This window comes from Indicator indicator, chromosome 3, assembly GCF_027791375.1.
Source record: "Indicator indicator isolate 239-I01 chromosome 3, UM_Iind_1.1, whole genome shotgun sequence".
NCBI classification, from domain to species: Eukaryota; Metazoa; Chordata; class Aves; order Piciformes; family Indicatoridae; genus Indicator; species Indicator indicator.
In genome coordinates this window covers 6,188,994-6,261,082 of record NC_072012.1, presented here as the reverse complement: position 1 = coordinate 6,261,082, position 72,089 = coordinate 6,188,994, and the positions used below count along the sequence as shown (strand labels likewise).

The 72,089-nt window shown below is 41.2% G+C and overlaps 1 protein-coding gene across 1 annotated transcript; it reads left to right on the top strand.

The window, feature by feature from the left end:
• The first annotated feature begins 41,590 nt into the window (after positions 1 to 41,590).
• On the top strand, positions 41,591 to 71,663 carry CDHR3 (cadherin related family member 3). Its single transcript, XM_054399728.1, is given in 19 exon segments — positions 41,591 to 41,654; positions 45,819 to 46,021; positions 47,106 to 47,274; positions 50,982 to 51,067; positions 51,556 to 51,650; positions 51,737 to 51,841; positions 54,279 to 54,427; positions 55,474 to 55,663; positions 55,824 to 55,992; positions 57,026 to 57,125; positions 57,258 to 57,356; positions 57,773 to 57,999; positions 59,541 to 59,712; positions 61,173 to 61,417; positions 64,751 to 64,946; positions 67,309 to 67,340; positions 68,131 to 68,179; positions 69,595 to 69,865; positions 71,486 to 71,663. Coding segments are annotated over 19 exon segments (2,799 nt in total).
• Positions 71,664 to 72,089: the final 426 nt, after the last annotated feature.

Below are 72,089 nucleotides of genomic sequence, written 5' to 3'. Positions count from 1 at the left end.
TAGCAGTCTGCCAAGTGCTTTAAACAAGTGTGTTACTAAAGCATTAAAACTGTGTTCATTGGTTCTGAAAGGGCAAACCATTAGTCAAATCAAAATCAACAATATCTTTAAGAAAAGGCCACACTTTTTAAATGTGGAAGTATCATGTTGACCTTATTTGACTTCACATAAAATAAATACTCTAGACTTCAGGTATTTTATCACAGTAAAACATCAGAGATCTGACTTTCCCCTGAATCTCCTTTCCCTTCATTTACTGTTACACTTCTGAAGAAGGTGATAAACAGAGAGAAACAAACCAGGAACATCAAATTTAAGGGACACATGCCCAGCCAGACTCACTGTCCCAGGCCACAGGGGAAGACATTTATGCAATAGGGTCCATCAGCAATCTCTAATTGACAGCAGATGTCAACTACAGGGAACTACAGACCTCTCAAGTCTGACCTCGATGCTGCGGAAGGTCATGGAGCAGATCATCTTGAGTGCCATTACAGAGCATGTGCAGGGCAACTGGGTGATCAGGCTCTGTCAGCACTTGTTCATGAAGGGCAGGTCAAACCTTGACAAACTTCTTCTCCTTCTAAGACAAGCATAGTATCTTAATGGAGAAGGGAAAGACTGTGGATGTTGTTTACCTGGACTTTAGTAAGGCATTTGACACTATCTCCCACTGCATCCTCCTGGAGAAGAAGCCTGCCCATGGCTTGGATGGGTGGACTCCTTGATGTTTAAAAAGTGGCTGGATGATCAGGCCCAGAGTGATGGTGAACAGAGCCAAACCCAGCTAGCAGCCAGGCACAAGCAGTGTTCCCCAGGGCCCAGCAGCAGGGCCACGCTCATTTAATGTCTTTATCAATGATCTGGATGAGGGGATCAAGGGCACCCTCGGTAAATGTTGCAGATGACATCAAATTGGATGGGAGTGTTCATCTGCTTGAAGAAGGCCATGTCCAGCCTGGCCTTAAAAACACTCAGGGATGGGGCTTCCACCATCTCCCTGGGCAACCTGTTCCAGTGCCTCACCACCCTCATGGCGAGGAACTTCTTCCTAACCTCTAATCTAAATCTACCCTCCTCTAGCTTGGATCCATTCTCCCTAGCCCTATCACTACCTGACATCCTAAAAAGTCCCTCCCCAGCTTTCTTGTAAGCCCCCGTCAGATACTGGAAGGCCACAGTAAGGTCTCCTCAGAGCCTTCTCTTCTCCAGACTGAACAACCCCAACTCTCTCAGCCTGTCCTTACAGGAGAGGAGCTCCAGCCTTCTGATCATCCTTGTGGCCCTTCTCTGGACACAGTCCAGCACATCCATATCCTTCTTGTAATAGGGGTTCCAGGACTGGGCACAGTACTCCAGGTGGGGTCTCATGAAAGTGGTGTAGAGGGGAAGAATCACCTCTCTTGACCTGCTGGCCACACTTCTCTTGAAGCAGCCCAGGATACGATTAGCTTTCTGGTCTGCAAGTGCACACTGGTGTCTCATGTTAAGCTTCTCATCCACCAGCACCCCCAAGTCCTTTTCTTCAGGGCTGCTCTCATGTAGTCACTGCTCAGCCTATATTGGTGCCTGGGATTGCCTCAACCCATCACTTACCAGCAAGTCTCCCATTTCCTTTCTGAGGGGGCCCACAATTTCCATAGTCTTCCTTTTGCCATTAATGTACCTTGAGAAACTTTTGCTATTCCCCTTGATCTCCCTGGCTAGATTTACTTCTAACTGAACTTTAGCTTTTCTAACCAGGTCTCTTGCTGCTCAGGCAGCTTCTTTATATGCCCCTCATTCTAGCTGTCCTTTCTTCCACTCCTTGTACAGTGACAGTGTGTCTAGGAGTTCCTTGGTCATCCAGGCAGATCTCCTAATATTCTTTCCTGCCTTCCTCTTTTTGTCAGTATACTCTGCTCCTGGGCACAGAAAGTGATCCCTGAAGACGGCCCAGCTGTCCTGGGCCCCTCTTCCCTTTAGGGCTTTGTCCCACGATACTTTGGCCGGCAGATCCCTAAACTAATCACACACCTGAACTCCAGGGTTGTAAGCTTGGAATACATCCTCCTAGACACCCTGAGGATCTTAAATTCTAGTGCATCGTGGTCACTGCAGCCAAGGCTGTCCCTTCCCTGTTAGTGAGAAGAAGGACCAGCATAGCACCCTTTCTTGTTGGTTCCTCCACCATTTGGAGGAGGAAGTTGTCATCTATGCATTCCAGCAACATCCTGGATTGCTGGTGCCTTGCTGTGTTGTCCCCCCAGCTCAGTACTAAAGGCAACTCTGAGTGCAAACATCTAAACATTATATAACTAATCTGCTAAGAACTGATGGATCAGACACGCATCAATCTGTGCCAGCTTGTCACAGATAGCAACAAGGAACAGAAAAAGATTCAGATTCCGTGTAGAATCACCTCATGGTACTACAACAAGATAGCACAGGACCTGTGTGACCCTGTACATTCTTGACCAAAAACAGCCTAGGTTCATGCACAGGGAATTCACAGTTCTAGAACAGAACACACACTGACACGTTTGGAGCAAACTTCACCTTCCAATTCAGTTTTGTTTAGCTTCTGCAACTGCAGGAAAAAAAATCAATAATAATAATTTTAAAAGTGCCAACATCTCTTCTGCAGTCCTGAAATGCTTTAGTTTTTGCTGGAAGTGTAAGTCCAAACCCCTAATATTTCCTAAAAAGAACACCAATACTACATACTTTCTTTTTCAGAACCTCAATTCCTGCTGCTGCCTTTTACAAGGTTTTAGAGGCAGCAATACTGGTAAAGGGATGAAGGAGAAGAATTTATAAACTTGAGATGCAGCACATTTGCATTCAGCTTGTTTTGCACACAGTGTTTACAAGAGTTACAGGACCACTCCTGCTGGGGAAACCTCTGAAAATAAGTCTTCACTGAAAGCAGGTTTAGCACCACATACACATCTGTTATCTAAGTTGAATGGTACCTTAATTCAGCCTTGATGTGCCTTGTGGTGGGCTAACCAAGAAAAAAGGTGACGCTCAGATTGTCGAAGATTTTAAAAGAAAGAGGCAAAACCAGGACACAAAATTCATTAGAAGTTACAGAGGCTCTTACCTTACCACACAGACTGACCTGCTATGTCCTCATAAATCCAAGGACAAGAAGCACCAGGAAAAACAATTAACAAACACTGCTTTGCTTTAAAAACAAAGTAAAGCCAAAGAAGGTGTGGGGGTCTAGCCATCAGCTAGACGAAGTTGCAGTGAGAAGGCACAAACTGCCTGCAATGCTTCTGAAAAAGTTAACAATTATATTGGTAAATGATTAAGACCCAAGAGCAACACTGGTTGACTTTTTCTCCCTTTACATGTTCCTGGTAATGAAAACCACAGCTGCCTGCTGCTGATCCTTGGTGGGAAGGTGGAAGATCAGAAGGGGCCTGGGGGAAAGCCTTGAATGGCAGCTCTTAAAAAGCAGTGCTTTCTCACCAGTCCTGCTAGATGGCTGCCTTTTGGCTTTGATCACCTCATCTTTTTTTAGCAAAAGAAACATTTAAATTATATGAAATTTTAGGGAGGAGAGGCATTACAAACAAAATTCTTCCTCATGATTTGTACTTAATTTCTATGTTAGAACAGGCCGTAGAATTTTGTCACATTATTCTAGCTTCAAATGCAGGTTTTCTGGCTTTAACTAAAGCACCAAGTACTTCCTGGGAAAGCACCAGGGCCTTATGAGAGGGTTGTGTGCAACAGAGAGTCTACTACATCCCTTGATAAGCTGTTCCTATTTAATTGTATCATTAGAAAACTGTACCTTATTTCTAGTGTGAACTGCTCTAGCTTCAGCTTTCAGCCATGAGAATCCCCTTAATCTAGCTGACAAAGGACTATCTAACTGTCAGATACCTTCGCCCTAAGTACTTACAGGCTTATCAGGTAGCCTCTACCGTCTGTTGACTGAGCTTCTTAAATCTTCCATTCTAAAGCTGATTATCCAGACCTGAAATTAATGTAGATTTTTCTGAACTCCTTCCAGTTTTTCCAACACCTGATGAACACATCAGAACTGGGATACAGTATTTCAGTAAAGCTGTATAAAAAGTAGTAGTATTCCCCTTCCTCCTACTCCCTTTGGCCTTCCTCACAGCTGCTGTGCACAGGGAGTAACGCTTAAATGAATCAACTTTCTAAGGTAATTCTTCTGTCCCTATTTATATTCTAGATAGAAATTTGTCCTAACACAACAAATGCAGAATGGACCATGACCATATTTACTTCCATTTCTTCTGAAGAAAAAAAAGTATTTTTTTTAACCCCATTGCATAAGCTCAATGTGTGATGGAATTTAGAAATTCAGTGCCTGTATTTTACAAGAGAAAAACTGCAGAGAAAAAGACTATCTTGCAATCATGTAATAATTACCCAATTTAAAGCTATTTATTTAAACTACTATTTCATCCAATAAACTCATCACTTCCAGCCTATTTTGCACTATGGCATTCTGATGCTCACTTATATATTCACCTCTTGAGATGCTGGCTGGCCAGAAGAATTTTGTTTTCCACAAAATCCAGCAGGCACAATGAGAGATTGCTTCAGGCTAGAGACAGTGTTCCACCAGACAAAAGACAGAGCTGCAGGCTAGCCATGGAGGATTTGTTAATGTTATAAATCGACCCATGTAGTGAAAATTAATTGCCAGTTATAATCTATTACTACATCACCAGCTAGTTTCCCTTTCTATCTTGGATGAAAAAAAAAGAACCCAAGTAAAATCACAAAGTATCTAGGATGACCATTTCTACAAACAGAAACAAAATGGAAACTGCCAAAACAAACAAACAAACAAAACAGAGATAAGATCATATCCTATATTATCTGGTAAATTATACATGCTCACTGGCAGAGCAGGCACAGGAAAAAAAAAAGGAAAAAAGAGAAAAAAAGATGATGCTATTGATACTTGCATGGAAAATGAGCCATCAATCTAACTTTTTGGAGCAGTAACATCAAATTCTATTTATAAGTAGTTTTGAAATTACAGAAAAGCACCATAGTAGTATTTGTGGTGACTTTCTAAAATACAGTAAAATACTGTGAGAATTTTGCTATAAGAGCTGGCCAGTACACAGAAGCTTGGTTTGGGTAACTGTTCTTTGATGAAATATTAACCCAACCAATGTATTTTGAAAGATGGCAGTCTTTGATCACTCCTTAACTTTAATGAGCAGATTTTGGTTCCAATGGGAGCATCATCTTTTGGAAACCAGTAAACACAGCACCAGTCAGTAATGCCTGCCATGACTTCTCACAGAGAAGAGTAACTTTTTTTTTTTTTTTAATAAATAGATTCTATGAGTATACAATGAGAATACCTGTATTCTCATTGTAATCTAGAAATAAGGTATTTTTCCTTCCCTTTGTAATCATTAGGCAATAATATTTCAGTGAGGACTGGATTACAGCCTATCAGTACACAGTAGGCTTTCATTTAACTTCAGCACAGGTAGGATTAGTTTCTCAGCACCAGCCATATTTGCATTCAAAGATGCCCCTGCTCCCTTTCAGTAACATATGGATTACTTCTGCACATATCTGGTAGAACATTTTGGGCCTTTTCCAATAAAAGGTGATCTATAAACGTTATGAGAATAAACGAGTTGATTCTGGGTAACTTCTTCCCATTAACTCACTCCCTTTGCCTCTCCTCACACTGACAGGTGGGTTGTAGGCATGAATCACATTTCATACTCTTCATATGGATATAGACATCCTGTCCTGATTATTACTCGGCACTGCTTTAATACATGATTCTGAACACAGGGAAATCTCTCTCACAGCCTCATTGTATTAAAATGATCAATCACTTGTTTTGTGTCTTACTTTCATAGCATTCTTCTTACACGTGGTATGGCAAAAATCTACCACAAAAAGCCCACATTCAAAGGGTTCTCTGGAAATAAAGGCAAACTTTAGAGGAATTTGGACACAACAGACCCACTCTAAAGCTGAAAATCCATAACAGGTCGAAGCTGCTTATAACTTTGATCCTGTAACACAAACAGGCATAACAAAACTAATACAGAAAAAGAAATATACAAGAATGACAAATACCGTTGCATACACAATGTGTTAGTTTGTCTTTAATTTTTCCCCTAGTATCAAAACCAAAGCACTATTCAAGAGAACAGATGAGGTTAAAGCCTAATAAAAAAAGGTAATGTTTAAGTATCTGGCAAACAGAGGACACGTGTAAGGTACACAGTTAAGGACGATTAAGATTTATCTTTCAAGATTTATGCTATTCTTGCAGCTTGGCAACTACAATTAGTTTTGCTTTCCAGCTCCTAGACAATATTAACAAAACAGGAAGAATTTATTTTTGCAAATAAACTGCTTCCACTAGAATTCTGTTCTGTATGCTCCCATGCACTATACTATCAGCTCTGATGCCCCCTTCTTCCACATTAACTAGTTATTCTCTGCCTCTTTCAAATAGCTGCCTGCATGAAATTTTTCAACATTCACACATGGATTTTTGTCTTCACAACATACATTGCTTATGGCTTGGTCAGAAGTACATTGCAAGCTCTCCAAAATAAAGACCCTATCTAATTGTTTTGTAAAGCTACACTTTCATGACTTGAATTTTCTACCCATCTTCTTTTAACTTTTTCAAACATATACTTAATAACGAGGAATTAAAACAAAACAAGACCAAACCAAAAAACAACAACAACAACAACAAAAAAACCACCATAAAAGAACCCCAAAACACAAAAACACACATTCAGGATAAACTCTTACCTTCCAGGAAAGCCATAAAGGTTTACAATAAGGTTGATTTGCCAAAGTGCTTGGAAAGCAGTCAGTCAGAATAGTGACAGGAGTCTTGAAAAGCTAGAAACTATAACAGAGGCTGCAAAATAAAATTTGTAGCGTTTCCTCTTTCAGCAATGCAATCCAGAGTAATTTTTTTTCTGATGGACAAGGAACCCAAAAATACAGAAAGCTGCATTAACTCTGCAGTTCCCTGGACACCCAGCCTCATATACTAGAAGTCATGGACGGAAATCAGAATGAGGTCATCACAATAAACGAGGAAGTGGTCAGTGAGCTGCTATGCCGCTTAGACGCACAGAAGTCTATGCGGCCGGATGGGCTACACCCAAGGGTGCTGAAGGAGTTGGCAGATGTGCTCGCCATGCCATTTTCCATTATTCACCTGAAGTCCTGGCTAACTGGGGAGGTCCCAGTGGAGTGGAGGGTAGCAAATATAACACCTATCTGCAAGAAAGGAAGAAAGGAAGATCCAGGATAGACCTGTCAGTTTGACGTCAGTACCAGGGAAGGTCATGGAGCAGGTGATCTCAAGTGCCATTAAATGACATATAGAGGACAACCAGGGGATCAGGCCCAGTCAGCATGGATTTATGAAGGGCAGGTCCTGCCTGACCAACCTGATCTACTTCTATGACAAGATGACTGACTATTGGATGACAGAAAGGCTGTGGATATTGTCTACCTAGATTTTGGAAAATACTTTAACACCATTTCCCACAGAATTCTCACAGACAAACTGGCTGCTCAAGGCTTGGATGAACACAAGATCTGCTGGATAAAACACTGGCTGGGTGAACAGGCCCAAAGAGTGGTAGTCAATGGAGTTAAAACCAGCTGGTGGCTGGTCAGAAGTGGTGTTCCTCAGGGCTCAGTGTTGGGACCACTTCTGTTTAACGTCTTTATTGATGATCTTAATGAAGACCTAGAGTGTGTCATCAGTAAGTTGGCAGATAGCACCAAGTTAGGTGGGAGCGTTGATCTGCATGAGGGTAGGGAGGCTCTACAGAGGGACTTGGATAGATTGGATCAATGGGCCAGCGTTAATGGGATGAGCTTCAACAAGGCCAAGTGCCAGGTCCTGCACTTGGGTCACAACAACCCCAAGCAATGCTACAGGCTTGGGGAAGTGTGGCTGGAAAGCTGTTTGGCAGAAAGGGACCTGGGGGTTCTACTCAACAAGCAACTGAATATGAGCAAGCAGTGTGCCCAGGTGGCCAAGAAAGCCAATGGCATCCTGGCTTGGATTAGAAATGCTGTGTCCAGCAGGAGCAGGGAGGTGATTGTCCCCTTGTACTCAAGTCTGGTGAGGTCACACCTTGAGTATTGTGTCCAGTTCTGGGCACCTCAGTACAAGAGAGATGTGGAGGTGCTGGAACGAGTGCAGAGGAGGGCAAGGAAACTGGGGAAGGATCTGGAGAATAAATCTTAAGAAGAGCGAATGAAGGAGCTGGGGCTGGTTAGTTCAAAAAAGAGGAGGCTGAGGGGAGACCTAATGGCTCTCTACAACTACCTGAAAGGACATTGCAGAGAGGCTGGTGCTGGTCTCTTCTCACAAGTAATTAGTGATAGAACAAGAGGGAATGGCCTCAAGATGTGACTGGGTAGGTTTAGACTGGACATTACGAAAAATTATTTCACAGCAAGAGTGGTCAGGCATTGGAATGTGCTTCCCAGGGAGGTGGTTGAGTCACCAACTCTGGATGTGTTTGTTCAAAGGTCGTTCAGATGTGGTGCTTGGAGTTTAGGAGTGAACCTTGTAGAGTAGGGTTATCGACTGGACTTGGTGATCCTGAGGGTCTTTTCCAACCTGAATGTTTCTGTGATTCTCTTTCACAAACTAAATACCTGCAAGGCTTCGCATCATTCACACCCACTGTGTTGTGAGCTATGACAGCAGCTGAAGAAAACTTATACCAAGCAATGAATGTACGAAGACTCTATTAAAAGCACTACGCACACAGGTCACCATAATTTCAAGAGCTGAAACTTTTTTTGTTCCCATTTCTGCTTTTATTTCTCCATTGCCATGTATTCAGTTCTCCAAGCATACTAAAAAGTCAAAAATAAAAGCATGAATACAAATTAGAACCACAAAATTTTATGATAGTGCAAAACCCAACCAAACAAACAAAACCCTGAGAGACCCTGAAGAGAAAATCTGAGGACTTTTTTTTTCTGTCTTTTAGTCAGCAACTTTGCAAGACAATGTGTGTGATTTTCGGGGATGACTAACATGGATAATATACAGGGACAGGCAGAGAGTTGCTTAGGAAAGTCAGGCAAGGTAAGGGATAAAACCTTTCAAGTCAAAGGATCAGCTCAATCCTCCTTGTTTGAGCAAACAACTCTTCCCTGCAGCATTCTCCTCTTCCTGTCTCCTGACTTACACAGATGTTTAGATCTACTTACAGGGATGCGAAAACTTGAGATTAACTTCTTAACTACTGAGTCTGCATCATGAATGGCAGCCACTCCACGTAACACCTCAAAAATCATTCAATCCTGCTTTCTTAGGAAAGTGCTGTATCATAAAGCATGCCTTCCTGTACTATGGAGACATCAACAAGCTTGCTTTGCCTTGCAAGACAAGCAGAAGCCACACAACCATGCTTACTGCAGCACTGAGCCCAAGCTCTGAGCATACATTCCCCTGTGCAGCACAACATCAGCCAGGGCCCAGTCCATGATAACTTAATCCTACGGCCTTGGCTCTGGAATCAGGAAACAGAGGTCAGCATCAGTGTGTGATAGATATCACAGGCATAACATCTGCTTATGATACACTGCAAAGGACAGAACTACTGAGCTAGAAACCAACAAGCAAACTACTTTCATATCCATCCTGCGATGTGATAGATATGGTCAATCATCAAGGCACAAAAGCATCCTGCTGCTATAGCCACTCTTCTCTTTCCCTGGAGAAAAGGCAATATTCTCTGTATTTCTCAAAAATACTGCTCTTCTTCAAGGCTTTGAACTTTCTCAAAGGTGCATTATGGATTCAAGATCAGGGCTGTCAGAGAGCTGCCAGCAGTCGTCTCTCCAGTCATCTCCAAAAGAATCTTTCATTCGAGAACCTGGCTCAGACGCTGACCTGGCAGATGCTGAATGGCATCAATTTACTCTCTCAGTACTGCTCATTATTCCCATCCCGTTATTTCTGATACCCAGGACTCCACCCTCTCACACGCTGACACAGTATTTTTTGCCCTTTTTGCTTCTACCCTTGATGGGTTTTGCTTCGATTTCCCCACAACTAGGTCCAACTTCACCAGTCCTGAACCCATACTTATCTAAAATATCCATTTCCTTCGCCTTATTCTTGTCTGTCCTAGAATTTGCAAGAAAAGGAAAGCAGCCTGGAAATGAGGTTACTGCACATTTTGTCTTTCTCCTGCTGCTGACTAAGCTGTGCCATTCCTCCAGTTGAGCTGAACCCACACCTGCAATTTCAGCTTTTTTCCTCCTACTTTTGTCTCACTCCTCAAACCTTTTTCTCTTGTACCCATTTCTTTCTCCACAATAGAATGCAAATATTTATTCCAAAAGAAATTCAGAAAACATAATAATCATTTCAAGTTCTCTCTTCCCACTCTTTCTCTTCCTCACAGCTCTCCTTTCTTCTTCATACCATACCTATGGAACATCTGTCCTACTCTCCACTTGTCTTGCTCACATCACCCCAGAGCTCAAATCTCCTTTCTCCTTTTGCTCTGATGGAACAGCAGGATAGCTAATCACTCTTTCTTATGTCTGTAAGTCTACTTCCAACCCCTTGCTTCTCTAGCTACACTACTTTTCTTTCTAAGCTCATTATGAACTGTTTGATAACAAATTACACTTCGAATTTGCCTCTAACTTCAGCCTGAATTTCCTTTGCTGTCGCTTGCACTACACTGAAACCATTTTCATTAAAATGTCTAAAAACCTCTTCCCATTGCAACATAAAAATAAGTTAGTAATTTCCATCATCCATAACCCTTATGTGTTCTTCATTAAAAAATTAAATGCATTTTTCTCCTTTTGAAGCATTCATTCTTCTTTTCTGACCTCCATGACTCTACTCTGTCCGGCTTCACAGGATGCTCTGATGTTCCTTATTCCTCCTTTGTCTTCTGGTATGGCTCCACTGAGCTACACATTTTGTCCCTTCTGTGTGAGAAGTTCATCCACAAACTCAGCTCCCAAGGAGACAGGTCTCAGAGCAGATTTATGGCTGAGCAAAAAATCTTAGTCTATCTTTCTGATACCATTCGTCACTTAGTAGCTGTCAGCTTCAGCTAAATACAGGTAGAACAGGACTTACATCTCACCTCTCCCACCCTCTTTTCTCCACCTCCTTTCTTGATCACTGTGGATGGACAGCATTGTCATCTTGCCCATCATTCAGATATGAAATACCATGTTATCCTTGACTATGACTTCTCTCTTGATCTGACCGTTTAGGCTACATCAATATTTCCTGTCTTGTATCTTTAGGATAAAGTCTTCTATAAATATTTTAAGAGCTAAAGGTTTGTCCTGGTCTTCACCTCTAATTTGTTACTAAAATTTTCTATTTCATCTTGACAAACATTATCCTGCTTGTTCACATTGTTCCAAAAGTTGTTTTTTCTATACTGTCATACGGATCTACCAATATTCTCTCTGCATCCTACTATGTGCAGTCCTCCACTCTAACTTTTAAACACTGGGAACAATTCATCTTTGCTTTCCAGCCTCCTTTGTCATACCTACACTATATGGTCTACAACCTACTTGCTATCACACCATTTGCTCCCATTTCTAATTGGTTCTTGATGTCAATATTCATTTACAAAAGTTTTAACAACTAGTATGTGTTTTCATTCAGGCCATTCTCCACTCTTCAGTAGGAATACCTTCCAAGCTCTTACGAAACTCCTCACTGCCCTCTGAACATCACCTTGAAGCTTTCCTCACCACAGTTCTAAGAAAGCCACTTTAGTTTAGGCTAAAGTCTACCACCTATCATTTGGAGCAATTAAGTACTTTTGTCAATATTAAAATTCCTGCTTTGCCACATATAAAAAAAATAGTTCTCTGCAGCAAAACAATTTCACAACATACACGCACACACCCTTCCTCCCTGTGTTCATACCCTGCACACTGACAACTAGCTTCTGACGGAGCTGCCAGGCATTAGGATCATGCCAATAAAAATATGCCTCCCTAATCATGGCAGTAACAGATTAATTACTTGTAGTCATCCAGATCAGTACTCTGACTGTCTCCATTATCAGCCTCAAACAAACAAGGTTTTGGCCCTGTCAGTGGTTGTTGTAATGGTGTGGGTCCAACAAACTTTTCAGATTTGCATCATCAGCCGTATCCTGTCTCATAAATAAGAGCATCTTTAAACATAACTGGATATGTTAACTACCACCTGATAATCCATCTAATCTGGACAACCACAAGTGGCTGGGCTAAAGGCCACCTGAGAACAGAATATCTATCAGAGATTCCAAGAGGAACACCCTTGATTATTCACACTTCGGTAGATCTCTGCTTCCATTCTAACCATTTCAGCTCAGAGTAACGACAAGCTGAGGTCACTTTATTCTGACACTGAGGACAGGTCCAGCACTATCCTGTTTTGTCTTGCCAGAGACGACACTTTCAATCCAACAAAGTTGTCAAAAACTATTATATGACATTAGCAGTGTTCAATCCAAACCTCACTTTAAATTCTCAGTCTCTGCTTGACCCCTACATCTCACCCCCAGCAGCAAGAAGAGAAAGAATGATTGGAGAGAAAACATCAAACATTGTCTATTAGACAAAAATATAAACCAAAGAGAAGAGCACAGCAAAAGATCACCACATAGAATCAAACCCTATGAACTCTTGCCCTTTGCCAGTCATTCTTAGGTCTTGATGTTACTTCATCAGTCACCCTTCTGTATCTTCTGTTGAACACCTGCTCCAAGTGAATGGAAAAGGAAGCAAGCCTAAACCCCTTGTGTACTGTGTGCAGCTCTGTCACAACACAACTGCTTCCGTTTTACAGATGATTCAGGAGGGGCCTGGGGACTAAGTGAAACTGCACTGCATGTACATTAGTACCAACAGTTGTTCAGAACTTTTGTCTTCAAGTTCTTGGCTACTTCGGACTGATGCTCCTATTCATCTCAGAAAACTACACTTCTTTTTCGCCAAACACTACGCATTTTATAAATGCATGCACACAGAAACCAAAAAGCAGGAAGAGCAAATACATCTATATACTAACTGTTGTCAAGAATACAGATAAAGAGGAAGATGTGTTGGGCTTATGGACTGCATTATTAATGTAACTTAGTAAAATATGAAAATAAATTGCTGAATAATAGGACATTTCAGAAATATGGAAGAAGTTACTATTTCTGTTGAATAGCAGATGAAGAGCAATTGGAAAGCCCACTTCTTCAGCAGCATCAGTTGCTTTCAAGAATAACTTAATAAGCCATACAAGGAAAGTTTTGACAAAACCAATCTCTTGACCTCAACAACATTCAACCATAGAAGGGGACACAAAAGCAGAAAAAGAGAGAAATGATGCATGCTTTTCTTCTGCTCCACACTGGTCTCAAGGAACCATGCAGGATTTCATTTCCAGTTTAAGTCAGCTTAGACAGCTGCAAAGCACTACAGTAAAAACCTTTACCCAAATAATGTCTTTCTCACCCAGTAAGAAAACCGTCAAAGACTTCTTGCTACAGAGTTGCTGAGAGATCTCTGTCAAATGCCCCTACTGCATCACAACAGCATTCACCAGAGGTTTTTCGGCATGTAAATTACCTAAAGACATCAGCTTCCCCTGACAGCCTGCACCATTAACTCCTCAGTCAACTTTTTTGAGGACAAAGTGAGGCATTTCTGCACCAAGTTGAACTTGGAAGACAGAAAGACCCACTAACCTAATCCATATTCATATGAACTAAAAATCTTTCTTGCTTGTTATTCCAAAATTATTCTTAATAACAAGTTGTCATAGAATTTATACAATTTTATGGTGGAGTTAACTCTTTAAGAAATACTCCTAAAGATATACTGTTTTTACTCAAAGTGATCTTTCTTAATAATGTATGTAGCATTATAAATATAAACTTTCACTGGGACTACCAGAAACTTAGAATTTCTGCCTACAGGACTTCTGTGATCCACAACTTGAACAAAATGTTACTTGAAACATGTTTTCCACAGGATTTTCCACCTCAGACTTGGTTAAATGGCCAGCATTTATTGCCTCAAATGTAAAACAGAACCTGGTAATGTCCTAATTTTTAATTAACTAGAACAAAAGGCCCATTTCGAGGAAATCACTCAATTTCACAATTCTTGTGTAGACTTTCTTTATACATGGAAACCTATATTTCATTTATGAAATTAAATGTACAGAGGCAGATCAACAAGAAAACTCACATGTTTTCGTATCTCAATCAGAATTAGATACAATTATTCATTTCACTTTCTCTGGTGACCACAAGGCTTGGGGTGCACTCTGCTAAACGTATTATTTCCCTCTTTCTCAAGTCCAATTATAAATTACAAATAGAAGGAATGTCAGAGACAGATTTGTTAGTGACAGTGGTGTCTGATGATAGAAAAATCACACATGGTTTCCCCCACTAGCCACCAAAAGAGCTGCTTTAAACTACAGGACATGTAACATTTTCAGAATAGCTGTTGCACAAATACTGGGAGAAATACCACTTGAACTCCATCAAGACTTGTGCCATTAGAATTTTTAAATTAGCAATTTATAGAACAACAGTTTTAGATACATATTCAAAAACATCAAAATCCGGATTCAAAATGAAATATCTGACTGGGCAGCCCTATCATTACTCCACTCTTTTTATCAAGTGTGTGGGTTGATGAACTAAAGGACAGATTTCAGAAACTACGTAACTGTAAGGACAAACTACAACTCTGACTAAATTTCTGGACACTATCATACATAATGTTTCATTCCTCCATTAGATGAGGTGATAGCCATAACTAGGAGCTACACCAACCCCCTGTAGAAGCTATCCACAGGAAAAAAAAATGTTGTAGTCAGATATCATATATTGAACTGATCAGGCATTTAAACAGCAGAATGCACACCAGTATTCAATCCCACTGTCACTTCTCATGCTAAATAAAACCCCAATGAGGACCTTTGCTTACTATATTCCCAGCAAAAAGATAAAAATGGTAAGAAAAAGTTTTTCTTTATAACAGCCACAGTTTTGTACCCTGCCAACTCTTAAGTTCTTTCACTTGACAAGTTTCGGTTGTGTACTACACCTGTTTAAGAACAATTATCTCTGAAGATCTTATTAGCTTCCAGGAAAGAGGAAGAAAATTATACAATATTCACTCCTCTCTTTTGCCCACTACAAAATCAAAACCAAAACAAACCCCAAAATACCAGCTAAGGTGGTCCAAGTTTAATAACCTCATCTCTTTCTTTTATGGTATGAGTTTAAAATTTTGCTATAATCTTCTCTCCCTCACACCCTTTCCAACATTCCCTACCATCACAAAAAGGTAAAAGATGAAGGTGGCTAAGAAAACCAAGAATATTTCACAGAATCACAATGTTAGGGGCTGGAAGGGGCCTCGAAAGATCATCTAGTCCAACTCACCTGCCAGAGCAGGATCACCTAGAGCAGATCACACAGGAACGTATCCAGGCAGGTTTTGACTATCTCCAGAGAAGGAGACTCCACAACCCCCCTGGGCAGCCTGTTCCACTGTTCTGTCACCCTCACAGTCAAAAAATTTTTCATGTTTCCACAGAACTTCCCATGCCTCAACTTCCACCCATTGCCCCTTGTTCTGTCATTGGGCATCACCGAGTTTTTGTTTGATATGTATCTACAGGAGACAAACAGCACCATCAGCAAGCCACTAATAAAGAAAACAAACAATTTAAAAAAAAATTCAACTCCAATCCCTATGCTTACATTAAGCAGCTGGTTTTGTCTTCTTTCACAATCTCCTCATAAATAATTTCATGAAAAGCAAGAGAAAGAGAACTAAACTAAAATGTTGTATGCTACATCGCTTCGGTTTTTTTCTTATAGAAGCGTGCCCTACCATCACCCAATCTTCATTTTCCATGAACAATGGCAAAATCATCAAGAAATTTTTCTGAGGAATAGAAGAAATGCTGAAAGTGAAACTAGTAGGTATCTCTTTAATTTTGTTCTGATGTTGTCAAAGGTTTTACCAAAAAAAATGTTCCATCAGATTATTTATGTGGGAAGTCAAAACAGGAAAAATACATCGTAAACAGCCATCCCATAGGTTTAAAACTCCAGCCTGCATGTGTAGTTGTGATGTAAAATTGTCAAGTTTGAGGCTTCGTAAAAATGACAGAGAGTCTCTAATTTTAATATAACAGTACAATTTTTTATGAAGATCCTTAACACTGAACAACAACTCAGTATGGTTAGTGACAAGGTTATCCAAGACAAAACACACACTTCATCAGATTGAAACCTCAATAACACAAACCCACTGAACTGAGCAACTGAAGCTGACTAAAACACCAAGTACCCAGATACAGATCTAAACCCCACAGGTCATATTAACCCTGTTGTAGTACATGAAGACATGCAGGACATCTTTTCCTCCTTTACAGCCTACACCTACCTAGAAATACTCACACACTTAATGCTTACATGTTTACTAAACTGATTATTCAGTATGTATGCATGTATGTAAAACCAAAGCACTCACATTCTTCTATTATGTTCTTAAATATTGTATAAAGGAAAATGTATGCCTCAAAACTAATCTAAAATCAGTCTCAGGCTATGAGTGAAAATAAGATTACTGTATCTCTCTCAGGCATACAGTAACTGTGACTTTTTACAGGACACAAACTGTCAAATAAATATAGACTCCTGTTACTATGCATGTTCAAGAAAAATCTCCAATTCTTCAAATACACCATTCAATGTTTTAAAATTCAATATAAATTCTAAACATTGCTCCAATTCTGATAACCTCTCTTTTAGCTAAGCCAGTTGGTTGGTAGTGATTTGTCAGATAAGTTACACAATATTATTTCTGTTTCCTGATTAGATAAGCAGATGAGTTTTGGGGTTTCTTTCCTCGCACAAACATTTATGCAAAATTTTTTCCTTTTCTGTGAACACTTGCAACTTGGTAATCCCTTCTCCACAAATCTACATGCCCATAAAAGTCAACCATGGACATACTGCATTTGCTAAAGGACCACATAAAGTAAGCACTAGCATCCAAAAAGCAATTCTGTTGACCAAACTGAACAAATGTTCAGGAAGTTTCTCTCCCTCTATGCTGCCTACATATACACTATACAGTAAGGGAAAGCAGTCAGCAGTCTTTACTTCTCCCCTAAAGATGGGGCACAGGGAGCACCTGGCCTCAGTGCATCTCTTGCATTACAGAAATGACCAGCATAGCCAGACTGTGACCCCTCTGCTGAGGTATGTGCTAATAAATATCAACAATTTCAGCAGGCAGATATTTGGCAGTTTCTCCCCACTACCACCTGGGAATGCTGTCTCCCAGGTCCTCACGTGGGTCAACAGGAAGGAAGAGCAGCCCGTTAGTCTAAACACATATAGAACACAACCAAAAGGAAGCAGCAGTGAGGGATGAAGTGAGCTGTAAGCACTTTTTGACATAATTTTTTTCTACAAACCAAACACTTTGTGGTCTGGAGACCACCATCTTCCCACCCCTTCCCCCCACCATGTTCTCCACACACAGTTTCAGTAATCTAAAAAGGCTCCTTGTTTAACTGTTTAAAAGGGAACAGCCACGTAAAGCTGGTCATATCAACTATCAATTGACAAAATGCAGACAAATATCACAGGAAGTAAAGTGAGATCAAATTTTATACTATCAAACAGGACAGCAACTTTTGGTACTGTCCATCCATCTGTCATTCCCTAGTTACCTAGGTCTGATTTTAATAAGACCCTGCTTATAATCTCCTGGCACTACAAATAACACGCGAAGCCCTACTCAAACAGATGAGATTGCAAAGAAAAATAGGTTGGTTGTGGTGTTAAGACCTACCTCAACCACAAGCCTTGTTTATGAACAAAGCAGGCAAAAAAAAGTCAACATGCCACATGACAGCTGTGTGCAAGATCAGAATTAGCACACAAGAATCCCTGCAAGTACATGAGCAACATTTTCTGCAGACCAGTGTAACCCTTGAAATTTTTCCCTACCTTTCTTAGTAAGGATAGTGAGGCTCAAGGAAGATTTACAGTGAGTGCTCAAACACACAGATGGGTGTGGTGAAAACACCTGTATTAACACACTGTTTAAGTGAATACAGTAGAAATATTTCAACACATACTAATTTATTCAAACTTTGTGCAAGTTCTTTCTAAGTGATCTAAAGCAAGCTACCACTTGGAAGCAATAAAATTCCCCAACGTTTTCCTTTCCTCAATGTAACAGTCAGGTTTGGCTTTTTAAACTGTATTACAGTGTAAGTACTATAAAAGCTAGTAAGTGCTTCACGCTTGTCACCATCATCATGTCCACAAAGAAATTACACTTTGTTTGAAAATACTTTTTCTGGACAAGGAGTTTAAATAGAGCTCCTTTGATGGAGTCTCTAACCTCCCCCAAAACAAACAATGAAAATAGAGTTTATAATCTAAACAGAATTGTTCTAAGATACAATTTGCATATTATGCATGACTAAGAAATAGGGACATGCTTCCATCTTTATGTCTCAAGTGAGCTTACAAGAATTTGTGTTCAAGGACTTCTAGGCACACAAAACAAATTAAGCTGCTTATGAAGGCCAAACTCCAGTAGCAAGATTTTTGTTTGATTGTTTTTGAATCAAAATTACGTTCAACATTAGTGAGAGATACACAAACTGCTTTAAGCCTTGAACCTTTTACCTAGAAACATACTACCTGAAAATCTCAGTTCTGTCTCTAACTTATTTTTGCACTAGCAAAATAGAGAGGTTCGGGCACATAAGTATCAAGACAGGAACACAATCAAGCGTGGCATCTCTATAAAGGTCTTCCAAATGGGACATTTTATGGCAATTTAAGTGATTTTATTTAATGTGTACTTTTTATAGGATTTTTTATAGCTTATCACACAAATCTATGTTACTGATTAATTAATTTTTTCCCAGAGCTTGTTTGGAAAGCAAGCATAACATTCTGTTAAGCTGCCAAGATGTTCTAAGTTAAACTCATGCCTAATGACAACTATAATCTAATGAGAATCTTATCGTTTCAGAACATACATTATGACAGTACAGGTAATAGTGGGATTCCTCTCAGTGTTAGTGAAGTCACACTGAAGTTTCACCATGATGAGATCGTTCATTATGAACTGTCTTTGCAAGAAATATTTCGCATGAAAGAAAGGTTGGGTATGTATATTGCTTTTCTTAAGAGAACAGAAATGAACAGCTACATTAAAGTACAAACCAAACCATTTCACTAGCAGCATTAAGTGTTACCCCAGCATGACGCCAACAATGCATGTCACAGGCTAAATGTGTGAGTTTGACCTGTCAGTGCTCAACACTGAAGTTTCTTGTCTCACAACTGACAGAACTGTGTCAGGTATGGCATATGAGCAAATACCATTAACCTGGAATTCATCTCTTCATACTTATGGTACCAGAAAACCCTATGCCCCGAATGACCTATTATATTTGGTTTGCATAATTTGCATGGCTTAGCCTAACATAATAAAACATCAGATGTTAGCTGCGGAGTTGACTGAAAGTCACACTCAGCAGTGAGAATGAAAGAATATGACTTTAGCCGAAGTGAATGAACTCAAAGATCGTAACTTAGGATTCCTCTGTGAGTGAATGCTCTTCATTACAGATGTTATAGATAATATACAGTTTAAAGTTGATGCATAGGTCTCTGCACTTATCTTCACAAAGAAGCAAGTGAAATGTTGCACCAAGGGACAAGTCCTTGAAAAAAATCCAATATGGCCACTGATGTGTAGCTGTCTTTTGCTTTAAAATCACCTTATCTTTTACCACGTCTGTCAGTTGCACACATACACCTGTTATAATCAGACTTCAAAAGAAGTTGACACAGTGACTGTCATCTATGTGTATCCAACCCTGAAACATTCTTCAAGGCAAAGAGATCCATACGGCATTAGACTACCTTGTCAAGGCCAAACCACAGTCATACACAGCCACCAAGAGACAGACAGGTGGAGAGGTGTGCCAACACTATCCACTTACCTTCTTTATTAAGCCTCATAACCTCCCTGCTTTTTCCACCCTCCTTTCCAGTCTCTTCTAGATCCACACCTGCAGAAGAGAAGCAGAGTCAGGAAGCACCGAGGGCCCAGAGGTGTGCATTTATTGTTCGGCGAGGGGAGGGAGAGAGGTGAGGAGGTGAGCAGTGTTTCTACTTGCAACAGCAGAAGCACAATGGTCAGAGCATCTGCCAGAGAGCGGAACGCCTGGGCCCCCACGGCAGCACCCTCCAGGCCCCCGCGCAGCATTCTCCGGCCCCTTTGCAACGCGCATCCTCCCCCTCGCCCCCTTCCCCCACCGCGGCGCCGGCCCAGCGGCGGAGCCCGCGCTGCGGGGCAGCAGCACGGCGCGGCGTGCGCCAGCGCCTCCCGCACACATGGCACCGGGGGCTCGGCGCGTCAGCTGAGCGCCCGGAGGGGCGGCACCTCCCGCCGAGCGGCGCGACCCCGGGAGGCGCGAGGGGGTGGGGAACCACGGCCCTGCCGGGCCCCCGACCCCTGGCCCCGCCGCCCGTGCGTGCGCTCCGGGGGAGGGGAGCGGCGTGCCGAGCCGCGAGCCGGTCCCTGCCCTTACTGTGCGGGGGGGCGGCGCCGTGCGCGTGCGGGGGGGCGGCCTCCCGCACCCAGGCGGCCCAGGGCTGGCCCAGGAACGCCTCGGGACTGGGCACGGGCCGCTCCAGGGCCGCCATGGCGCCGCGCCTGCTCCTGCCTCCTTGTTGCTTTTCCCGTTTCCTTCGGCGGCGGCGGCGGCGAGCGAGCGAGCGAGACACGGGATTCGAGAACGCCGCACGTCATCCTCGGGACGTTCCGCCGCCCACACGGGGGTAGTGTCAGCCCCTGCTCCCTATCAGATCGGGCTCCCCGCCGCCCAGCGCGCATGCTCGCGCCCCCCGCGCCTGCGCGCTGCGCCCCGCGACGCCGCCAGCAGCCGGGCCTGCCGCCCGTCCCGAGCGGGGCGTCGGATCCGTAGCGGTGGGTCGCTACCCCGCTGCACCCCCATACAATGTCGCCGCTCGGTCCGGCTCGGTATGGCCTGAGCTGGCCCGGCTCGGCTCGACCAGACCCGGCGCAGTGCAGGCGCCACTGCGCGCAGCGGAGCGGAACCGGCGGCCGAAGAGCCTCACCGGGAAAGGCAGCCGCTGGCTTTGTGCGCTCTGGGGTTACGCGCCCCGCGTCTTGCAGCGCCCCGCAGTAAGTCCCAGGGACGCACTTTCGGTAATAGCGGCACGGGCCGCGCGGCCCGGAAAGGGCCCGAGGCTGTGGTGTCGGGGCCCCCCCTCCCCCTGACTGCTTCCAGCTGCGCTCCTGTGGATCACCTATAACCACAGCCATTTTGTTGTTCAAATACTGCCTGATCTGTGTCTGAACACAGGCTTAGTCTGTTTGCAAATTATTCTTTTTTTGTTTTGGTGTTCTAGGCTACGGTTCAACGACTCTGGACTCACAGGAGGTTCTGCTCCTCTCATAATACCAAGGCTTTCGTCTTGCTGTACACAACTTAGGGGATGTAGATGCTTTTCATTTAATTTCAAGACTCTGATTTTTAGTTTATTGTGGTAAAACCAGAAAATAACCCTACAAGGAACATTCGCATACTACCTATTTTGGGTAAGGAGTTACAGCAGAAGCCTATTGCTCCACCTCACACGAATTAAGCCAAACATAAACACCAGTGGTAAAGGACTTGGTTTCATTTAGGCAACCTCACTTGACTCCACATGCAGCATCTTTCATACAGCTAGACAGCCCTAGCAGGAGTACTGACAGTTGAAGTTTATGGTTCAACAGACACTTCTTGGAGTGGTAGTGTGGGCTTTAAATGGTCCCACCCTACCTCTCTTCCCAGTCATCTGTTTAAGGCCCTTTGTCACCATTCAGTTTTTGCTGTTTCAAACTGTGTGGGACATCTCTGAAGCACAGCGTGGAGTTAATCTAGACATTTAAGGCATTTAAGACCTGCTCAAGGGTTGGAGCAGTGGACAGAGGAGCAGGGCAGTAGTTGCTGAAGTCAGCACTGCTGCCTGCAGAAAGGTACATGGTGCTACAGTCTATGGTGGATCTAAGGAAATTGCTTACAAGCTCATTAAGACTTCAGCTTCACAGTGTTAAAATGGATAAAGGTTTGGGGTAAAGGACAAACCCTTTTCACTTACGTACATTGTTAACAGATGCAGTATTAAATAAAGATAATGTTCACACTCCACCTCTTCCAAAAAGCAGCTAGAACATACAATTCTCATCCTAAATACCTGGAGGCAAGTCTGGAAGCTTTCATCCTGAAGGGCTTCTCCAGAGTGCCTCCAGTCGTGTAATATTAGCTACATGGAACTACAGGAACACAAAACAAGCAGAAGGCTCACTAAGGTGTGCTTCAGAAGGCAACCAGTCAGTTGTAGCAGGCTTATTAGCAACCACTGTGAAGTAGCCATAAGATGTGTGGCCTTAGGTACCTTACACACAGGATTTCTAGAAGCAGGAAGGGTAGTCATGGTATAATACAAAGCCCTGGCAAGACCTAGTCTGGAATATTAAGTACAGTTCTAGCTGCCAGTTTAAATTAATACTCCTACAAAATAGTGTGGAAAGAGTTATTAGAATGATCAGAGGAGTTGAGTGTGTTGTATGAGAAAAATTTCAGCTGGGAATTGATGTGACTGATATATTTAATTATAAAAAGACCTAATCATCAATGAGGAAGAAAAAATAAAGAACAGACATAAACTACTTACACTGAGGTTGAAAGCTCTTCTCACCTATACGTAAAACTCTTTGGAATAGCATGACGGAATTCTTCGGGAAAAATTATCAATGGCATAAAATTAATGGTCAACCATGTTTGGCACTTGAGCTCAAATTCACTGCAAGATAGTGAGCAAAAGTCTTGACAGCAGTCATATAGTCTCATAATTAAAGAAGTTACACTGCACAGCTTATACTATAACACTTCTGTAATTACCCAAGATGTATCTGGAGAGAAGATAGAAAAGAAAGGCATGTGAGCACCTAGGGAATCCCCATCAATGAAAATTAATGTAAGATTTCAGGCAATTATATATGGGTGAAAATCTAGCTAGTTATTAATCACCTCCATAGGATATAGAAGCAATAAAGCAATTCCTAACCAAACTGACCAAAAAAAAAAGGGAGGGAAACTTTTATACAAGCTGCACAAAAACAGGAATAAACTTTCCAAATTTAACATGTGGCGGTAATCTGCATGCTGCTTACCATGACACACTGCAGAACTACAGTCTAGGCTCTGACAGAAATAGACTACAGGAAGGAAAACTAGTATGAAATCAAAGACATACCAGTTCCTTCCTAAAAAGAAACAATCCAGTGATTTGCAGTTTGACAGAATGGTTTTCAAAGATTTCCCAAAGGATTTCCTCCTCCCTGCCATATGTATTCAAGAACAACATCATCATTAAACAAATGGTTCCACAATCAACAGAAGAGATACATCTAACTTTCCATTGATCAGCATCTTTTGTTTGGAAAGTTCAAATTCTTCTTTGCTTACATCTGTGCTACCTCTTTGACCTGCACCAGGGAACGAACCCCCTACCCTCAGCAAACTACAGGGCTGTAGCTGTAGGATGCAAGTCCTGAAGCTGTAGAAAAATTAGCCTGTGTTCTGTGCCAGGGCTTCTCCCCAAGAACACTACTATCACTCCAGATGGGAGCCAAATCAGAGTAGCATATGTAGCATGGACAACTCTGCATTATGCTCTAGAACCCTATAGTGAAATAGGAAGAGAGCTCATCCAACGTTGTGGAAGTTCTTCCTATGCTTGGGAATATATGTATTTCTCTATTGTGAATGTAAACTCAGGCTGCAGCTTTACTGGAGCAGGAGCATTCAGATTATTTCTTTACATTTCCTGGCATCTGCTTTCCTCTTTCTTTTTTTTTTTTTTTTTGTATTAATCAATGGATCCAAAAGGGTGGAGAGGAAAAAAAGGAGGGAAAGGCACAAACACGACCACAGATGACTTGTTTCCATAGGAAATGCAAAAAAAAAACCTGTACATGAAAGCACAGATTAAACATCCTCTCTTTCTTTCTCACCTGCTCACCAATACAGAAATTAAATTCTTCTATGACTTGAACAAGTCACTCTGCCATAAAAAAATTTAAGTCAGTCAGGAAAGGTATATCTTTCCCTCCCCAGTCCCTCTGGATCTTGTTTTATGTCAATTGCCAAGTAGAGGTTTCCTTTTACTCTGTGGTTTTTCAGAATTTAATATAATGCAGCCTTGGTTACAGCTACTAATACTACATGGAATTTAAAAAGTAAACTATAAGCAAATTAAGGCCTTTAATTAATAAGTAGCAAGATATGCACAAAACCTTTAATCTTTTTAATCCAGGTCTTTTAATAAGGTGATCTCCAAATGCAAGTTTTTTGCTAAGAAACCAGGAGATATAAATCATATGTTCCTATATCTACTTACTGGAATTATAGTTAAAGACTTGGGCTTTAATTTGACAGGAAAAGTTATGACATGTAAAAGAGATCCAGAACTCTGTATCAATCTTACATGGAAATTAGTCCAGCATTTATATAACTCTCAGGTTCTGATGTTAAGAGACAACAAACTAAACAAGCAGTTCTCAAATATGGCTATAAGGAACATCATCTGTAGTCACCATGTACAAGTAAATAATGACATGATTCCATTTCAACTCCACTGTCAAGACACTGAGAAACTATGAATTTGCTGAAGGTGCATCTGTAGTCACAGCAACAAAAATTTGTTGCAGTGTGCTTTAGATCATATATACCTGGCAATATGTGCACCAGATGGCTTTAAATGGACTACAATGGTATTATCAAAAACCCATCTGTATGAGGCTTCAGTATAATAGCAAGATTATAAACATATGATGTTCTTGTGACAAAATCATTATGATTTAGACAGTTTGGCAAGAGATTCTTTAGTACTTCTCAGGATCCTGTTTTGTAAAGGATTTACTACAATGGTAGTTTATTTTATATAGCAGAAATTATTACATAGCAGTTTTATGATAAGCCAAGGTATCTACTTTAGTGGGAATGGAACAGTAAATGACTGTCTTAAAAGACAATCAGTGATGGAGTTTGCATAAGAAAAGCAGCAACAAGCTATCTGGCTGTCAGTCACAGAAATACAAAAGTTTCAGTCCTCTTCCAGGATTTTGAGAAGTGTAAAACTATTTTGTATGCTCACTTGTGTGCTAATTTTAACCTGTAGGTTATCCTTCTGTAGTCCCTTTTCCCACAGTGGATAAATGAAGCTTCCATTTAATACTACTTCTGCGCCTCAGGGGAAAAGATACTGGACCAGTTCATATTGAGAAGATGCAAAGCCCACCAGATAGATAGTCCTGGCTTTCTCTGGTGAAATTGATTCTGAAAAACTATTTTTAATTTTTTTTTTTAATACAGTGTAGCATCCTAGTCTGATATATGATAGAGTAGCTAAATTCATTAAACATAACAGATACTTTAAAAGTCCTGCATCTGTGCATACAGGGTGGTCATTAAAATAGCTCAGCAGTTAACAAGACAAATATAAAAGCCACTATGAGCCAGTCTCCTTAGAAGCACACTGACCAGAAATTCGGTCCCTGTACTATTTCTTATCTCTTTGTAATTTCAGAAGGTGTCTCAGACAGCATGTCAGTGCCATCGTAAAAGACTTGAGCTAGAAAACTGTGTTAAATAGACACGTATAGCAGAGAAATGTATTTTAATGTACTCTGAAATAACAAGAAAAAAAGTCTAAATTAAGCCTTTGGTTCCATCTTGGCCAAAGAAGCCAGCACTTAAAAAAGAAACAGAAAAATGGAGAACTGCAAAATAAAGTGAGATACTCTTGTATTCTAACAAAAACATATTTCTCAAACAAGTGTTGCAAATTGCTATGCCCAAAACAAAACAATGCTTGAAGAACTACAGTAGCACTAATCAGATGAAGCAGTAAATCTAAAGAGAGGTATACTACACAGATCTATGAAGAGAAAATGCACAGTAAGATAACTTATTACAGTGAAATCTGCAAAGTTTAAAGAAAAAATGCTACCAAAAAACTAGAGGTGGAAAACAACAGGTACTACATATCTCAAACCCAAAAGAATTATGCAAGCACTGTGAAAAAATAAATTACATGTCCTTTGGGTCCTCGTTCAAAACAATTTTGCTCAGGCATCAGTTATAGTCTAAATAAACTGACATTGCACTGTTCTGCAGCTAATAAATCCTACTTTTCAAGAGGATAATTTCTTTTACCTGCTGTATTACCACAGCCAAAGTGTTTCCAATACCAAACTAGTAATAGTAACTATCAGTGTGTGATAGGACTGCTTTGTGTAGCGTAGACACACATCTTCACTGGATGTGGGGACTTCCCAATTGCTTGTAAGTAGCAAAGCACTTTCATTATTTTTTTTCTGCAATAGTTTCATGTTCATCCAGGAGCTGAGAGTGCATATCAGACATAGAACTGTCAAAACATTTCAGAACCTCAAGTAAGGTGTGGTTAGAGCCAGTTTTTGGAAGCAGAGAGGCCAGATTCTTCCTGCTATTGACTGATTTAGGGCCCAAATATAACCTCCAAAGGCACTATAGTTTGTTCCTCACTCAAAACTCTTGTCTGGAGGTCCTCAAATTTTCAGTCAGGCTGAAGTAAAATTGAGTATCTCCCAAACACCGAGGGACAACCCATCGGTCTGAAATATGAAAAAACAATAGAAAAAAAAAAACAGTTACTAAACACAAACTCCTCTTCCTCCTTGTATGGAACTGGAATCTTACTGTGCATATACTAAATCTGAGCGTCTTCTTTTTTACTTGCACTCATATTCATGTTTGCATTGAAGGACTCTATCATAATCTGATAATATGATGCCTGATTTTTCTTTTGTGCTAAGAACTTTATCTCTTGGTATTGCAGCTACTAGTGACTTCAAAATGCTATTAGAGTTGTAGTCTGTGATATAGAAAAGCTACAAAATCAGAATGCTTTAGGTATAGTGGGCTGAAAAAATCTCATGGAAGATTATCTGTTTAAGCATATTTTGCATGTCACTCATCAATGGCAAGAGGTGTCGACTCTTATCTTTACGAGAACAGCAGAGCATTTATTTCTGTGCCCTCACACATAATCATAATTGGTGCAGTCAAATCTATTAATAGTATAAGATATGGCATTTTACTGAACTATGTACTCATGTCACAATAGAGCTGGGCACTATTAAGTATTTCTAAAGTTGTTCTTAACTGATGGAGCAAAACATATGTCATGATGTTATAAACAACTACAAATATGAAGTTAGAAGCCTTATGTAAACAGAGTGAGTTATGGTGGTGAAAAGACTTAACAACAGTCCCTTGATAAACACAGCATTTAATACCAGTACAATATGAATCCCTTGAAATAGGCAGATAAGCCTGCATTGGAATGGTTGTAAATGGACTTGTTTTGAGAACTCATGGGTATGCAGAGTCATGAACATGTGTCTTCTGGACTCAAAAGGCTATCACTAGGTCTTGGAAGTGCTCATATATGGGTGAATACCTCCATTTATTCAGGGTTTAATATTTTTGCCTGTGGAAATTTTTACCTCAGCTGACAAAACCTTCTCTGTCTTTGTCAATCTGAATCTTAATGTAGCCAACTGTTCTGTTCATTATCACAGCACATTTGTGGTATAAGAGTCTAAGAGCATGCTGTATCAGCCATGGGATTATTGGTCCTAGATTTTGCAAAATCTGATCATTGGTCCTAGATTTTGCAAAATTTCCTGCACTCGTATTTAAAACAACTGCAGATAATTTTGAGAGCTGGCAGATACCACAGACATAATTGTCTTCAGCAGTTACAACGGATGTATTTAAAACATTTCCTTATTAAAAGCCTTAGTTACTTCAGGGCTAGTGAAATACTATCCTTCCTATCATCTCCTGCCCTCAGTGTATCCTCTGGGTACAGCAACAAGCAAGATTTCCCTCTTTCTTGCTGCTTCTTGGTCTTCACCTGCCTGTCTCACCTATCTCACTGCTCCAGCTAGTTTGCTGGGCTGCCTCTGTAATGTACTGCCCCTACAGCTATCTAGACTTTGCCAAGGCTTCAAAAGAATCATACAGCAAAAATACCTCTTCCATCAAATTGGAACCATGTCTGGAAAGATGGTTGAACATTAATAAGAAGTTCCATTGGTAAGTCATGTCAATGTTAAGTAATGATGATGTTACTGTCATTTCACTTTCCTTTTCTCCTGTCTTTCTCTCAATCATGACTTGACTTGGGATCAAACAATCAGAAATGTGGCCCTGTAACATGCCTCTTATTCTAAAAGAACACAAATAAGCTGACCTCAGCACACTATAGAAATTATTGGAGTGGCAAAAGGTAAACAATAGTACACATGTGATCTTGAGTGATTAATTTATATCCATCCCTTGCTGTCAGCACAAGTAGCCACACATCAGTGAGATGATAGAAGTTTTCCATCTTTTCTACTCATTTGCTTCCCTCTTCTGTTTACCTACATAGCAGGAGTTAACAGTTGTTAGTGAGATAAGATAGAGAATCTTACACATCTTCGAATTTTGGAATGAATGTCTCAGTCTCTCCAAGATAGCCTGATACCCTGAATGTAAATTTTGAAAGAGGAGTTTCTCCAAATAATTATAGCTAAAATGCTAAATTCCATATATGTGTATTTTCTTTGCTTTTTTTTTTTTTTTGGTGGTGGTGCACATTGCATACATGCTTTAAGAGATTTCTTTTTTGTGGTTGCTATGGTAAAAAGCAGCTCCCAGTCCTTTTACTTAAAACACATGAACTGCAATTAACTGTTTAATGTTGTAACATACAACAGCTCTAGTAGCACCTTAACAGCTTTGAGCATGATACTCCATCATCTCAGCAGATGGTGATTTTTGGCATTCTGTGTTTTCAGTTTATTCTTCTCCTTTATAATTCTTGCCATTATATCTTTTGACAAATGCTCTGGAATAACTTAATGGCAGTTTTATTATGCTGAGCTATCCCTCATATCTTTCTGTATCTTTATTAAAGAAGACCAATACATGAAAAAGATGTTTGTACATATATCCCTGTTAGCAATAACAAAAGCAGTTCTTAAAGTATCTTAAGAATCTGTTTCTTCTTTCTATAACCTTAAAAATAACGGTCTTGAAATTTGCATAGTGTGCTGTAGGAGCTTTACACCTCAGCAGAGAAGGAGATGTAGCTGATTATTCTGTGAAAACAAAAAAGCAGCCCTCAACATTTGTAGTCTGAATCAAGTACCCTTTATCTCTAGCTCTCTCTCTATCATCTCTCTCTCTGTCTCTATATCTCCTCTATCTCTATCTCTATATCTCTATCTCTATCTCTCCTCTCTCTCTATCTCTATCATCTCTATCTCTGTCTCTATCTCTCTATCTCTATATCTCCTCTATCTCTATCTCTATCTCTATCTCTATCTCTCTTTATCTCTATCATCTCTATCCCTGTTTCTCTCTCTCTCTTTTGTATGTATGGCCTTTCTATAGAGCTGGAGACTGAATTTCCCATGAATTTTGCTCATTGTTTTAAAGATTTATGATTTACATAAATCTCTTCAACATGGAGTTTCAATCATATTTAGAAAAACCTTTGCATTGTCCAGACTTTATCAAGAGCAAGATTGCCTGGTGAGATTGTTTCTGAGCTGTTCTCCCTCTTTCTCCCATGTAATACATGTATTTCTCAACACCGCCCCACCCCCACCCCAGTTAGGAATGGGTTCTTTTAATTTAAAATCAGGGCTGTTCTTAATTTTGTTCCTTGAAGGAATTTTACGTGTTAGGCAGGATCCTTCAGATGTGTAATTCTGTAATACAGGACCAAATGAACTTTTATTTTTGTACTTCAGCAGGAGCGTTAGCATGTCTTTTTTTAGGAAAAGAAAACACCGGGGGGAAATGAAACAAACAAACACACCACACACCCCCAAACAACCCAAACCAGTTTTCCCAGAATCATAACAAGATGATTCTGCAGTTTCAAAATATGAATATCTCATTCACAGATATTTCCTGGCTGCCTCCAGGTTTCTGATTAGTATTTATTCACTGCTGATAATGTGCTTGACATTGTGCAAATATACAAAGAGATATTCATGTGGACTATCTGCCAGGATTTCCTAGTTGTTAGTGGCACTGTTTGCCTCCTTAAAGCAAAAGCTTGAGGCTGTCTTTAAAACAGGGATGCTTATCCATCCTGCCAACATGAAGCTTTATACATATGAGTGTAGGAAACACTGCTCAAATGGATCCAGCAATGACTTGGAAAGATGGACCCAGTGGAGTTTCATTTAATTAGGACAGCAGCAGCTTGTGGTAGCTCTAACTGATCAAATCTTTAAGACTGGTCATGATAATTTCAAAAGCTGTATATTTTTATTAGGAAAAGTTAACTGGGAAGAATCAGTCCACCTAAACAACTGGAGAAAGACTGCCTGAATGCTACATGCTTTAAAATCCTGTGACTTCTGCAAAGTCCATAAACTCTTTTTTAACTTATCTGTAGGAATTACTGAAAGTTTGTGTGCTTTATTCACCTGGACAGTGATGTTAATGTCCTTCAAATTGTCACTGCCATTGGCAGACTGACTGTTGCCAGACTGAGATTTGCCACTGGCTTTGTCAGAAACAGTATCTTCCAAATGCTAACAGTGGAAGACTTTTGTCAAGGATTAATTTCTCAGGTTAGTGGCATTTGACAAAAAAAAAAAAAAATCTTAGCCTAAGCAAGAGGACTGTTTGTTTCTGTGTTTAAAAAAAGAGTAACCATCCTTAGATTTCTTCTCCGGTAGAGCCACAGCAAAATTATTCTAACAGATGGGATGTTTAGTGACTGTTTCTTTATACATGTACAAAGTACAAGTGAATTTCATATACTTTACACATTAAAGAGCAGCAGGTTTGCTGTTTCATGGATGAAGAATATTTTCCTCATGATCCCACACATCCAATCCCACAAAAAACCACAACCAACTTGCAGAGAGGGAAGAGGTGGAATGCAAATACTTATCCTGGTTTTCTCCCTGGCTAGGGTGAGCTGTGCATTATCTGGTCCTTTCAGATGCCAGCTGAATGAATGGATAATGATGATAAGCTTATCTCTTTGAGGTGGTGATACCACCATCTAAACTAATACTCAAAGGCCTTCGTTAGAGCAGCACAAGTCATATACAGAAGACAGTATCAAAGAGCCCCATATCCATAAATGAGCACATCTGCCATATATTGTAGAGAAGTAACCAAACAAAAAACATTCATAGAAAAATAAAACTCCAAGGGATTTGAAAGCTGGAGTCAAACGTATTGAGCGCAGCTCAGAAATGTGAAGAAAGTTAAGGGATATATAAAATCTAATGTATAAATTACAATTCCTGTATTAGTCATATTTATTATATCCCAAATTTTGTTTAGAAAAAGAGTGGTCACATTTCCTTGTCTCTCCACCCTCCCTCTGCTTGCAAGCAATTTTTTAAACAGAACAAAATGCCTAGTTTACATTCAGAGGAAAAGTTTAATTAATTATCATTTTACAAATCCTCCACAATATTTATTCAAATGATTGGCAAATTGCAGGAAGTTCAGCCATCCCTGAAGGAGAAGTTTTGTAAACAAATCTGGCAACAAATTTATTTTAACAGCAGAAGCCCTGCTAATATGTCAAGATGTAGTTTGCTTCTGACACTCGATTAAATTCCTTTTGCTTAAGAATGGAAAGTAATTTGCTACAAACAACTCATTTAGTTGGGACACGGTGACTGCCCCTCTGCTACTTCACAGAGCATTTAATTCAGCAGAAAAAGCTAATACGATAATGTTTAGCATATTTGTTATTTTTTTAACAGAAAAAAAAGGCTAGATTTCTGTAATCACAAAACAGCAACAACACTAGAGGTTTAAGTGTTTGTAAAATCCATTTATAGTCTCTTCTGCAACCTGGACCAGCCTTAGTCCACATCCACTGGACACAAAAGAACAGAGTGGCTTAGGCAGCAGTTCCACAGGCACTTGCCCATATCCCTTATTTCCTGGCAGTTTGTTCCTGGCTGCATTATCCAATTGCTCAGTTCCTATCCAGCACCAATATACGGACCAATTCCCTCTGGCAACAACAGCAGGTTTGTGGTCACATTATCCTGGAGTAGCCCAAACTGAGATGAAAAAATTGAATGGACTATGTATCTTAGGCTGGTGGTGTCAAGAAAAATGCTTGGATTCTGAAAAATGGTTTATACAAGAAAACAGTCTCAGAGGTTTGCAAAAGCAAAATGGCTAAAATTCACTGCCTGCCATTGGCATAAATTGAAACAAAATATACACTGGTCCTGTTGTTAGACATGTATGGACATCACCTTTCCTTGCATTAAGACTGGACGTCCAACTGAACTGCAGGGTGTGAGAACATTTTAGGGTGTCCATCTCTGGTATCTGAAAGAGAGGCAAGTCATCTCACTGCTGCCCCTTAGCTTGAGAAAAAAAATTGTAAATTTATGTCTTAGCTTCAAGAAGCTGCACATGTCTTGGGGTGAAGGCTTGGCTGGCACAAGTCTTGGTAGAACTGTGATGGTTTGTACTAGCCAGTAAAGTGTACATCTTTCCTGCCACTTCCCCAGCTCCTTCAAACCTAAAAGGCTGAGCCAGATCCCAGTGAATTCAGTGAGAACTTTTTCCCTGTGCTGGATCCAGCTCTAGGCAAGTATGCAGCTTCTTAAGTATGGCAGTTAAAATACTGAGCTAACCTTAGTAATCTTTTCTTGTCTGCCACTACACCCAACTGTCTGAGCTAGCCTTTGTCTCAGGCCAAGCCTGAGGAAATAGGCTGGACTTATGATGCATCTATCTGAAAGGTGTCCCCATAGAATAAGAGGTATGGAGAAATTCCAGAATTTGCTGCCAGCCTCTTGGTACTTATTTCTGGAAGTTGTTAGCTTAGGGCTTGTTGTTGAGTGAGCTTTATAAAGTCATGTAACTTTATGCACTACTATGTGAGCTATTTTATTACCTAAATAATTCCTCAGTTGGGGAAACTTATTACAAATATTTTGTAGAATATTTGAAATCAGTGTAAAAAAAAAAAAAGGAATAAAAATTCCCCTGTAAGGATTTATCTTTGATGGTGTGAAATAATTGATTTTTATAATATAGGCAAATGAATTTAGCAACTTCTTGCTTAATTTGGATTCATGCTATTTAAAATAAAATGGAAGTGGTGAGTGCCTCAAATATTGTAATCCTTCTCAGATGGAAAATAATATTCTTTCACATTACTGAGTCTGATTCCTTCTGTGATTTAATCCTTTTCTTTACATGGCTAGTGGGTGGAAATAGTGGGAAAGTCACAACCACAAGCAATAACATGGCAATGAACTCAGAGGTACTGGTGGGACATTTAAGTAATTTTAACTCTCTCTCTCTATGTATATATATGTATGTATATATATATATTACATTGCTGGCTTGAAAATCTGGAGTGTGTTTGCAGCTGGAAGATTTGATTTCTTAATTGATTTTGGTTTCAAATTGCTTTTGAAAATTAACCACTGGTTTGAATCTGTTCCACATAGGCAATGCCTGAAAATTGTTGTAAATCTGGCACATATTTGGCAGCATAGATAAAAGTGGGTTGATGGCCTCACTAGAAGTACCTCAAACATATGCCCTAATTAATAGGACCCTCTTATCTCTGGCTCAGCAGAGTCTCGGCTGAGAGGAACCGAACTGCTCAGGCACCCCTAAGGGCTCTTTCTGGCATAACAATAGGAAGTTCAAAATGCTGTTGCATACAGAGGTGAATATAAAAGATGTCCTGGTTCAGCGTGCCTGCCTGACAGTGAAGGCAACATGGTATAGGCCCAGAGCTTGTGCACACTGTGGTCCGTGAGACCTCCTGTGTATGTGTCCCTCCACCTGACTGAGAATCACATGAATGAGATGGTGGGGTTAAGGAGTCTGAAAAGTGATACTTACTTTCTACCAACAGGTCATCAGAATGGTCACCTATCTGATAAGCAAATGTTACAGAGAGACAGGCACTGCGGGTTGCTGCTTTGTTTCAAAAAGAAGCTTGGGTTGACTGTGGAGCATTAACACATACAGGTTAGTTATTTCAAGGTAGGTGAGGTAAATCCCCTTCTCAACAGCATCCATCCTGACTGATACATGGTGAAGGATTGTGAGGACTTTTGCACTTTGTTTTTGCCACCTCTGAGTAACCAAGGACAGGGCCTCTCTTCCAAAGAGTTAATGACTCAGTTCTGAGAACATGCTGTCATTTTTCTAAAGAAGAAAATGTACCATCTTCAATAACAAGCTTAGCAAAGATACTGACCATAATTATGTCTCTGGCACATAATGGCCCTGGTTTTTGGTATGCTTTGTAACCATTGCCTGCATGAATTAAATGGCTCTTTTCTGTTTGGATTGATGGATTTCTGTGTGGCACTAGATGGCAATATTTCCTCAGGTCCAGCAGTGGTCATAAGAGCCCTACAAATCAAAGGGATATATTCTGACCTTGTTTCCCTGTAATCACCCATGTAGATCATACCATGACAGCCAGGTGTTACGTGACTGAGGTCAGTCTGGGCTCCAGAGAGGTTTTTTCTCTCTGTGCATTCACACACCTACCGTTAGAGCTTCACAGTTATTTATCAAAACAATTATTGAGCAGTACGCTTACTGCGTCACTCTTATCTCATTAAGGAAACACTTGTGGTCTCAGGCTGTCCCACAATGCTGACACTCAAATCCACAGACAAGAAGTATTGACATCCAGAGTCTTGTACTGCCTTTCTGCTGCCTTTGACATACGAATGTGGTGACAGATTTAGTCAAATCATGCACAGATATAATGTTGCCTCACGTCACTTGTAAATGGCTCATTTTTTTTCACTCATATTTGCTCTCAGATAAGAATAATCAAAACTCAGCAACTGTAAAAAGGTGATTCTGTGTCAGTATTCAGATGAGTTTCACCCTAACCCTATGTGTTACTTCCAAAGGCTTTTTCTGGTCACAGAGCTTTGTAACAGGTTAATGCACTGTAATAGGTTAAATTGCCTACACATAAAAAAACCCTCTGGGTTGAGATAAAGAGTCGAGAAAAGAAGTTTAATATAAAGGAGATAACATAATGCACAATTACCTTAGCTAATAATGCAATGCACAATTACCTTAGCTTAGCCTATGTGCAGAAAAAGCACAGTGAAATGCAGGGAAAAACCAAAACAAACAGCATAAAGCAGAAAAACAGCAGCTACCCAACCCCACCTGTCTTCGTCCCTCCAGAAAGAGCCAATACCCAAAATCTGGAACCCAAGAGCAGCAACTGGAACAGGAAGCCTCCCATGTTACAATCTGAACTTCAAGCCCCATAACACTTTGCTCCTACCAGCACTTTCATTTTGAAGCTGGCATGACATGAGCAATGGTATGAAGAGCAGCAGATTCAACACAACCCATGACAAGCTTATAGGTGGCAAGGAACAGAGTCGATGACCAATGTTACATCTCTTTCTTTTACATGATTAAAATTTTTGTTTGTCTTTGAACCACTTAATTCAAGATTAGGTCCATTGAAATGACTCCTTTTAAAATCAGGCTTGGCACTGATGTTTGTGCGACCAGGATTATTTTTAATTATTTCCCAGCAGCCTAGATGAAATAGTAGTGCTACCGAAATGTAGAAAGATTACAAGGATGGATTTAAACAATGTATGTCCTATGCAAGATATTGAGCTAGAAAGTTAAGTTACTGTGGAAAAGTTTTTTTCTGGTCCCTTATTGCTATAGGATCACTGAAGCCTGCTCTTCAAGCTGATGCCTCCACTTTCTATTCACCCCAACCCACAACGTTTTCTCCAGTTTGTAAACTTATGTCTGCACTGCTACATCTGTTCTGCCACATTCTTCTTAGAGCAAAGATCTCCAAATCACATGCACTGCCTCCCTCTTATTGCACATCTCCGTGTCATGCCCTGTCTTTTTCTTTCTTCTGCTCCTAAACTTTCCCAGCAGTGATCCAGTCCCCAGCCTTGGCAGCCCAAGCAAAACTGGAGTGCATCCATGGCTACCCATCCTTCTTTCATCACATGCCCCACTGCTGTTCTACTGGAGAGCCCCACTGCTGTTCTACTGGAGAGCTACAGATCCCAGCTGAAGATCTCAAAGATCTTGAAACTGCAAACAAACAACATTTCACACCCTGTACCCAGCCACGGGTTTTTTGTTTTTTGGTTTTTTTTTTTTGGTTTGTTTTTTTTTTTTTTTTGTTTTTTTTTTTTTTTGTTTTTTTTTGCTTGGTTGGTTTTGTTTGATTGTTGGTTTGGGTTTTACCCAAAGCCAATGGAAAAATATTTTGTTTGTGCTAAAATGCAAAGTTGCTTTTGCAAAACATAATTAAATCCCTTTTCCTGATAAAGTATGTAAGATATAGTAGTTATTATAGTTCCGTGGTGGAAAGGTCTGTTTAAGTAACTATTGCTGAGATATTAAAATACTTGACTAAGTGAAGTGCATCACACTGTGTACATAGAAACCTGAGTTTTTGTACCTATATTTTTCCCAGAGCATTCTTTCTTGTTGCATTTGCATCATTTGGTGCTACACATCCTTGTTTACCCATCAGCTCAGGTGGCCAAGCAATTACAATAGCAGACAAATACTGCATCATGAGGTACAAAGTATTGCCACATGGGTTCATATGCTGATTCAACAGAAGATTTAATTGGCCTCAACACATTTGTCACTGAATCTTTACTTGTACTGGAACTTATATTGAAAGATAAATCGCATTATTGAAATTCAAGCAACATATGTGACTGAAATGGACAAGTAACACAATTTGTCACAAGTATTGAATGTTCTACACCACCATACGTTTTTGATCTTGAACCACAAAACACAAAGCAGTTGCTGATACCATCTACTTTTGCTTAAGTGAATGACTACTGAAGCTTGTGTTTCACTGACTTTCATGTTGTGTTCACGCAGAACAAAATGTAGTGCTTTCAAGTAGCACAAGAACTTCCGAAAGAGGAAAAACATTTTGCAATACAGACACAATGAATGTCTTACAGTTTTCATGACTGAGATTTGGCTTTTCTGGACTTTTTGTGTGGCCTTGGAGAAATCACTTGACCTCTTTGTAGGGAGGATTCAAGTATGTTCTTAACTTTCTTAAATTTATGTCCTTGTAATCATCTGTCTGCCTCAGTCCACATTTGACACAATGGAGCAGAGGGAATGGGGAAGGATCAGGACAATCACCCCTATCTTAATGCCTTACGTATGCCCAGTCCTCCTAAAAGAAGTGCTGAAATTCTCTGTAGCAAAGCAGGCTCTCAGGATTCCTTCTTCTCTGGAAAATCCTTTCACTTCTCAGGTGTACAGCTTCTTGAGCAATAGGAGAACTTGATTTCAGCACTGACAAAAAGAATGTTTTCAGGCTCCTGTGTGTACATACCTGGATTTTAGGCTGTTCTTAAATCTGGATCCCCTTAAAAGCTCTTGGAGTGATAGAATCACTTCTTATTAACAGACAATACAGTTTAATTATCAAGGAAGTGACTAGTGGGTTTATGTGTCTACAAGTCAATGCTAGATAATAGAAAGCCAGGATATCTGTCTAGTTTTTGCACATAATTGCATGGGTTACCAACCTTGCTAAACTGTGATCACTTTAGGTGAGATTAAGCTAGTCTCAGTAGTACTCATAACTTGTTAGTCACAAATAGTACATGGGAAGCTTTTAGCTGAGAAATCAAATGAAATAGTGCATAAGTGTTTGGGGGTTTTGTGTGTGTAGGATGCTAAGGTAGTGTTTTAATATTTTAGTAAAAGACACCAAGGCAGTGGATAGAGATGTACTGTGTAAAAAGAGTGGAGATGGAAATTAACTTAACCTTGACAGTCTAGGTTAATTTAATTAATTAAATAAAAATAGTACTCTTGAACTGAGGTTGGATCAGGTGTGTGAAAATTCTCCTTTGGCTGAGCAAAATGTCTCTTTTCCTGTGAGTGGGATGAAAAGAAATAGTCATTAATGGAAAAATTATGTCTTAAAGCTCTGATGCATTTGAAAAGTGAGATTTTTTTTTTCCTATTGACAGACTGGAAGTCAATTTGGAATCATAAAGAAGATTAATGTCCTGAACCTGCACATTTTGTTATGCAAGTAAACTACTTCTGTGACGCTTGCTTCTGTTAAAATCACTCACTTTCCTGGGGACAAGCAATTGCACTTCAAGTTCTGCTTTGTCCTACTGGATATTACTCACTTCCCACACTCTTTCTCTTTGCTGCTCAACCTATGACTACCCAACTTCTATCTGTTAGTCTTTCCCATGGAATCAAGATTTCTTGAAAGATGCAACATTTTCCTCACATTCTCTACTTCACCTGATAATCCTGGAGATATTTTTTTTCCTGAACTGTTCTAAAATGCTCAGATTTCAAATTATCTTGAAAACCAAGGAATAGTTAAACCCGCATTTTGATCTTTGACTTTAATTTGCTCCAATTACTTTTTTCCCCTCTAGTCTGCCTACAAACTTCCTGGTTGTATAATTGCTTGTGCTGCTATGATCTCTTTTGTAACTGTTCTGAATTCCCATGGATCAGAGATACTGATACTATCTTTCCCATGGAATTTCTCCATTGCTTGCCTATTCCTAACCTGTCTTTCAATTCTGGCTGCTTTTTGTGTCTCACAACATGGCAGGATGACACAGAATTCCACTCAGTAGAGGAATATAAGAAAAGAAGGATCTAAAGGAGGTACTGAAAGATACTGGGAGTAACTGAAGGAAGAAGGAGGAGCCAGGACCCCTTCCACTCACACTACACCCCTATGACTTGTCCTGCACACTCTCCTTCACTGTAACCGCTTGGCTCCCTGGCCTCCCTTGGTCTCCCTGGCCATGCCTATGGTCTCTTCTCATGACATGCTTGAACCATAAAGTTTAACAGAGACTACTTGAAAGCCCTGGAGAGATATTTGGAGAGAAAACAGAAATTAACAACTTTGGGGGTATTCACTTAGCAATTACCTATTGCACTTCCAGATGAAGCTGGGGAAATGGTGCAGTTTCAAACACCCCATGCAATCCATGTTTTTCATATCCATCTATCACAAGATGTAAGTCTAATTTAGGAATATGGACACCGAATCCTTCCTGAAATCAGATCTGTGTGGGTTCTCAGATGGAGGAAAGACGAAACAAAGAAGTTGGAAAGTGTACTTATAGGGAAAAGAAAACAACCAAACAAATCCACTGCAAGATCAATTCCCCAAACCCCAGATTAAGAAATAGGAGAAAAGAAAAGACAAAGTTTGTGACTTCTGGAGAAGTCCTGGCTATTCAGAGAATAGGGTTGAACCAGTACTGTCTGCCGGGACCGAAAATTATTATAGATATGGCTCAACATTGTTGGGAGAATCGTTTGAGACACGGGGAGCCTGGCCTTGGCCCCGGGGGTCATTCAAGGGACTTTAGGTCCCTGGAAACTCCCTGTCGATGAGGTCGACCGAGGGACTTTAGGACCCTGGAGACTCCCTGACGACAGGGTCGACGGAGCCTTTAGAACTCTGGAGACGGCACTGGGCATGCGTTCCGCTGCCGAACCGCGGTGGGGCGCTGTAAAAGGTGTCACAGTATGGCGAACTGGGTATGGGCTGCTGGGGAATCGCCTACAAGGGGACTCGGTTACGGGGAGAATCATTTACAGGAGACAGGCTGCCAAGGGTGTCGGCTAGCGGGGGATCAGCTGATAGGGGAATCGACTACTGCTGAGGAAGATCCGTTGAGAAGAGTCTGTCGAGAACTGCTGAGAGAAGCTGCTGGGAGCTGAGCTGCTAGAGCTGCGGAGAACTGCTGCAGCTGGGGCTCTCTGCTAGCTGCCGTCACCACGGAGGACTGCCACCGCGGCTCCGGGGAGCTTCCCCCGCCCCGGGGAGCTGTCTCAGCCACAGGGCGCTGCCGCCGTCCCGGGGGGCTGTCACAGCCACGGAGAGCTGCCGCCGCCCCGGCGAGCTGTCACAGCCACCCGGTAGCTGCCGTCCGGCCTGGCCCCCACTAACGTGATCGTGACGCACGCTTCCTGGCGAGCGGACCCCCGCAGTATTGATACCTATTGCCCGTTCAGTAAAGCGGTTTGGTGCTTGGATCCGTCTAGGTCTTAATTCCCTTCCCGAGAATGTTAAATTAGTCACACTAAAGATCCAATTGGGCATCACTCTGGAGTTAAGCTCAGCCACACTCGGCCCCTCTCGTATCTGAGGACAAGCTGGAAAGCAAGCCGGTTTAACTTCTGCTAAATTATCCACTACTACCTCAGGCAAATTGAAACAGGCAAATTGAAGCCGCTTTAAAACTTAGCCCGTCTGTTTCTATAGTTCTTTCAAAATTAAAAAAAAACAACCAAACAAAAATCCAGCAGTATAATGGGATAGATAATACATTGCAGCTGAAAGGAGAGAATAAAGGTAACAGCAATTTTTAAGTCTTCAGACTTAAGATTACAAGCTTATTGTACAAATCCAGTTCATGCCTCTGCACACAGACCTCATCTTTGTGAGTGTTTCAGTTGCATATGCCTCATGGCCACCCCTAACATGAAGCTAGCCTGTGTTGAGCATTTTCCATTAACATGCTCATACTAAACAAAACACTGGAGCACAGGACAGAGCTTTCTGACTTAGTCATAGTGTCTTGCAGACTCTTCTACATACGCGAGCTTAGCTCGCAAGTCTGTGTGGTTTCTCCAAAGCTGTGTAAGAGGTGAATCTCTAAGTTCTCTGTCTCAGCAAACCTGTTAAGTTTGTGTGGAGGTCTTTGAAAATGACATAGACAAATTGCTGAGCAAATTTATCTTGCTCTGAGCAGAGTGTTTTGACTAGATGACCTCCAAAGGTTCCCTCTAACCTAAATGCCTGATCTAAGGGAGCCAGTGCATTTTGCATAGTTGTCCTTTCTGTTCCTGAAACATACAGCAAAGCTAACTTTGTTGTATAGATCTGCTGCAATCTCACCTCCGTGTATACAGTGTATGTGCTCTAAGTAATTCTCTGCTAGCCAGAGAAATGAAACTTCAGGTTCTGGGTTTAATTTTAAAAAAGCATGAATATTTGATTCTGGTGTGTGAAGAGAGCACATTTGCCAGAGAGATGAAACCAGCATGATATTTCCATATTTAGAACACAGCAGATTCTTTTCATAGATAAGATAATTGCTGTGAAAGAACTATTGATGATTGTTTCCTCAAGTGTTGCCCAGGTCTGTGGATGCAGTGTCAACAAGGAGCTGACAAACTAACAAGCTGACAGTGTTTAGAAACTCCCTTAGAAACTCAGGTTCTTTGTTTTGTTTCTCACTCCACACATAACAAAGAATTTAGGTGGAGCCGATGTAAACTAGGAAAAATATTCCATGATCTTCCTTCAGTTTGCATCCTGGGACCATGAAGGATTGTGTGGTAAAGATGAAGAGCATGGTCCTCCTCACTTTGCTAGGAGTAGTATCTGGTAAGAACATGATTTCATTATACTGCTAACTTTAGAACTCTGTTTGCTGTTGTAATTTCTATTTGGAGCTTCATAATACATATTTAGGGATCAGAGATGGACAGGAAAAAAAATCAAGCAACAATTATTTTCCAACTGAAATAGAAGTCCATGTATCACTGATTGGATGGGATTACTGTGGCATTCATGAAAAAAAAAAGCCTTGCAGATGCACTGCAGGTGGGTGAGGTACAAGCTCTGTGATTACAGCAGTATAATGAGGAGTCTATGACTTCTTGCTAAGACACTTTCCTGGATGAGGCACTTCATGTGCAATAACCACTGCTTGGTGTGACAGTGTTGGGAAAGGAGGTCAGCTCTCCAAGTAGCAATATCTTGTATTAATACACCAGTATTCTCTTTCCCAATATTGACAGCATTTTTCTTTGATGAAGTAAAACAAGAAACCAAACAGGAAAACACTTGTGGAGAATATTAGTAAGGTAACCGTTGCCCAATGTAAAAACATGGGACATTTGACAGTATGGCTATGTATGTTAATAAATTAAAGTGGATCTGCAAACTGCAAACCTCTCTGTCTCTTGAAGCATTTGGTGTTGCTAGATGGTTGGGTATGGTGACTTTGTTCTGAAAGACCTCCCAGCCCTCAGGTACCTTGTAAATGTTTGATTATTTCCCCCGTGTCTCCAAAACTGTCAACACAACACTGCATGTGAATCTTAAGTTTCCTTGAAAAATAGTGTTTTTCTGACCCACATCGATATCGAGAGGGAAAAGTTTGAAGGTGTGATGCAAGTATGTTGTAAAGATTATCAAATCACAGACAAATAAGACTGAAATATGCATGTAGTTCTTAAAGTCAATCTCATGATTGTTTTGTTTTGAACTCAGGATTTGCCAAAGTTTAGAGTCGGTAATTTGGATTCAATAATGCATTAAATTGCTTCAGTCATTCTACGAATTAAGGAGGTAAGCAAGGTCTTGTGAATATGGAAGGAAGGCTTTTGTAAAATCATTTGGAAGAAGATGCAGTACCAAAAATTTCAGTTAAAAATAAAGAGAAAGAGCTTGTTATTTAGAAAGACGAATACTAAATAAACAGACAATGGAATATTTAGAGACAATATAAACCCAGCACTCTTTATGCATGATTTAACTGACTTTAAGAATGGTTTCCACTAATGAACTGTGGCTTGTTAAGGGAACAAGATATATCAGGTACTGTCCAAAGATTATATTAAAAATTCAGTTCCGTTTATCAAAATGTTATCTCCAGAAGACCCTCTTAGAGCAGTTGCTCTGAGTTGTGAGTGATTTTTGTTGATGATATTTTCCAGACAGAAACTACATCACAGCCTGTACCTCAGCCTACCGTGGTGCATCTGCAAGGCTTTTTTTTTCTTTTGTTTTTTTTTTTTTCATGAATACCACAGTAATCCCATCCAACTCAGTGATTCATGGACCAGCTGTATCTGGAGTGCAGGAAGAATAGGACCCTCTGTGAAGCTGTGGAAAAGCTATGGGGCAGTGCTTCATCTCTGCCTACTCTGCTCAGAAATGGTCATCCCAGAAGCAATCTCTCCCACCACATAGTATGGCTTCTTACATGAACAACACCCCCTGTGCTCCTTCCTTCTCCCCAAAATGCAGTGAGTTTTACATACTGTAAAAAGATCTGGAGATGTCTGATGGAGTCATGCTGCTCTAAGAAGTGCTCCAGGAAACTCTGTAAGGAAAATCACCTCCTGGGGTGGGATGCAGGAAGGCAAGAGACCATGGGATTCCATGCTTTGTCTTGTGGATTCATTAGTTTTGCTTCTCATGTAACACTGGGATCATAACTATTCTGTGATCCTGTGGGGAATAATTATTGGAGATGACAATGAAATGCCCAATGTCTATCACACAAAGGCTCTGGAATGGGCTTTAGGCACTGGAATGGACTGCCCAGGGAGGTGGTAGAGTTGCCATCACTGGAGGTCTTTAAGAAAATATTGGATGTGGTACTTGGTGGCATGGTTTAGCTGATGTTGTGGTGTTAGGTCATAGGCTGGACTTGATGATCTCAGAGGTCTTTTCCAGCCTCAATAATTCTGTGATTCTGTGGTATACATCCCTAAAATGCTCCAAAAGTTTTCTAGATGTGAGTAAACAAAATTTTTTTGATAGTGTGGAGAAAAAGTCACTTAAGACTTCTTGGAGCACCTCTGTACTGAGTGATGTGGGCCATCTTTCCCCAGCCACATGAGAAGTGGCAAAGGGATCTCCTACACTGCAGATGTGTTGCAAAGGAGCAGATTTTCCCTTTGCATTAGGTTCCTGAGCATCCAAGTGGAACCATGCCCTAGTACCTTCAGACTAGTTCCTGTAGCAGGTTTTTTTACCTTGTATCCACTCAGCAATAGTTAAGACTTCATGGGACTGCAGTAATTGATAGTTTATGAGCATCCCATCCAGCCTCTTGACAGAGCAGTTTTTGCCCCCCTCTTGATGCACACTGAGCAGGACATTTGTCTGTGCACAGCCAGCTTCCTTGGTAAGCCAGCAAAGACTCCCAAGCAACAGTCAGCTCTGCTACCTATTGAGGTACACTGACAGTTTAGGGATGAGAGATGACTAAAATGTTGTTTCAGGAAATGCCCTAAAAGCCGTCCTGATTTATGTTTCCTAGACACTCTTCATGAGATAAAGTACAATGCAAACCAGAAGCTAAATGACAGAGATTTTAGAAGGGGGAGTCTATTGATATGACTGAGATGGAAGGAGCTCATGCCAAGCTTTTGGATGGCACAGCTGTCTGTGCTGCTTCCAGATGCTTTGTGGGCCTGCCTCTCCTCCAAGGTCTGGAGGTTGCTCTTGCATCTGAAAATAGAGGACACAACCAAAGCTGTTGCCAACTTGCACTACTCAGGAGTGCACATAGCTATCCTAGAAAGAGTAAGACAGAAAGGGTGCTGCAGATGATATAATTTAAAAAATAGCTTATTTAATGTCCAGGTCTGTGTGATTCAAGGTTGTTTGTCTTTTTCTTTATTTCTTTCTTTTTTTTTTTTTTAATGTGATTAGTGCAGAGAGGTAGCAGCACAGGGATGGTGCAATGAAATAATAGAAACATGTTAATTTTCTTTGCTTCTATATAAAGGCATATTTGCAGCAAACAAAAGTAGACATTAGGTGACAACGTCTGTTGTTATGGTTTGTTTTTTTCAACGATCTTTGTGCTGCCTATATTCCTTTCCAGTATCTGACACCCATGCACACCACTCCATCATTAGAACTGCTCAGGCAGCAGCTGCTGCTTCTTGTGGGCTTCTTCCACTGTGCTCTGAAACAGGGTAATAAAACACATCAAACCAGCTTCTGTGAAGATGAGGGATCAAAACAGACTCTCTTTGTGGCACTGCAGTCCCATTTCACCTGTTTCATTAGAGCAAGCAGGATCGCTTCAGAACTGACAGTTCAAGAGGGACAGGGATCTACTTGACAGAATCCAGTGGAGGGCTACGAGGATGATTAAGGGAGAGGCTGAGAGCCCTCGGGCTTTTTAGTCTGGAGAAGTGAAGACTGAGAGGGGATTTAATAAATGTTTATAAATATTTGAGAGCTGGGTGTCAAGAGGGAGGGGACAGGCTCTTCTCAGTTGCACCCTGTGATAGGACAAGGGGCAATGGATAGAAACTGTAGCACAGGAGGTTCCACCTCAACATGAGGAGGAACTTCTTCACTATGAGGGTCACAGTGCACTGGAACAGGCTGCCCAGAAAGGTTGTGGAGTCTCCTGCTCTGGAGGCTTTCAAGACCCATCTGGGTGTGTTCCTGTGCGACCTGCACTAGGTTCTATGGTCCTGCTGTGGCAGATGGGGTGGACTCCATGATCTCTAGAGGTCCCTTCCTACCCCTGACATCCTGTGATCCTGTGTGAAGGCAAGTGACACGGTGAAAATACCAACAGCCACTCTAGATGACATTATAGTACTGAATTACAGAAAAGATTTTTTTTTTTTACCATTAACCCTGGTTTTACTACCATATGATGTCACCATTCATAAGCAAGAAGAGAATCAATCCACTTTGTGCCCATTAATTGTACTCTTGGCACAAGCTATGTGTTGCTGCTAGCTTAAGCTTACCAAAAGTAATTTTATATTTGTTTTCATCTTGCAGGAAGAAGAACTCAGTTGCTTAAGGGCTTACCTGCAAAAAGCACTGTTGAAGAAAATGCAGCAGCTGGTGTTTCTGTTTACACCTTTAATGTAGCTGTTTCTCCATTGTCTTCTGAAAGTGTTGCAGTAATTCCTACCATAGTAAATTCAAATCCACTTACAGAGGCTTTTGATATTAAACCAAATGGGGGTCTGGAATACACGGTGAGTTTTACATTTCACCTGAGCTTCAGTCATGTAAGCTGACAGTGCACAGTATCTTATCTTAAACCAAGAAAAGAGTTGCAAGTACAGACTGAGGTAGTATTTGGACAGTAATAGATAATGACAAATGAATAGCAGTAGTGATTATAAGTTTTAATTGCATCTATGCGAACACCAGCTATCACCATTATTCCATTTACTCTGTAATAGCAAAAGTGTGATTGTTGGAAACCAAGAGGTGAGGAATGACATATAGAAATTTCTTCCTTTTTGAGTTTTTTTCCCCATTGTTTTTCAGCTTAATTTATGTGAAGTCACTGCGAATTTATAGTGCCTTAGTTAACCCACATACAGCTCCTGTTTGGACACTCTCATCTAGAGTTAAAATGATTTCGAGTCACTTCCAAAATAAAGTAAGCTGAGTCTTGTAAAACTCAGCACCTATGTAAATTTTTTTTACTAGTTTGACATTTTCACCAAATAATTCTGGTCCCTTTCTCACATGGTGTGCTCATCCAAGTGCCTTCTTGCTGTGGTTTCCCACAAGACTTCTCTCAGACACAGCTTATATAAGGACAAGGCTGCTACCTTCTCCACTATATGATCTTCTGCCCTCACAATCCAAGTGAAAGGTTGTCCCTCTCCTGCTCCTGACTTGCAGGAATAGTGAAGATGCCCTTCTGTGTTGCAGGGCATTCTGCCAGTTTTCAGTCTTCTCATACCTCAGCAGGTCCTGGAGCTTGGTGTGAAAGGGTGAAAACTTGACACAGACAAGTAGCTGCAAGTTATAGTCCTGACTTTGAAGGCAAAGCATTGCCTGTGAGGCAGGAGAGCTCCTTCCAGGCTTTTGCATTCTCACATTGTCCCTCACACAAGAAGTCCTTGAACTACTCCATGAAGCCACAACATTGTGGTCTTTCTCTTGAATTTTTCCTCACATTTCTGCCAAGAAATACTCCAGCCAGTAGAAGATCACCTAAAATGCTCACTTTACTTATATTCACTCATACAGAATATAATTTATATCTCTTGCTTCATGTGCTAGTAATATAAAAATATATATGTATACGTATTTTCTTTCCAGGTTGTTACAACAGGAAACCCTATCCTAGATTATGAAACTATGCCAAAGACCTTTGATTTACAGATTTTCGTTGAAGATAGAAATGGGACAACTGACCTTAACATACTGACTGTCCAAGTAACAGATAAAAATGAAGACCCTGTGTTTCGAGGAAACATGGCAACTCAAAGTAAGATCATGGTGGAGTGAAAAAAAACCCCAACACTATAACTGCATACAGTGGTAGCAAAATAGCTCTAAGATTTTTCATTATAGAGAACATGGGAGGAGAAAAACACTTTATTTTTCATCAGAGCCTTATTTTACACAAGTATTACACAAGTATTTGGTATGCTTCATCTCTGGAAATGCCCTTCTATTTTTCTTGAGGCTTTGAGCAAAAATGATTTAACCATTCTGAAGTACCTGAAGAATTAAAAGGAAACGATAAAGATATTGCTTTGCCATCTGTGTGTTGCAATTACACATGAGAAATTAGGTGGAATATTAGTAGACAATGAGGAGGATTGAGAGCTGGCTGAATGACAAAAGGCAGGGAGTTGTGCTGAGAAGCACAGGGTCTGGTTGGACTTGTGTGCAGTACAGGGTTGTCTTGGGTTAAGGGAGCAAGACAGGCTCCATAATTCTTCTCAAAAGAATTAAAGAAAAACTCCACACAGGTTTGGCTAGAAATACAGAATATTATTGGAAGTGCTATTCATAAACTACGTGCTCCAGTGCAAAGCATATAAAATACAAAGAAATCCATGGTTCATCTTTATAAAAAAACCCAACTCCTTAGGCCAAAAACTGTACAAATCTCCACCAAAACCTGGCCAACAATCCCAGGCCTGAATGCCCTCTCCATATGCCTCTCTGCACCCCATCTATTACTGAACCTATACGAGGCAGCTAAAATCCAGCTCGTCAGCTGCAGGCCCCTGAGACTGCAAAGATAAGGGAGCAGCATCGGGAAGGAGAGAGGGAGGGAAGAGGGGGAAAGGGCAGAGGCAGCTTGTGCTGCCAGTTTATAGAGGCTAGGTGCAGGTGTTCTGGGAATGAAATAACATAATTGCCCACTGGGCAGGACTCGCTGAATGCTCTGGAGCTCCTGGAGATCTCACCTCTGGGGTTTATTTTTTAAAGACACCCTGTCAAACCATGAGAAGGGTCTACTCTAGTTAAACTGCTCATCAATCACCTGGATGAAGGAATAGAGTGATGGTTGGTTCAAATTACCCCCCAATTAATTTGAGAAAATTACCCACCAAAATAAAATTGCCAGAGTAGCTCAGTGGGATGGAAGCAAATGAAGCTCTATTTACAAGCAAAACTACAATCTAGAAATATGAAATGCAATGAATATGTACAAAATAGACAGTATTTACATGTATTTACAACTTATAAACAACACAAGAACCCCCCTGGACAAAACCAGGGGCTATCTAATGTGCACTTGTGGCCAAGAGGGCCAATGGTATCTTAGGGTGAATTAAGAAGAGTGTGGCCAGCAGGCTGAGGGAGGTTTCTTCCTCTTCTACCCTGCTCTAGTGAGGCTACTGCTGGATTATTGTGTCCAGGTCTCTGGGCTCCCCAGTTCATGAGGGACAGAGGACTACTGGAAAGAGTCCAATGGAGGGCTTTGAAGAAGATTAGGGGACTGCAGCTGGATTAGAAGACAAGCTGAGTGACCTTGGGCTCTTTATTGTGGAAAATAGAAGACTGAGGGGGAATCTTGTAAATGCATATAAATATCTAAAGGGTAGATATCATGAGGATAGGGCTGGACTCTTTTCAGTGGTGGCCAGTGGTGGGATGAGGGGCAATGAATATAAAATAGAACACAAGAGGTTTCTCTTGAACATAAGGAGAAACTTCTTTACTTTGAGGCTGATTGAACATTGGAACAGGGTGCCCAGAGAGCAACCTCTGGAGTCTCCTTCTCTGGAGACTTTTAGAAGCCACTTGGATGCATTCCTGTGCAATTTGATCTAGGTGAACCTGTGTTAGAAGAGAATTGGACTAGATGATCTCCAGAGGTCACTTCCAACCGTTCTGTGATTCTATGATCTCAGAGGATGTAGCGTGTGGTGAGGCAAATGAAAAGATGCAAAGACTTCCCTCTCTCTCTCTCTCCTTCTTGGGGCAGATGGCATTAACCAATTTTACTTTCATATCATAGCCAAAGCTGCAATATGGAGGAGTGCGTGCCTTAGGAAGGAGTCTGGAGGGTCTGCCCTCAGTGCAGGCTATGCAGGCCATGCAGTACATAGTATGAGTGACAGTGTGATAAATAAAAAGGATAGGAAATAATTGTTTTGCTCTCTGATCAAACTTCTCCTGTTCCTTGAGTAACGAGAGCAACATGGAAAAATTGTATCATAATGGGACAGAGCATAGTGATGTATTTTTTATGTCTTCACTCAGAGACAGATCTCTTCAGGTAGTGAGTAAAAAATGTGCACTTATTATTTCATGAGATACTGAGAGTCTGTTTGAAGTCCAGACAGCACTGTATAGAAAAATATTCAGCAATACAATATTCAATTGTTTGGGGTTTTTTGTTTGTTTGTTTTTGTTTTCCTTTTTTTTTTTTTTAATCTGAAAAAGTCAGACTGTGGTCTGTTTATGGTAGGTGTTTGGAGCTGGCTGCTGAAGCCCCTGCACTGCTTTGTGACTTGCAGGCCTTGGGGTGGTCAGCAGCACAGCATGACTGCAGCCTTGACTTCTGGCTGCTGCAGAGGGCAGGGCTTGTCAAATCTGATAGGTTCAGACCAGGCCTACTCAAATTCAGCTGGCTTCACAAATGCCTCTTAAGCACATTGATATTTCTGCTTCCATACAATGATTAGTTTGTAAAGCAAATTATCTTCCTCCAGGGAAGAGACTGTGTCATCTTCTGTGTGTAGCTGCTGTCTTGCATATCATGGGTGCTGCTGGAATCTAATAATAATTAAATGTGACACTTCAGGGGATCAGCAGAGCATGAAACACACTCTATGTGGGAGCTTGTTAGAAACAAGTGCACCAGCTTAACTGTCAGCTAGGGTGAGCACAAATGTCTGATCTGTCTAATCATGTGGCTTTAGTTAACAGTACCAGCTACAATTACACAGTAATTGCACATTAGCCACGTATGAAAATGCATCTCCCTCTCATTAAACTTTATGTTCATGTTCTTGTCCTCTGGGAACAACTCATTACACTACTCTGGGATTCCCACTGCTCTAAAGAGCAGCAGCAGTCAGCAGGGATCACAGTGAAAATTAATGGTCTGGAAACAGCAGGTCCAGCAGATACAAAAGGGCATAAAGCAAATAATGTTGTCTAAATATCTGTTGTTCTGTTAATACCTCTAGCCAAGGAAAGATAAGCCAGTTGAGAGTGGGTCAGTATGGGACAAGCCAGCTGTGAGAATTCCTGGTGTGTAAAGCAGTACAGCTTGCAATTCGGTACAGCCTTAATAAGGCAAACCTTCAACAAGTTGTTTAACTTATACGAAAAACAGAGGCTTTGAGCTCTCCTGGCAGGGGAGAGGGGGGAGTGGTGATGACAACGTAGCACAGAGTTATGTTCACTCCATCTGCATAGTAAAGAAAGACACAGTTGTAGCCCAAGTCATCACTTTACTCCATCCTTTATGAGGAGCTCAGAATAGGCTATATTTAGAAATCATTCTTTCTCCCAAAGGCACAAATTATATGGCTGCTCTCAGTGATGGCTGCCTGGTAGCAACTGGTTCCTTTTTATCTTTTGAATATTTCTGCTCTTTGTGATGGTTTTAGAATTATACCTGTGAAAAGACATTCACAGGCAGTAATATGTGTGGACACCTTCTGTGTATGAGTAAGTTTGACGTCTTCTACCCAGTTAACAAGTACACTTCTATCCATGCAGCTGTCACTATCTATGTCTTGGAACGAACCCCTCCAGGATGCATTTACCAAACTGATGCAGCTGACCCTGAAAATGCTAAACTCAAAGTAAGTTGTATTAAAGAAAAAATATAACAAAAAAACCCCAAACAAATAAACAAAAAAAAACAAAACACACAAGAGAGAGAATATAATCTACTGTATCTGAACTGCTAATTGGCAGCATCTTTCAACACCTACCTTCCTTACAAGGAATACAGGAAAAGTCAGGAAAAAAAGAAGCATTTTCAATAAGAAACTAAGACAACCCAGCCTCAGTGTTTTGGGGCATAAATTGCATTTTGAGATCCCATTCTCCACATCTAACGGGTATTAGTATAGCTGTTAATGTAGTTCAGTATCTGTGACTGCCACTGGCAAGCTAAGTGCATCCAACTAAGTCTGAGCTTATTCAGCTTGGATGATGAGTGCTTGTGCTGGCATCTGTGCGTTTGAGGTAAATACTGTACTATAACTTGGTATGTTCTACAAGGCAAGGAATGAGTGGAGGGATGTTTAAAGCTCCAAAGTCTAATTTCTTGCTCTCTTTGTTTCAGTATTCACTGCTCCCTGCACAAGTGCCGTTCTTGGTCACGGAAAGTGGAGCCATTTTTTCTACAGAAGAATTTGATTATGAGAATGGGTCACATTGGTGAGAATGTATTTTATTATGGTAGGCAGAGAAATGTTTTCCTGCAAGTCACAGAACTGTTCTTATTTTGTTTTCTTATTTGACAGGTACTTTTTAAATATAACGGTAACAGATCCAGGTGGACTCAACTCGACTAAGTCAGTGCAAATAAATATAATTAATGTCAATGACGAAAGACCTTACTTTACCACGTGAGTGAAAAACTTCTGCTGTATTAAAAATGTAGACTTTTCCTCAGATTTACTGCTTTGGCACTGATGCAAGGGCATAATGTAAGGGCAAATAAATATAATAACAAAATACTACTGATTTTTTTTTAAACGATTCCTGTTGCCTTACTTCAAAGCTTTACCCTAATTTCCCTCTGTTCTTTATTTTTATATTCTTAAGAGTTTCAAGTCTCTGCCTTCATCCTGGAGAACAGCCAGGCAAGCTTGTTGTGTTTGTTAGTAGTTAGAGAAGTTAAAGCTGTGCAAAGACCTTTGGATTAGTTCAAACAAGGCAATGAAACTTATGTGAATACAATCATATAGAATGCGTCATGCAGATGTGCATTTCACCATACCGACGCTGAACTGTCTGGACAAGAAAAGGGCTCACTTTGGATCTGTGTTCCCAGACACACTTCTAAACAATCCCCCTGTGATCTTAGAAACATAATCAGGAAATTGTGTCAGACAAGTAAAAAATGGCTTTGAAGCCTAATGGAATCAGGAATATTGCTGAAAATTTGGAGAAATGGGAAAGAATGTGTGTCACCAGGAGGCTCTTTTTGCAGTGGAAGGCAGAATGAATTACTTGCTGAAGCAGAATCTTGACGATTATCACAGTTGTTCTGATTGTGTTGTTGGTTTATGGTTTTGACTTGCATGAGACATTGATTGGATACAAGACACTCTTTACGTCTCCTGATCCTGTGGCATTAGAAGGTCCCTGCTGAGAATGTTTATTATGCTGTCTATGCAAAACAGGATACATGGTAGCACCTGGGACATGCCATGATGCTTCCAGACAATTGTTTGGAGCAATCTTCCACATATTTTGTGGAACCAGAGCTATGCACAGCTCCTGGGCTAAGGCTAAGGATCTTGCTAGGTAAAAGAGTAGATAATCTGAAGAAACAGAAGTATGAAATGTTAGAAACAGACATGGATTTGTTGTTGTTGTTACTTGAACCTCATTTGAAATAGCGATAAAGTTAACAGCTTGCTCCAATAAAGTTAACAGCTTGCTCCACGTTACTGCAGTGGTACATGCAGGATCAGTCTTCCATGTGCCAATGTTTGCACCTTGTGCTCTAGATAATGTCCTCCAAATTATGACATTTCTATTTATTTATCTTTATGTCTGCAATGTTAATAGAACTCTTCTGTTTCTGAGCAACTCTGGGATCAACAGGAGAACAAGGAAGTAAGAGATCCAATGCCAAGAGTGAAGTAGAATAACAAAACACATTCTTCATGCAGCCTTCACAAACTGCTCCTTTACTTCCTTCTGTAAATTAGAGGTTTTTACTCTGAAAACCCTATGCTTGCCTCTTAATGAGCTGGCAAAACATTTTCTTCTTAACCACTTCCAAAATTGCAAGTGGAGATCTTCTGTTTCTGCAATTCTCTGCTGCATGTGTCACTATGTTGGTATTCAGAGAGCAACAAAGGGCTCACGCTTTCCTACACTGGGCATTGCAGATTAGCCAGTTAGCTAAGTGGTGGCATAAGAAGGCCGAAAATAATTCAGCCTTCAAACATGCTTCCTATGCTTTTTTGAACACTTGAGGACCTCCCTCCTCCATGTAGGAATTGTTACGTATGTTACAGTGGTGCAAAGCACTCTTCAGAAATTCCTTGCACAATTTTGACGTGCTTGCCCCTGCCTGCTTTTGCACGCGGTTCAAATGCCGTGATTACATACCTTAATACCCATGTGAGCAGGCAGCTTTTCACATTGACTATAAGGTAATCACGTACAATTGTGTGCCAGACTACATCTGAGCTATAAAACTCTCTTAATTCATGGGAAATTTGTGACTGCTGTGATACCAAACAGCAGCAGTAAAGAATGATTTTCTTTATGTAAAATGAATCAGACAGCCAGAAGTTGTTAGAAAGCTGGAGTATATTCATCTGTTGGATAACCATAAGACTGCTCCTCCTTGCCTCCACTTACTACAGGGGCAACTCAGCTTTTTAATATACTATACAAGCCTCCAGCATTCATTCCAGAATACGGTTAATTACATTATTGCTTCTATTTTGTTTTCCTCTTGGAAAATGAAGAAATTAAGGCAAATAGCTTTATAAGCTGATGGCTCCTTAGGGAGGTGGACTGCATGACTTACCAGCCCCTTCCATCCTCAGTTTCCATGAGTTTGTGAAAGTCAAAATATTTTTTACTGTGAAAAAGTTGTGGGGGAAGGGCAGTCAGGTGTATGGCTATGTCATGCTTTATTACCAAGTCCCAAACTCAGCTGGCAGAGCCAGTGATTGGGGTGTTTGAAATGCATTTGCTATTTCTGAGTTCAGCTTGGACAGGGCTCTCCTGCTACAAGTGGATGCTCAGATAAGTGTGTAAGCAGGTGCCCTTGAAAACACAGATGCTCACTGTGTTGAATTTTGTTTTATTTTGTAGAAAACAAAGAAACTACAGGATTCCAGAGGAGCTAAGCCCAGGCACGATTGTTGCCCATATAACAGCTAAAGATCCTGATGATGAAGAGTCTCCTGGCAGACTTTTCTTCAGCATCCCATATTCTAACAGATATTTCTCCATAAATCCATGTAAGGCAAACATATGTGTGCTTTCTGACACTTAAAAAGAAGTGGCTACTCTGCAGCAAATGTTTTTCCTCGGTTTTAAATTTACTTGCTTAATTCTACAGATACCCCTGGAAATAAGAAATGCTTGGTATGTTATTAGGATCAAACTATGGGGTAACTTGACCAAGATTTTGTAGGATTTCTTGAAGAAGTAGACCAAAGGCAACTTCTTCACCAATACTGAGTTATGGCTGGAGAGTGACGAGCTCTTGGCTGCAGTGATCCTTTTGGAGCTCTTGAAATAGCTGCACATGATTAGACCTTAATGTCCTCCCTCCTGTCTGAAATCCACACAAATACTCAGGCACACAGCAAATCTGCACCTCAGCTTCATTGCTCAGTTCATGGCACTTCTCATGCAAGGCCCTCCAAGAGAGTGCTAGTCTCCTTTTGCTTTCTGAAGTGCATACACCAGTGCCCTGAGATTTTATTCCAGGGCTGGCATTCAAAGACTGCTTTGCTCGATCTGCTATTACTTTAGAACTGCTCATGACAGCTGTCAGAGGTGCCACATAACATAGTGCTGTGGGGGACATGAATTGTATGGATTTTCTATTGGGATATGTACTTCCGCCTTCTACCTCAATTATACTCTGAAAGGCAAAGTGTATATAACCTCCTTTGTACTCTGTATTATACTGTTGTGCTGTTGAAGTGTGAGTAGATTTAGAGGTGCTGAAGGATGCTTGAACAATAATGCTAGAAAGTGAAGGAGCTGAAGAGCTCTACTCTGACTTGCATAAGCTCTTTGAGAGCTGCTTTCCAAGCCATCTGCAGAGTCCTCCTATGGTATATGTTGAGCAATGTTTGTCTAGCATTTAAGTAGAACTTCCAAAACCATTTTTTACAATTTTGAAAAGTAACTAAACCAGCCAGGATTAGCACGTAATAGAAGACTTTATTGTGTTACCTGTTGCTGAGCTTCCCTGTGCTTTTGTGTGCACAGTACAAGCATTTGTTACTCCTCTCTGTGGCAAACATCTAACTTTTGGCTGCATTCTGCCTAGCAACTGGAATGTTGCAGGTGACTGAAAGAATTGACCGAGATGCTGATCAGCTGCGGCTCCATCCTAACATCTCATTAATAATTCGAGTGGAGGACAGTCCCAGCACTGGTCACCACAGTGAAATGGAGATCACAATCATTATCGATGATATCAATGACAACTCACCTAAATGCCATCCTTCTACCTTCAGGTATTGAGGGTCTGAGTAATTTTTTTCACATATTATCTAGTATAAATGTCTTGCATTTAAAGCACACACTTTTACGTACTGGCAGGAAGAGAATCCAATTCTCTGAGCACTGTGTGCTAGGTTAAGCTGTTCTCATGGAAAATGTGTTTGTTTTAAACAGGGAAGAGGCAAATGAAAACACAGTTGCTGGGACATTTCTTTTTCATCTTAGAGATTTCTGTCACGATATTGATGTTGATCCTTCAAACAATCGATTTAATTTCACTGGATTATCTGGTTTTGGAAGCAATAACTTCGCTCTGGAGTCTGCTGTGGCTGGAAGACTTGTGGTCAGTCTTTTGCAGCTTTATGTTAGCTTGTACCATTTCAGAAGTCAGTTTATGAAATAGTGTAAGTACAAGAAACTTCCCCTCCACCCCAAAAATGTAATTTGTGTCACAGTGGTGTGACACGGAGAATTAATCTTTTGATTAGATGTAAACTACATACTACCTAGAACTCTTTCTATGGATTCTACAGAATTTGGTTAATAGAGAACTGTTTTCTCCAGTTTTAATTAAGTGTGGTAGAGAGACTTGATAAAACAAATCTGAGGGGTGGGTGTTAAGTGGAGGGGGCCAGGCTCTTTTCGGTGGTTCACAGTGATAGGACAAGGAACAATGGGTTCAAACTTGAACATAGAAGATTTCACCTCAACATGAGGAGAAACTTCTTTACAGTGAGGGTGACGGAGCACTGGAACAGGCTGCCCAGGGGGGTTGTGGAGTCTCCTCTGGAGACTTTCAAAACCCATCTGGATGCATTCCTGTGCAGACTACCCTAACTGATCCTGCTCTGGTAGGGGGGTTGGACCCAATGATCTCTTGAGGTCCCTTCCAACCTCTGATATACTGTGATACTGTGATCTATGATGTAACAGGCTATATGAAGTGTCCTATCCTCCTGTTCATCCTGTAGGTGATTAACAGCAAATGCCTTTGCTTTAGTCCTGCTGCCTCCTTCCTGAAGAAGGTATTCAAGAGATTAGAATTTAAATCTGCAGGAACCACCATTTAATAACAACATGATTGCTAATACTTCTAATACTTCTGCAAGCAGGAGCTCAGCTGTTACTATTTAGCAATAGCAGGTTCTTGTCTAGCCAACAAGGGGCAGAGGTCTAGCATGAGCACTTCCTGCACAAAAGGGCAAGAAATTTTGTTGGCAGAAGGAAAGTCTTGACTCGTCAAGCGACATCAGACAGTACATGTGTATTAATCCTACAGAGCAATTCTATAAATCCAATGGGGAGACCAGGCTGTCATGTATGTTATTGCTTTATGTAACAGGGTTTAAATATAGTTGCTTTTCTTTTTGATTTAGATGACTGGAAGTATTGATTTGGAAAACCCAGTCAATCTAGGACTTGAAGTTTATTCTCTGACTGTCAGGGTGCAAGATATTGCCCGTCCTGACTATTCAAGCAAGTATCCCTTTTGCAGTTCTTTCATGTTTACAGGTGTGCTAACAACACGGAGAGAGGAATGTGTTTTGAATATATGCATGAGAAAAATTCACAGACACGCTTAACTATGATTTAACCTTCTATTTCCAGATACCATCTACATTTACATCAGGATAAAACCAGTGAATGAATTTCTTCCAGTCTTCAGTAACTTATCTTATGAATTTAATGTTCCAGAAATTACTAAAGGTACTGTAAGCACCTGCATGCTAGAAATAACCTTGGTAAGTAACTCTGCATTCTAAATGGATTTGCATGTAGTTCAATGAGGACAATGTCTCAAATTTTATACTCAGTTAGGGTCTCACCTTCCAACCACCTACTACCCTTAAATACACAAAGCTAGCACCAACCCCAGTTGTACTATAGAAGAGCTGTTCAAGAGCTATAGAAAATTATTCTAGGCACAGCCCCAAACTACCACAATTGATACCAGGCAAGCCCATTACACAGCATGGTGTATGTTTCTCACACCATTTCTTTACATTTTGGGGGTGACAAACACTAAACCAAATGTGCAGTTCAATCAATTTTTAGTTGGAGTAACTACTCTGTACCTCCTTTTTCCTAAAATATTAATGAAATACACATTTTATGTCTCCCAGTTGGATCCAGCATTGGAAGAGTGAATGCCATAGATAAGGACTGGCCACCCAGTGTCATCACTTATTCCATTGTATCTGGAGGTGATACCACGGATTATACAAATATTTTCTGGATCAGCCCAACCAAAGGAGACTTGAAAATTTTAGGTCAATTAGACTATGAAACAGCAAAGAAACACATTCTCACAGTACAGGCTTCAGACCAAGAGAAGACTGCAACAGCCTCTGTGAGTAAATCCACCCTACTTCTTCCCATTATCTCTGTTGTCTTCCTGGCAAGAACAACAAGGCATTTTGCCTGAAAATAGACAACTCCACCCCCGCACAGACTAGTATATTAGTTGAATGAGGTGATAATTCATTCAGTATTTATTTCTTACAGAAAGGATTAAAGTAATATCTTAGTATTTTTAACTCTGTGGGTTTTGTACCTCAGTTTTTTTCTGATTTTACCTGGGCAGCACAATTGTTTTCTGTGCCCTAGGCCATAAAAGATATTATTTATGGCTACAAATGTACAATAAAATAGAGAAAGGACAAAGTTTTGAGGTGAGGTAGTAAACCTAATTTTAGCCATGTGGCTAAGTCCTTTTTGCATCCTTGGTAGTGCTCCTTGGGTTTCAAACTTACATTTGATTTTATATGTGATTTTTTTTTCACTGCAGAGTGCTCAAAATAACATGAGAATTGAGGGGACATACTGAATACTTTGGGGATGGGATGAAGGCTTCCCAAACCTGTCAGACTCTAGCCCAATGCAGCTGTGTCCATATGGACACAGCTAGTTGAGATGAAGCCTTGCTACCTGGCAGGAGCCAAGAGCATGCTAAGGACCATGATAACATTAAACAGTATGGGTGTGGTTGTTTGCTACCCACACCTACTTTATTCAGAAGAAAACAAATACAGACTGTGTATTCACAAAGGTGTTTTATAGACACTTCTTTCACAGAAGCCTGCTAGGCTTCACATACTCCACATCTCCTCTCTCGTGACAGCCTTACATTTGACTTTTGCACATCTGCTGAAAATACAGGCCTCCTCTCTAGTCCAGCTAAGAACCAGACAGAACAACTATCAAGGTGATGACTAAAGAAAATTCAGCACCAAGACCTTTTAACAATGAGAAGTTCATCTGTTGCTTATTAAAGTCCAACAGACATTAGGGAAAAGAGCTTTGAGGAGCATAATCGTTTCCTCTCAGCTAGCTAATCCCAGATGACATTAAGCACATTTGGTGCTACCTGTGGTGCTCCTAGCCACACAGAAAACCATTATCAGCATTTCTTTGTCCCAGGCAACAGACTATAAAGTCTTTCTTCCTTCCTTCCACTGTTGGTGATCTGAATTATTAAATGTGCCAAGATCCCTAATTCATGACTGTGGAGCAATTTGAGAGGTTTGAAAGAAAGTTTAATGTTACTACTATTTTTTACTATACTATTATTTATTTACTATTTATTATTTACTATACTATTAGTTCTTATTCTGCCTATGACATAAATCAAGTGAACAGACAGCTACATCAGCTCGAAGCCCCTGGAGTTTGAGAATATTGTTCAGGGTAAGGAGCCTGTTACCAAAAGAATGCTGATTACAAGACCTGAAGGTCAAATTATCAGAGATGTTTTCTAGTAGAAACTAAAATAGATGGAAGATTCTTTTATTTTCAACTGCTGTTGATCAAAAGACCAACTGGGCAAAGCCAACCAGTTTCTGGCTCAGCACAGCAGAGGAGATTCAGCTTGCTGTTGCTCTATTCTTTCAGGTAACTGTCAATGTTTTGGAAGTAAATGATGAAGAACCAGTTTGTTTGCCAAATTTCTACTCATTTCAAGTCCCAGTCACTTTAGCTGTTGGGACCAATATTAATGGCTTCAAGATTGAATGTCAAGATCGCGACTCCGATCCTAGGTCTTTCCGTTACTTCATTAACGAAGGTACTGAGCAGTCCAAGAAACTAGTGAATGCTGATGGTTTGCTTTGATTTGTAAATAAACATCTAGCAATTTACATGCTGCTCCTCATGGTGAGACAGATTTGATCCATAAGTTCTGCACATCATTACTTTGCTGCTTATGAAAAGAGATGTCTCTCCACAAGTTGGCTACTGCTGCCACCACCTAGAACCATTCCATTGCAAGACTGGATTGCCTACAGTATTAATTAATTGACAATTGATTACACAGTTGACAAAGACTTCAGAAGGATGAGCTAGAATGCTATGCAAGGTCAAGTTTACCTTCCAATTACAGCTGAAATCTTGAGAAGCTATACTGTGTTCTGTTACTGTGCATACCTCACTTTTAAACCCATGTTTTCTAGATCCATGCTATATGCATTAAGCCTCCATTTTAAGAATAGGTGTTTGAACCTAGTAATACTCTTCATTCTCTTGAAGAAGAGCAATAGTTTGGGATAACTTTGGCTTCACAAAAAAGGGAACTCATTCTCCTAGGACAATTCCTTTTATTGCTGCTGAAGTGACTGCTGAGATGGAAGGAGCAGATTGTCCAGGTGTCAGCTGTGAGCATATAAAAAGAGAATTTCTGTCCTATTGCAGCCCCTTAGTGCTGCAGATGAGCTCTGTAGCAGCAGTATTTACATACAAAGCCATACAAAGTCATGTTTATATTAATAGATCAAGATGTGACCACAGGCCCAGTTTAGGATGTACACATGTGAAATGTGCCATGTAACTGGTCTCTGAGCCACAAAGCAGCCCATTTTGTATTGTACAATAGACAATGTTGTTTCTCTGCAGGTCTATGGGGCAACAAGAGTAAAACCAAAGAACACATGGTGCCTTTTGATGCCTCTGATCCATGCAGTCTGTTTGGAGACTAATAGATGGTGCTGGCTTACCCACAGCCCAAGCCAATAGCTGATCTCCAGCTAAATGGAAAGAACATGATGACTGGGGAGTTTTGGAGATAATTAACATTCTCATGTCATTAAGTCTCTTGTGAGGGACCTGTTTAAAAGCAGCAGGAGAAGCCATGGTTAGAGGCTGAAGTTGCCTCTGGAGATACCACTAGTGTCCACGTGTCCTAGGCTACACTCCTGTAGTGCAACAGCATAAGGTCTTCACCCCAGCTATGTGCTGCTCCTTCTGGGTGCTCTCCAGGCCATTGAGGTGACCTCTTGTCTGCCCTATGATGATGAAGTGTTTTCACATTCCTTTCTCAGCTGTGTCCCCATATGGGTCTTATTCTATATGATAATGCTTTTATGATTGTTTTGTTTTAAATTATTTTATGTGGCAACAGTAAAACCGAGCAGCCATTCCTTTTCATGATACTTCACTGCATAGATGTATAGTGACCCATAATGAGTTTGCAGCATCTTTAATATAGGATTAAAATAAACTCTTTTGAGTTTTGATGTCATTATTTTGCAGGCAATGTGAACAATCATTTCACCTTTTCACCAAGTGCTGGCTCCAACATATCTTGGCTGATTCTTGCTTCGAGGTTTGACTATGAGAGTGGACTTGACACAAAATGGATCTACAGGCTACGTGTCTATATAACAGATGACAATTTGCTCTCTGCCAGGGACAAAACTACACACCTCATTAAAACTGGAATGGTGACTTTAAGCATCAGAGTTATCCCAAACCCAACTACTGTCACTACCACAACAGTAAGTTCAATGAAATTTATGTATAGTTCCACATTTCTTTTACAGGCTGATCTCGAGTCTTTACTTGAAGGAAAGAGGGTAGGTGTATGCAAAACAAAAAGAACCTACAGGGTGTCCAGTCCTGGGAGCTGCTGAACCCTGTGCTGTTTTTTTACATTGAAGCCAGAGGTGGCTGATGTGCTTTGCACCATAAAGCATTGGTCCCAGGTACAGAGTTCATAATATGTTAGATACTTCAGGTTCTAAACCAAAAAAGGAAAGTAGCTGGGCATGCTGCCATTGCCATGCAACTGTAAAGTTAAAGATTTTGGCAGCCTTATTTATAAGGAAAGGGAAGTGGTTAAGGTTCGCCTGGAACCATAAAATTACCTCATGCATTTGTCATGCATTTGTAGCTATTATCTCCCTTAGCTGCTCTGTACATCTGTGCACTTCTTTAGCACTGAGGATCATTAATCTGTGGATAGAGAAGTTGGAACAGGCAATGACAAGAAATCCTCACCACTGGAAAGGGACTTTTTTTTTCTTTCCCCATCCTGTCATGTAAAACGTCAAGCTGCCAGTCGGGAACTGAAGGGGTTGCATACAAGCTTAGCATGTAACTGAGGTTTCAGACAGCAAATACCTGGACGTGGTCTTTCCTCAGCCCTCTGCCCACATAGCAGCCCACAGCTGAGCAGTGGAAGCCTGCACAGCGTTTGGCATTCTCCGAATAGTCTCCCAGGCAATCTTTGGCTCACCAGTCTGATTTTGGAGCTGATTGTATCAGTCTGCTGCAGAAACTGAACAGAGTTTCCTTCATTCTCCTTGCAGAAGTGGCATAGCCTGGGGGTACAGACCACACTTGTGCCAGTCCCTGCTATACTACCTCTTCCTCAAGCAGAGTCAATACATTTTCTTCCTCCTTGCAGCTCATAGAATGGTTTGGGTTGGAAGGGACCTTGAAACCCATCTAGTTCCAACCCCCCACCATGGGCAGGGACACCTTCCACCAGAAAAGATTGCCCTAACATGTCCTTGAGTACCTCCAGGGAGAGGCATCCAAAACCTCCCTGGGCAGCCGGTTCAGTGTCTCAGCACCCTCACTGTAAAGAATTGGCCTTTTTTGGCATCACTTCTTTTATTCTCTTGCATGCAGGAATGAAAATATGAATATGTTGATGAAGGAGTAAAAGAGCTAGTAACTGTAAAATGGTCTGGATCTGGTAGAGCCTACTGAACCAAAACCAGATGATCATTCAAAGAGCACAAGCAAGTCTGGATAATTTTGCTCTGAAAATCTTTAAAGCCAAACTTGCAGACAGATTTACATTCCTGTCATTATCTAATGCTTTTCCTCCCACTACCTGATTTGGAAATGAAAAGTTAAGCTAAATAACAAAACTTATCCTGCATTTCTTTCCTGTGCTTTACCCCAAATACAAATGGTCTAGACCATATCCCACAGCATTAATCTTCATCCCCAGAGATATCAGCCTTCCACTTTCAGTCTGTTTCCCGGAAGAACACTTTCATTACAGCAGTTTCTCTCACCACTACCCTTTACATGTATTCAGTGCAGCAGCTTGATGCATCCGATACTGGAAAGCTGGTAGTGTAGAGAAAAAGCCTCCTTGGAAAAACTCACTTGTAATGACTCACAGTCAGGAGAGAGTTGTGATGCTGATCTTGAAAGTATCTGAGATCTTACCTAATGATTGGATGTACAAGGCTATTTAGGCTATTTCAAAGTACCATTACACAGGAAAGAAATAGATACCCTACTAATTTTCATATGCAATGTGATTAGAAGTCTCCTACACAAAAAAAAAAAAAAGAAAAAAATTAAATGAAGAGTTTATTAGATTATTAACACCAATAGTACCACAACAGCTAATAACCCATGCAGAACAAATGAGTAGTTTCTGATCTGTTTGAGGACATTTTCATGATGGGACATTAATAAATTAGTTGCTAGTTTCAAGTGGCTTACCAGCTCAGAAATGTCCCCTCTGGCACTTGGAAAGATGTGAGAGATTCCAGCTACTGAAGAAATGTGTTGTTTTCCCTTCTGGAACGAGTCACAGACAGAAAAAAAAAAAAAGATTAATTATTTTTAATACAATAATCCAGTTCCTCTGTGGGGTCAATGTCTCTCACAAAGAGAGCCAAACCGTTTACTGTAGTGAAGATGACCTACTTCCAGTTTTGCCTTCAAATAACAAAAAAAGAAATCATTCTCTTAGCAATGGCAGTATTTTCTGAACTAAAATAACATGCACTCATCTTCTAAGGCCATCAGAGGCTTTTTATCACCCCACCAAGGCATACTTGTTTTAATGTAAGACATTGAATTTACTTTCTGAAAAATGTGGAACCTCCTCTTTGTATTGCAGTTGGGCTCCACTTGACCAGCTGTTATGATTATGAAATAATTAATATGGAAAATATGATATTAACAAAAATATTAATAATTATTTATTAATATGGAAAATTGTGGAGAATCATGGCCAGTGCACATGCTCTTTTACCATAAAGGGAGAACACGTCCCTTTGTTTACAAAGACTTTCTGGTGCCTGGTTCTTTTGTCCTTTTCCCATGTTTCCCTGGACTCCTGCAGGAGGGAGTGGGAGAGAGGGATCATGTCTGGACATCCCAGGAATTGTTCTGGGTTTGTTTTGGGCCCGTTTGGCCCTGCCACCACACCAGCTTTTTGGTTGGCCTGTAACTTGATAGTCCATCTAAGTCATTTGAACTGCGTTGGCAGTCAGCAGGCAGTATGAGGGCATCAAAGCTGGTGAAGGGTCTGGAGCATATGTTCCTATGAGGAGCAGCTGAGGGAGCTGGGGTTGTTCAGCCTGGAGAGGAGGAGGCTCAGGGGAGACCTTATTGCCATCTACAACTACCTGAAGTGTGGTTGTAGCCAGGTGGGGGTTGGTCTCTTCTCCCAGGCAACCAGCAACAGAACAAGAGGACACAGTCTCAAGCTGTGCAAGGGGAAGTTTAGGCTTGGTCTTAGAAAGAAGTTCTTCACGAAAAGAGAGGTTGCACATTGGAATGGGCTGCCCAGGGAGGTGGTGGAATTGACGACCCTGGAGATGTTTAAGAAAAGCCTGGGTGAGGCACTTAGTGCCATGGTCTAGTTGCTTAGTTAGGGTTAGGTGATCGGTTGGACTTGATGGTCTTGGAGGTCTCTTCCAACCTGGCTGATTCTGTGAATCAGAGCAGATGCCATCTCCCTCTGCGTAGACTTGAGGTGATCTCAGGCCAGGTCTTTCACTGCAGAAATTCACCCAGAAAGAAGGTGCTGCTGGAGTCAGTGTTCAAGAGCTTTTCCTATTTTGTTTTAAAAGCCTGCCTTCACCATTGTGACAAAAAGAGAAAACGTCTACTCTGAGTCGGCGTGGTACGTGCCGTTCGTCGTCAGCCTTGGCAGCTTGCTGCTCCTCAGCCTGCTGGGATACCTGGGGGTCTTGCTCTCGACGTGGGCCCGCACTCGCTGCCCTCTGGCAGGAAAAATAGACAACGTGCCTCTGTGAGTCCTCCCAAGTGCCGTGCTAGAGAAACGCCTGACAGTCACAGGGTAACTTCAGTCCGTAACGAAATCTCTGCTTTGATGGTTTTATGGCGGTACAGTAAATGCTGTTATCAGCTACGCTGTGATGCGGTGTTATCCGTACAGTCATAGAACTCTTTCAATTGGAAGCAACCTCTAAGATCAGTGAATCCTTTGCCGTTACACCACCATGCCCGTTAAACCATGTCGCATACTGACATGTCTACACAATTTTTTTAATGCATTGTGGCCGTTTAGGCTAGGTACCTCCAAAAAAGAAGCCACAGAGTTGAGACCTCCAGTGTCTAGAGTTTCCAGCCCAGTGGGTGGACACAGGCAATAGTGTATTGCTACCCATAAATCCTGCACCCTTATCAATCTGCCTGCAAAGTTCCTGTCTTTCTCTTTCTTCCCTCTCTGATCCCGTGGGAGAGAGATGCTCTCTTATCTGGTAACAATGGGGGAGTATTAGAGGCCTCTTTGGCCTGAGTAACTTTTTTTTTCCCTGTGTAGTCTTGATCTGCTTAGGCCTAATGCCAGGGTAAAAAGCAGGGGGACAGTTCAGGCTTGGCCAGCCTGAAACCAGTTTAGCAACAGTGGGGTGGAAGATATATCCCTGGGGTTTTTGGTGAACCCCAGGTTGGGAGAGGGGAAGTGTTGGTCTCTTTTTTTTTCTTTTGGTCTGGTGTAAAGGAACTTTGCTATGCTTTTCTATGCTCACCACTATGCTTTGCAGTTTTTGTAGTATATGAATTGCTTTTCCATTTAATCTTTCCATTACTATCCAATCCATTTTTTAGAGCGTTATTCTTTTGCCCCTTTTGGAGCAATAGAGCTCTAAACTAGACACTCATCCAGGGACAGTGTCTCTACAACCTCCCTGAGTGTCTTCTAATGCCCAACCACTTTTTCAGTAAAGAATTTTTTTCCTCATCTCCAGTTTATACCTCCTGTGGTGCAACATGTGGCCATTTCCTCTCATTCTATCACTTGATACTAGGGAGAAGGGACCAACACCCACCTCATTACAATCTCCTTTCAGCTGGTTTCAAAGAGCAATGAGATCTCCCCTCAGCCTCTTTTTCAGACTAAAAAATCCCACTTCCCTCAGCTGCTCCTCCTAAGACTTGTTCTCCAGACTGTCCACCAGCTTCGTTGCCCTTCTCTGGACACACGCTCCAGTACCTCAATTATATGAAATGAGACAAAATGTGCATGGATTTATTATCATTAGCATCTGCTGAAGGTAAAAGTAGCACTTACATCTTCTAAAGGTACCTGTGCTTGTAAGAAGCACCCAGCATCCAAGCATAACTGTGCTGAACAAAAATAAAATGGTTTGTATTTGGCTCCCAGTCCGGAGGAGCTCCCATCTAGGTAGTTGCAGGATGCATTTTGCCCTGTCTTAGCAACAAATCCCAGAGTGGTTTCCAAACTTTGGTGCTCCTGCCAAATTCTTTCCTCTGGCAAAACAGCTGCAGATTTCCTGGATTTTGCCCAGCTTGTGCTTGGCAAAATGCATGGAAATACCTAGAAGTGGCATTGGTTCATTGTGGGAAGCAGCTGAGGTCCAGTGGTCTGGAGCATCTGGCATTCTCAAAATGAAGATAAGGATTTCTATTGATATTCTGGGGATTTGGACTTACATTTGGAAATTATAGTAAATGTAAAGAGGTGTAACTGTGATGATAAACAAATGGTGTGTGCAAGAAATTTAGGAACTGGTGATAAGAATCCCAGCTGAATCTCACAGGATGTAGCTTGTCTGTTTTTATGGAGGTGAAACTATGATGGTTGTTAACTGCATGCTGATTTTATTTATTTATTTATTTTAATCACAGGATAAATGTGTCAGGTATGTACTTCTTTTCTAAAGTCTAATACTTCACAACAAGACCTTGTTTAGGATTTGCTGTAAAATTTGTATATTCATTTCTAGACAGATAAATTTGACCTGCTATGAACGTACTGAGACTAAGTAACACTGATGAGAGGACTGGCTAAGTGATTTCATGGTCCTTTCAGTCTTAAAAATCTATTAATCTACTAAATTACTTGTGTGAACATATTAACTTAGGTAAAAACCATTCTCAAGGAATGTGACTTTTCAAGGCTAAACTTTTGATTAAGTCATTGGTAACTCTGTATTCTTACTCCAAAATACTCTGAAAAAATTTGCTTTTGAAACAGTATGAGAGATCAGCATTTGAAAAGAGAGAACTCTGAGCTGGATCAGCATTTGAAAAGAGAAATCTGAGCTATCTCAGAATTTGAGTGACAAGACTATCTGTATGTTTGAGGAAATGTTGGCAGAAGAATCTGTTTTTTTCATAATGTGTATTTTTCTTTCTGTAGGAAAGAAGAAACCTAAGAAAGAAGTGTTTGTGGTAAGTACCACTAGCCTATGGTGGTGGGTTGAAACTATCCCCCAACCAATTTGGAGAAAATTACCCCCAAAATAAATTGCCAGACCAGGTCAGTTTGGAATGAAAGCAAATGTAGCTATATTCACAAGCAAACTACAATCCAGACATATGAAATGCAATGAATATGCACAAAATATACAACATATGTACGATATTATATATATATGAGTTATAAACAACACAGAAACTCTTCAGAACCCCCTGGATGGATCTGTTCACCTCCTCCCCCACTCCCTTCCTCCTTCCTGTTCCCTCACACAGTAGTCAAAACAGATACCCCTGGCAAGGCCATGAGAAGAGAGAGAGAGTTGCAAGCAGGAGCACCAGGAGAAAAAACAAAAGAGCTGTTTATGCCTCTTCTCTATATCCCCATTAGCAATCCAAAGAATTATATATAGCCCTTATTATTATTTTTCTTTTACATCCAGTGGTAATTTATTTTACTTTCAGTCTTTGCTGTCAGGATCTAGGCTAAAGTTCCCCCTTCAAACTGTAACACCTACAAACAAAACCCAGTTTTGCCCATCCCCACTGTGTAATTTGACTGCAAGATCCTTTCTGTGAAAATCTAGTGGCAACACCCTACACCACAAACGGCTTTCGCTGGCAGTTTGGATTAAACCCAGGTTATAGAAATGTAATATGCAGGTCATACAAATTCACCTCCATCCATGTAGGTCACCATTTCCAAGTGACTGCTCCTCCTAAACTAATTCACAGAGTTAATTTCATACTTTGTCTCTTTTCATAGACGATGACAAAGCTAAACACTGTCTTTGATGGAGAAGCGAGAGACCCAGGTAACAAAAAGTAATTACCAGTGGATGTGAATGTTTGGCTGAAAACAAGCTGGATTACTTCATTTAAATATGGTTCAACATTTACTTTTCATATTTCAAGTTTGCTGTTCCCAAGGAGAGCAGCTGGGAGCTATGTTTCACAGATAGTGACAAGGGGATTGAGTGTAACCTCAGTAAGTTTGCACATCAGGGGTGTCCCTCTGCTGGAGGTCAGGAAGGCTCTGCAGAGGGATCTGGACAGGCAGGATCAATGAATTGAGGGGAAAAGTATAGTGTTCAACAAGGCCAAGAGCCAGGGCCTGTGTTTGGGTCACAACAATCCCATGCATTGCTATAGGCTCGGGGCAGGGTGGCTGGAAAGTTGCTTGGCAGGGAGAGATCTTGGGGTAGCAGCTGACAGCTGGCTGAACATGAGCAAGCAGTGTGCTCAGGTGGCCAAGAAGGCCAACAGCATCCTGGACTGTATCTGGAGCAGTGTGGCCATCAGGCATAGGGAAGTGATTGTGCCCCTGTGCTGGGCACTGGTGACGAAGCATCTCAAATACTGTGTTCAGTTTTGGGCTTCTCTCTGCAAGAAAGACATTTTGCTGATGAATCCTTTCCAGAAAATGCCAACAAAGCTGGTGATGGGATCCTGTGAGAAGTGGCCTAGGGTGAAGAGGAGGCTCCTGGAGGCTCCTGCCTGAGCCCCGCACAGTAATGCCCTGCCTGGCATTACCATGGCAAACTCTGTGTCTTATGGCTGAGGGCCTCAGCATGCACAGGGAGGAAGTGGTAAAATGTACCAGTCAGTCAAAATAGTTTTTAGCTAATAGGTCCCAATTAATAGGTTTAAAAACAGTCCAGAAGGAGGCAGGCTTGACTGAATGCTCTGATTCATCTGGCCAGACTTCCACCCCTGTGGAAGTCAAATTACAGGACCTGACATGGTCTGCAAGATTTATGTAACATTTTGTGCTCCTAACAGGTTTGCTACCTCAGGCAGAAAACTCTACTTGTTAAAATAACAACATACAAATGCAAAGGCCTTGGCCAGCATAGTCCAAGGCAAAAGGTTTGGGAGAATTATTCCTAAAGACTAGGAGTTATGGATGCGCTTATTACAGTGTCCATGGATAGAGGTATAGGATGATAAGAAGGTCCCTGTTTTGGAATAGGGATGTTTTCAATAGTCATATTCCACCAACTGCAGAGCCAGTTTTTATATTGATTAAATAGTATCTTCCCTGAGTGGCCACCATGATGCCCAGTTCCCCACTCAAGCAAGAGGCTTTCCCTCTTGAGCTACATCCCAAACAGCTGTTTTTCTAGGTGCCTCCTGTTTCACATTTCAACTCAATCCTGAGGAAATCTGTCAAGTCTTAATCTACTAAGGCAGGAGTGATTTTAATCGCTTCTCTTTTCTCCCTTGCAAGTTACTGGCAAAATGTATGAATTTAATACACGGTCGGGTGCCCGGAGGTGGAAGAAAAGCAACGAATCCCTTCAGCCAGCACTGGTCAGGCAGCTAACAGCCAGTGCCATGGACAACAGTGGCCAAGGGAGAGACAGAGCAGAGGCACCAGGCGTAAAGGAGCCTTCAGAGAAGAAGAAAGAGCTGACCGCAGAAAAAAAATTCACTGCGAAGCCCTTGGCAGGGCAAGCTGAAACATCAGGCCAGGATGGAATGAGATTACAAAAGCAGGGGTGGGGAGATGGGTCAGGACAGGAGGGTCATCACCCTCACCAGCTCCCCTAGGTAGATACTGACGTCCTCTTTGTTGCCCTTAAGGCAGCCTGAGACTCCAAGGCATCTCCCAAATAATGCCTGCTCTGAAGAGCAAGTTAGATATGCTTTTTCTCTTTGTAGCTCATCTGTAAAACATAAGGTGCCATTTAATTGCACAGTCAGAAATCCAGCAAGCCATGAACACCACAGTGACAGATACAGGAAAGAATAATTTCATACTCTGTGCATGCTGTCAGTTCACTGTGTCTGTGGTGGTTGTTATAGTGTTGCTTGACTCTTTGCACAAATGAGCTCCAGCTCATTACTGCTTGCATTCATTTGCTGTGAATACAATATATTCCTCCATAGAAAGCAGGTAGTTTTCCAGTGACACAGAGAAATTCTGTGGGAGCTGGTAGTACTGCAATAACTGATCTTTGTATCGCTTTGACAGCAAGCTACCCACGGGGATGTTAAATCTGTGTTACCTGAAGAGAGAATGATTAAGTCAGGGAAGTGATTAAGGCAGAGGAAACACCATTGCATGGGACCACAATGTCCACTCATCAGCTTTGCTGTAATGTTGGAAACTCTAGGTGGGGGACTGGTTCTCAGCCTCCCTTATTAAATAAATGTCACCTGCCAAAGAGATGTCTACAGGTAGTTTGTGACATAAGAGGCTGCATTTTTCTGACCATATTATTAGCTGTTTGTCTGGTCTCTACTATCTTTGCATTGTTTTGTTCACTTGTGCATTCTGATGTTTTAAATCTTTCCTCTTTAGACAGATTAGTATCTTTATTATTCCATTTCATTATTCCATTTATTTCTCTTTTGCCTCTCTGATAATGGCACTGTTACATTGCTTCTGTCCTCTGGTTTCTGTGGCATCCCTTTGCCTCATCAGCAAGACTTCATGTTACCCGCTTCTAAAAGGTCTTGAGACATTAATTCACTGCATGTATCTACTCCAAGCAAGTTTTATGTTCTGTTGTTAAAACAAGTTAGATTTTTCTGAGATACTCTATGAAAAATTTGAAAATAAATTCTAAGCACTTTACAATGTCTTTATTTCATGTACTCAAAGCAGATTAGTTACTTCTGAACTATTACAGAATCACAGAATCACCCAGGTTGGAAAAGACCTTCAAGATCATCAAGCTCAACCTATCACACAACGCCATCTAATCAATTAGACCATGGCACTAAGTGCTTCATCCAGTCTTTTTAAAAACACTTCCAGAGATGGGGACTCCACCACCTCCCTGGGCAGCCCATTCCAATGGCCAGTCTCTCTTTCTATGAAAAATTTCTTCCTAACATCCAGCTTAAACTTCCCCTGGTGCAGCTTGAGACTGTGTCCTCTTGTTCTGTCACTGGTTGCCTGGGAGAAGAGACCAACCCCCACCTGGCTACAACCTCCCTTCAGGTAGTTGTAGAGAGCAATGAGGTCTCCCCTGAGCCTCCTCTTCTCAAGGCTAAACACCCCCAGCTCTCTCAGCCTCTCCTCACAGGATTGTGATCCAGCCCCCTCCCCAGCCTTGTTGCCCTTGATTAATACCCTTACTCTCTTTAGTTTTAATTTTCTGTTGCTGCAGAAAATTAGACAACTCCAAATCCCCTTTAGAGGACCTTCAGACCCTTAGCAGTATGTGGCAGCAAGCAGTACCTCACCATATCCACAAGGCGGCAGCAGTGAGCGGCCGTCGCACTTCATTGCGAATCCCTAGAAACGCCATAGAGCCTAGACACTGTGGGGACCTGAGCGAGCCATGAAAACCACACTGAGATTGCTCCCCTCCCCCCAGCTCATTCAGGACCCTCCAGAGACCCCCCAGCAGCTCCCAAGGGAGCCTCCAGAAGCCCCAGGACCCACTTTAGATGCCTCCAAACATCTTTAAATGCCTCCAAACCCTCAGACCCCTTAGCACTATGTGGCAGCGAGCAGTACCTCACCATACCCACAAGGCGGCAGCAGTGAGAGCCCATGGCACTTTGGTACTGAATCTCTAGCAACACCGTAGAAGAACCTAGACACTGTCCTTTTGCTGGCAGCTGCCTATAGGTGGGGCTGCCACTCCACGCGTGCTTGCGCTCCAGATCCCTCCCCAGCCTTGTTGCCCTTGATTAATACCCTCACTCTCTTTAGTTTTAATTTTCTGCTGCTGCATGTCTAAAAAATTTGCTATTCTCCTTGATCCC